The 72089-nt window shown below is 43.0% G+C and overlaps 1 protein-coding gene across 1 annotated transcript; it reads right to left on the bottom strand.

Annotated features, from left to right (window-relative positions):
* Nucleotides 1-27520: 27520 nt before the first annotated feature.
* LOC132380544 (uncharacterized) lies at nucleotides 27521-32113 on the bottom strand. The gene is made up of 2 exons (XM_059949434.1): nucleotides 31879-32113; nucleotides 27521-29055 (listed from the first exon to the last, which is right to left on the bottom strand). Exon 2 carries the CDS (start codon nucleotides 28957-28959, stop codon nucleotides 27898-27900), a length of 1062 nt encoding a protein of 353 aa, XP_059805417.1. The 5' UTR covers nucleotides 28960-29055; nucleotides 31879-32113; the 3' UTR covers nucleotides 27521-27897.
* Between the last annotated feature and the right edge of the window lie 39976 nt (nucleotides 32114-72089).

Genomic DNA, 72089 nt, shown 5'->3' with positions numbered 1-72089 from the left:
AGGCTGAATAAACTAATTCGGAAAGCTGGGTCTGTTATTGAAGTTAGATCGGAGACTGTGTTAGAACAAAGGAGCCTACGAAAAATCTTGGCAATTCTGGGCAAGGTATCTCACCCTCTGCTTGCCACCTTGGCTGAACAGGGGAGCACTTTTAGTAAAGGACTAAGACAACTGCGCTGCTCCAGAGAGCGCAAAATTAGATCGTGCTTACCTTCATTAGGCTTTATAATGAGTCAACCTGTAGCCGGGGTAGTGCAGACCCCCTTCCAGTTAGATTGTTTGTAGTAACTTATTTTTTATTTTTATTACTTCTCTTCTAGTATTGGTACATCTGTGGCAATTTCCTTTGGGATTAATCTATCTACACGATCTATAAGGACCTCATCAAGGCATTTGACATGGTACTGCATTGGAGGTTGGTGGAGAGGTTCAGTCGCTTGGTATTCAAGATGAGGCAATACATTGGATTGAACACAGGCTTTGTAGAAGAAGCTAGAGAGTGGTAGTAGATGGTTGACTCACTGACTGGAAGTCTCTGAATAGTGGAGTGGCGCAGTGGGTGCTGGGTCGGTTGTGCCATTATATTAACACTCTGGATGTTAATGTAGTTGCCCGGATCACCGAATCGGGGGACGAAACCAAGATTTAGGGTGTATTTGACAGCGTGGAAAGCCGCGAGATCTGGACCAGATGCAAATATGGGCTGAAAAATGCCAAATGGAATTTAATCCAGGCAAGTACTACGTGTTGCACGTCGGTAGGACCAATCAGGATAGACCTTACACAGTGAACGGCAGCGCACAGAGCAGTGCGGTAGAACAATATGATTATGAGAACCAGGTCCATAATTCGTTGAAACTGGCGTGAGAGGAATACAGGGTCGTAAAGAAACTTTTTGGGACATTGGCCTTCATAAATCAAAGTACTGGGTAAAAAAGGTGGGATGTTTGTTTGAGTTTCTAAGGCATTGGTAAGGTCTAATGTGGAGTATGATGTGCAGTTTTAGCCGCGTACGAACAGGAAGGATATAAAAAAGGTTGAAAGATTACTGAGAAATTTTACAAGCATATTGCTGGATGTGGAGGAACTGTTGTGTAAGGAAGGATTGAATAGCTTAGAACTATATTCCTCAGAAATTGAAGACTGAGAGGAGATATTATACAGGTATCCAAAAGTATGAGGGGTATAGGTATGATAAATACAAGCAGGCTTTTTCCGCTGCGGATGGGTGGGAATACAACGAGAGGCCATTCGTTAATGGTGAAGGATGAAAAGTTTAAGTGAACCTGAGGGGAAACTTCTTGACATAGAGGGTTGTGAGAATGTGCAACAAGCTGCCAGCATTAAGTGGTGCATGCGAGCTCGATTTCAAGTTTTAGGAAAAGTTTGGATAGGTAAATGGATGGTAAAAGTATGGCCGGCTATGGTCCCAGTGCGGGTCGTTAGGAATATGCAGTTTAAATGGTTCGACACTGATTAGATGGGTCAATAGGCCTGTTTCTGCACTGTTCTCGTCCCTGTCAAACTTTTCTCCATATTCATTTCAACATCTCTTATTGCGGGTGAATTTGCCTGCTTGTTATGAAGCAACGCTCTATCATTTAGATTGTTGAGTAAATATTTGTCGCGACTACCCGTCTAATGGGGATTGAGTAACCTCCTGTCTTCCTCGTTCTTGTTCAGAGATCCAATTATTTTCATGTTTTCGTGTCTTCACGGCTCTGCCAGCTCTGGACAGTGCAGATTAGGTGAGCATAGGGAACGGCTGTCGATTCTGTCTACGTTGAGGGGTACCCAACAATCTTGGTTCGTTTTCATTGGAATGTTTGAGGCTGAAAGTTCAACCAATTCCTGTCCATAAAATTATAAAAGGCATCAACATTGCACCTAATCATTCTGTTCCCCCAGGTGCTAATGATAAATTTTGGAGAGATTAGTTTGTGTTAGGGAAGGGAGCGGGAGTTCAAAGGAGGCATACTGGGCACAGTTTTTCCGCAGCGTGCATAACGTTGCCTGGAATGGAATGCCAGGAAAGCTTATGGAAGAACATACTATAGCAGCATATAGAAGACAATTAGAGCGGCACATGAACTCGGGGATATAAACGCCATTTAGATAGATGTGCAGATTACATTGGGATCATATTCGGCACAGGCATAGTGGGCTGAATAATCTGTTCCATAAAATACTGTTGTATCTTCGAAATATTGGGTTAGGCCGATTTTAGGTATCTCGTTCTGTGTCCTGGCAATTATTGTCCGTTTTCTGAGACGCGGATCTCATATTTATTAACATCTCCGTAAATCGAGGGGATCACAGGTTGGATAGTTCGTGATACTTTTGGCAGAGAACAATAAAATCGAGAATTGGGCGCGTTCGTAAACGGCCACAAAAGATGAGCAAATGATCAGCTGTGGCAATGATGAATACGGGGTAGGGCTGAGTAAATAGTTCTGGGTGCATTTTTTGTACATTCTTGTTCTTGTTGTTTCAGATGAGGGACAAAGCTGAAATCCAAGGACTCCCACGTAATGACAAGGCGAATGCGTAAAGTTGGCTTGCAAAAATTTAGAAGGCAGCGCCACTGGCTCGCGAGTTAGCAGCTCGAACTGCTCGCCAGGGTAAGTTTCAAATAAATGGAAACGGCGAATGAAATTCAAGACCACGGATTATTTCGCTGACAGACTGTGAAATCAGCATGTCATGTAGACGTAGCTGCAGCCAATAGCAATGCCATATCATCCCATCCATAGACATGAATTGCAGCAGATGGCGTAGCTTTTCACTCCTCATATGTTTAGAGCCTTAACCTCTGTTGATTAAACAGGGAATAAGAAAAATTCTTGCTTTCATGCCATGTGCTTGCACGAACAACTTGAGTCCGTCGAACAACCTTGGATGCTATGTTGCAAAGGAAAATAATGGACTGGAGACGAGATGGAAGCAATTTACCAAGAATAAAACATCGGAGCCAAATAAAGTAATTGACAAACATGTTGCAATTAGGAAGAAAGATTGGGCCCAGAAGGGAGTGATGTGAAGCTTTGTAATGCGGCCCGCTGCGTTGGCACACGAACCATAACCATACCCTCACCATACTGAAGCAATAGATTGTGCTGTCTTCAAAACGGACTTCACGAATCGATAAATAACACCATCAAAATCTGCAACTTCTATCAGCGAGAAGATGAACCGGCAGCGTAGCGATTAGCATAATGCCATTACAGCACCAGCAGCGCAAGTTCCATTACTACTGTCGTCTGTAAGGAGTCTGCCCTGTGACTGCGTGGTTTGCTTCCGGCTGCTGTGGTTTTCATCCTCATTCCAGAGAGGAGCGTACCTGTAGACTAAATGTCACATGGGTGCAATTGGGCCGGAAGAGCTTGTTACAATGCTGCATTTCTAAATAAAAATAAAATAAATCAGCCATAAATATGTGGGAAACACCGCCACATAGAAATTACACTGCGTACATATACCATCCTTACTTCGAAATGTATTCCCCTTCTTCCCTGCGGCAATGTGCAATTTTAAAATCGCTCCCTAACCACTTTACTCTCATATATATATAGTTATAAGTGATGAACAGACCTGATGGACAATGGGATAAAGAGTTAACTATCCTCCCCCGCCCCCGAGAACCACTAACTATTACTGTTGCTGTGCTGACCATGAGAAAGAGAGACGAAAAAAAGGCAGGAACACCTGCGACAGATAAGAGAGAGAGGGAGTTTGCTGATTAACTGTATTGTGACTCCTTTTTGAATTATTCACTGTTTCGCTGCAAGGACAATAGTTTGCTCATTAACATTCCTCAGTGGACTGAAGGAGTGGCATGATTTGATGGACACACTCATTCAGAATTGATTGATAGCTCAGACCCCGTTAGTAGGGATAAAAAGACAGGTCAGGAGAGATACCGTTCACTGATTGACTGTTGGATCCCACAAGAAAGGTGGGGGCTTCGGAAACCGAACCAGGAGATGGGTCAGTAAAGCTCACAGTGTTACAGCAGGGCCGGTGGGGACTTGTGTGTGTGTCCACTCATGCCAGAGTGACGAGTCTGCCACAGAAGAAAAGTCTGGCTGAAGACCAGAGGGGCCATAAGGCCATAACTCCATAACTGAATAACCACAACGATATGACTGATTAAAAAAGCAAAGGAAGATTTGTCTGCTGTCGCTGTTACATCTCTCTCTCTCTCTCTCTCTCTCTCTCTCTCTCTCTCTCTCTCTCTCTCTCTCTCTCTCTCTCTCTCTCTCTCTCTCTCTCTCTCTCTCTCTCTCTCTCTCTCTCTCTCTCCAACGATTACAACTCAACAAGCATAACTACCTCAGCACTCATGAACTGAACTGAACTTTATATTCTATGACACTTCATTTACCCCTAGACATCGATAGAGCTTGTTTTTTATTGCTTATTATTATTATCCCTACGCTTTTAGGTTTATTACTGCTACCTGGTGCCATATGTATATTTGCATTATTGATATGCTTTTGCTTATTTTTATTAATAAACACCTTTTAATATAGTACCACCAGACCCCAACGGATTCTTCTTTCTCGACACCCAGTTACGGGGTATGTAACAAATTGGGACCGCGTCTCGAGATTTGATTACCAAATTAGGGGGCCAGTGAATCGGGATAAAAGTCTGATCTGGTTGTGAGATTAACCAGACGGGAAACCAGCAGAGATGAACATTGTTAAATTTTTTAAAGACACGACTGCGTGGGCATTAGAGGTTGCCAGGAAGGCTGAATTGGTGGATGTTGCGAAGCGAGTAGATCTCCCAGAGGTGAAATCGTCGATGCGAAAGGTGGATATACAGAGAGCAATAGCTATGCATTATGTATCCAAGGGTGTGTTCACACCAGATGTATGGGACCTGTTCCCTGAGAGGAAACCAGCCGAGGGTGAGTTTCAGTTAGAGATAGAAAAATTAAGGTTGGCTGAGAAGAAGGAGAAGAGGCAGCATGAACTTCGGATAAGGCAGCTGGAAGCAGAGAGAGAAGCTGCCGGGCGAAGAGAGGATGCTGAGAGGCGAAGCCTCAGCTGAGAGGGAGGCTGAAAGGAGGAGAGAGAAGGCTGAAAGGGAGGCTGAAAGGAAGAAGGAAGAAGCTGAAAGGCAGATGGAGGAAAGGGAGAATGAGAGGCAGCATGCGCTGGAAATAGAGAGGTTAAAGGTACAGCAGGGAAGAGACGGGGCGGAAGACTAAAATGAGGGGTTCAAGATTGGTCGGGAGATCCAAATGGTACCTCAATTCGAGGAGATGAATGTTGATAAGTTCTTCCTCCATTTTGAGAAAGTGGCTGTGAATCAGAACTGGCCTGAGAGAAAATGGGCTGTTCTGGTACAGAGCGTACTTAGGGGGAAGGCTCAACAAGCGTATTGGGCGTTGTCTATAGATGAGTCTAAGGACTATGAGGAAGTAAAAAGGGTTGTACTGAGGAGTTACGAGTTGGTGCCAGAGGCATACCGGCAGAAGTTCTGGAACTTGAGAAAGCCATGGAACCACACGTATTTAGAGTTTGCCCGTGAGATGCAAATATATTGTGAGCGTTGGTGCGCCTCAAAAGGGGTTGATGAAAATTATGATAAACTGTTACAGTTAATACTGATGGAGCAATTTAAAAGTTGTATCCCTGAGAGTATGAAGACGTACTTGGATGAGGAGACAGAGACGCTGTCTGCGACTGCCAAGTTAGCAGACGAGTAAGCTTCAAACCACAAGTCAAAGTTTTCCTCAAAGAAGAGTTACCAGAGAGGCAGTAGGGACGGTAGAGAAAGCCCACCAGCTAAGGCAGAGAATAAGGCAGGAGCTAGTGGTAAAGGTAAGGAGGAGGAAAAGCAGGCTGGCAGGAAGTTTCCTAGCTTTACCTGTTATAATTGTGGGAAAGCTGGTCATATAGCATCTAATTGTTTTGCTCCGAAGAAGGAGACAGGAAAAGGGAAAACGGCAGTCCCGACAGGTTGCATTGAGTCGGTCAGCAGATCGGTGAGGAAGGCAAAGGTAGATAGAGCACAAGAGGGGCGTGAGAAGTTTATCTCGGAAGGGACAGTGTCTGTGAAGGAAGGAGAAACCCCAGTTCCAGTGCGGATCTGGAGAGATACTGGGGCTGATCAATCATTGATTCTAAGGAAAGTGGTAGATTTCAGAACTGAGTGAGACTGGGGACGTGTTTTCTGCAGTGAAGCTGACAAGCAAGCCTGTGAGTGCTGAGGACCCGCCCATAGATTCTAAGATTTATCCCGCAGGCGCAATCACTCGCAGCATGTCTAGAAAGGCGGCTGAGGAAGGACCCAATTTAAATGAGTCCAGTGTGAATTTAGCGGAAATATTTTTGCCGACCTTGTATGAAAAGGGGTTACCGGATGAGAAGGAAAAGGATAGTGGATCTAAGGAGAGTAAAGGAGAGGAGGTAGATCCACCATTAGCAAGAAGGGAATTTATAAAGGAACAGAGTAAAGATGAGAAACAGATATGGCAGTTAGAAGGTCCAGGGTTGGACACGGATTATCTTTCTGGCTTGACAGAGCAGCTTGCAGTTGAAGAATTTAAATGTGTTCCCGATAATGATGTAAGGGCTGCCCTAGATGAAAAGTATGCCGCTACCTTGAGGGAGTCTGCTGGGTTAGCAGACGAGGTTGTTTTACTCCGCAGGGTTGAGTTTACTCCGGGTTGGTGTTGCCCAGAGAGTAACTGGGAGGATCAGGGGAACTTAGAACTTGAAACAGGGACTGGTACTGAAAGCCTGGAAGAGGCAGATGTCCTGTTTGCGTGTGTTCAGGGTGTGAAGGGTGTGAATGCACAGGGTACTGAACCTAGTATTGAAACCTTTGTCTGAGGTATCTGATTTAGTTGAAAAGGAATGCAGTCCTTTTGGGTCAGGTGGACTTGGTTCAGTGAACAAAGGGTTAACCTTGGTACCAGTGGAAAGTTAGAATTCTCAGTTGCTTGTGTAAGAAGGTGTGTTAAAAGTTAATGATGAGATGAAAGTTGGTGATGTGAATATTATTGAAGGAGAAGGAAAAGGTGTTGTTCCTAAATTGAATAAACAAAATTTAAAGTCTGAATTGGTTTTAGAAGGATTGACAAAAGGGAAAGGACCGTTAACTGAACAATGGCTTGTTAACAAGCTTCCTATGAATCAATTAGTTTGTTTGGAAATTTAAAGATACACAACTCGCTGATGTTATACAAGTATGTGATTTGTAGAGACAGAATTTGAAATGTTTTGACCAAGAGGGATCATCTGCAGCTGTTAAACTACAAACAAATAGAATGAAAGATCCTGAAGATAAAATTAATGACATGCTTAAAGTTAACGAATTGTGTGGAAGTTCAGCAAATGGGCTTAGTTTGGAAAACATTGGTGATAAGATAGCTCCTGTGAAAGGAGTCTGTGAAGGCCTATTCCACACTGGTGAGCAGGCTAATCACGTGAGAGTTAAGTGGAAAAGGGACAAAGGTTAACCAAATACCACTTTGATTATCAGGATCTGGTTTTGAGGGAATTTGACAAAGCCTGTGAAAGATTAAAAAAACACCATGAAAGATTGACTGTTTGAATGTTAAGTTTAAAAGTAAAATAGAGATTAGTATTGGCACAAACTTTTGTAATGTACTATATTATAATCACACATGTTTTAGATGACACTTTGTAATATACACCTAAGCTAAGAACACAACACCTTCAGTATTTTCTTTTGCTAACATTTAAAAAAGGCCGGTATTAAATTGGAGTATGTTGTTACCGGAATTCGATATCAAAATACAGCATGTAAAGGGGAGTGATAATGTTATTGCTGATTGTTTATCTAGAAGTTAATTTGAATGTGTATCTGTATTATTCTTGTAGTTTAGACAACTTCTGCATTTTGTTAAACTCTGTAATTCAGTCATGTGCTTTATTAGTTAATTTTCCCCCTGCTGTAAATTCTCAGAAGGATGAGGGTGTTATGAGTGATGAACAGACCTGATGGACAATGGGGTGAAGAGTTAACCATCCCCCCCCCGAGAACCACGAACTATTACTGTTGCTATGCTGACCATGAGAAAGAGAGATGAAAAACAGGCAAGAACATCTGCGACAGATAAGAAAGAGAGGGGGGTTGTTGATTAACTGTATTGTGACTCCTTTTTGAATTATTCACTGTTTCGCTGCAAGGACAATAGTTTTCTCATTAACATTCCTCAGTGGACTAAAGGAGTGGCATGATTTGATGGACACGGTCATTCAGAGTTGATGGATAGCTGAGACCCCGTTAGTAGGGATAAAAAGACAGGTCTGGAGAGACACCGTTCAGACACGCCAATGGACACTAACTGAGTGTTGGGAACTCACAAGAAAGGTGGGGGTTTCGAAGACCGAACCTGGAGATCGGTCAGTAAAGCTCACAGTGTTACAGCAGGGCCAGTGGGGGACCTCTGTGTGTGTCCACTCATGCCAGAGTGACGAGTCCGCCAGAGAAGAAAGGTCTGGCTGAAGACCAGAGGGGTCATAACTGAATGACCACAACGATACGACAGATTAGAAAGCAAAGGAAGGTTTGGCTGCGGTAGCTGTTATATCTCGCTCTCTCTCTCTCTCTCTCTCTCTCTCTCTCTCTCTCTCTCTCTCTCTCTCTCTCTCTCTCTCTCTCTCTCTCTCTCTCTCTCTCTCTCTCTCTCTCTCTCTCTCTCTCTCTCTCTCTCTCTCTCTCTCTCTCTCTCTCTCTCTCCCTCTCTCTCTCTCTCTCTCTCTCTCTCTCTCTCTCTCTCTCTCTCTCTCTCTCTCTCTCTCTCTCTCTCTCTCTCTCTCTCTCTCTCTCTCTCTCTCTCTCTCTCTCTCTCTCTCTCTCCCTCTCTCTCTCTCTCTCTCTCTCTCTCTCTCTCTCTCTCTCTCGCTCCAACGATTACAACTCAACTAGCATAACTCATGAACTGAACTGAACTTTATATTCTATGACAATTCATTTACCCCTAGACATCGATAGAGCTTGTTTATTATTGCTTATTATTATTATTCCTACACTTTTAGGTTTATTACTGCTACCTTGTGTTATATGTATATTTGCATTATTGATATGGTTTTGCTTATTTTTATTAATAAACACCTTAAAATATAGTACCACCAGATTCCAACGGATTCGTCTTTCTCTGCTGGTCAGACACCCAGTTACGGGTTACGTAACTAGATATATATATATATATATATAAACAAAGTCTTTTTAAATCTCCTCGATATTTCTCCTTTCTCGCAAGAAAGGTATGCCCTCGAGTATTTGAGATTTCTACCATGGGAATAACTATCCAGCATATATATCCTGGCACCACATGCTGTCATCTGGATATTGCATTTCTCACTGTGACTACGTGGGTTTCTTCCGACTTCAGGCATCTCTCTGCCAGCTGCTATTCAAAGGTGCTCAGGTGATTCAAACTTTCAAAGTAAATTGATTATCAAAATACGTATATGTCACCATCAACTACACTGAGATTCATTTCCTTACAGGTATGAGTGTATAGTCCTTGAGAGTGAGTCCACTGGTGTGGAAACAGTTTAGAGTGGTGGTGAGTGAAGTTATCCAGGCCTGTTCATCAGTGTGATGGTTGAAAGGTGATAACCGTTCCTCAACCTGGTGGCGTGGGCCCTAAGGCTTTTGCACCTCTTTCTCGACGGCAGCAGCGAGAGAAGAGCACCGTCTGGATGGGGTGTCCTTGCTAACTGATGCGCGCCACGTAGATGTGCCTATCTTGGGCAGGGATTGATGAATAGTTCAGAAAATTAAGAAGGCATAAATTGAGTGGGAAGAAAATTAAAAGGGGTACCTTGAGGTAACGTCTATTCGAAATGCGTTCAGTTAGCGGCGAAACAGATTCAATCATTACTTTAAACAGATATTTTCAATGGTTACTTGAGCACGATAGATACATCCCAAAGGAGATGAAATTTTCTAAAGGTAGTATGCCACAACCGTAACTGACACAGAAAGTCTAAGCCAGCATAAAAGTTACACAGGACATACAATAGAGCAAATATTAGTGGGGTTTTGGGGGATTTGGAAGTTTTTAAAACCAAGAGACACAGTTTTAAGACACAGCTTAAGGTGCAAAAAGATAAAATATAATGCTGGTCAATAATATCAATAAGTACAACAAAATTTCACACTCAAAGCTGCTCTGCAGGTTGACTCTGTGGTTAAGAAGGTATACGGTGCATTGACCTTCATCAATCGTGGGACAGAATTTAAGAGCCGATAAGTATTGTTACAGCTATATAGGACCCTGGTCAGATCCCACGTGAAGTACCGTGCTCATTTCTCGTCGCCTCACTACATGAAAGACGTGGAAACCATAGACAGGGTGCAGAGGAGATTTATAAGGATGTTGCCTGGATTGGGGATGCCTTATGAGAATATGTTGAGTGAACCCGGACTTCTCTCCTTGGAGCGACGGAGGGTGAGAAGTGACTTAATAGAGGCGTACAAGATAATGAGAGGCTTTTCCCCAGGACTGAAATAGCTAGCACAAGAAGGCATAGTTTTAAGGTGCTTGGAAGTAGGTACAGAGAAGATGTCAGGGGTAGGATTTTTTGTAAGCGGAGAGAGGTGAGAGCTTGGAGGCGGAAACGATGGGGTCTTTTAAGATACTCCTTGATGTCTACATGGAGCTCAAGATAGGGACATGTTCGGCACAACTTTGTGGGCCGAAGGGCCTCTATTGTGCTGTATGTTTTCCGTCTTTCTATGTTTCTATGTAATTTTGTTGATATATAAAGAGTAACAGAGAGGTGAGAGTAGATTTTGCATCGCTGGAGATGACCTCGGACAGGTAGCAAAATATGGGAAGGAAATCGCTTACGAACTGACTAAATATTTTCTTTCGGTCATCACTGTGGAAGACACTAGCAGTAGGCCGGATGCTAGATAGTGTACGGAGACAGGAGTGAGTACAGTTACTATTACAAGGGTGTACGTTCTTGGGAGGCTGTAAGGTCTGAAGGTAGATACGGCACCTGGACCAGAAGGACTACGTTCGAGGGTTCTGGAAGATGTAGCTGAAGAGATTGTGGGCATATTAGTTATCCTCATTCAAGAATCAGTAGATTCTAGCATGGTTCCGAAGGACTATGAAGTTGCAAATATCACTCATCACTTCATGAAGGGAAGGTGGCAGAAGAAAAGCAATTATAGGTCAGATATCCACACCTCAGTAGTTGGGAAGATGTTGGACTCTATTATTAAGGATGAGGTTTCGGGTACTTCAAGGCACATAATAAAATGGGTCAAATTCATCATAGTTTTCTGTAGGAAAATCTTGGCTGACAAAACTGTTCAATTCTCTGAGGAAATAACAAGCAGGCTCGACAAAGGGGAATCAGTGGACTTTGTGTACTTGGATATTCAAATGACCTTAGACAAGTGCTATATTTGGGCCAAGCTCAGCAGGTTCCGAGCCCATAGTATTACAGAAAGATATTAGCATTCGTAGACCATTGGCTAATTGGCAGAAGGCAGAAATTGGGAATAAAGTGGACTTTTACTGGTTGGCTGCCGATGACTAGTATTGCTCTGCAGAGTTCGGTATAGGAACAGCTTCTTTTCACGTGTAATGTCAATGATTTGATGACGGAGTTGTGAATTGCACAAGATTCTCTAAAAGTTAACTTGCAGGTTGAGTCGGTGGTGAGGAAGACAAATGCAATATGACAACTCATTTCGAGAGGCTAAACGATAAAAACAAAGATTCAAAGGTTCAATTTAACGTCAGAGAAATGTCTACAATATACATCCTGAAATGCTTTTTACCAAAACATCCATGAAAAACAGAGAAGTACCCCAAAGAATGAAGGACAGTTAAACGTGAGTACCCCAAAATCCCGCCAGCCGCCCCCACTCCGCGCGTAAGTGGCGGAAAGCAATCATCTCCCCTCCCCCTACAGGCAAAACAAAAAGCACATCCGCTACCAAGCACAAGCGTGAACTAAGCGGCAGAAAAAAGAAGACCTACCAGTTACCCCAAAGACTTTCGCAATTCATCCAGCATTCGGCAACCCACTGGTTCTCTCTCTCCCTAATAAGGGAGAGTGAAGTGTCTTCCATTTATACAGCGAGCGGGAAACATAACAACAACTCGCTGGTTTACAATGTTAAAAGGCCCGTTTCGTCGCTTTTTTACGATCTCTATGCCCGAAGATCGTGAAGATCTTGGGGCCCACACCGAAAGACTTACCGGCCTCACCGACGACACACGAGTCTCCGGCCGTGACACCGACCTTCAGTCCGCCCGTTTCCAGAGATCTTAGGCTTCCGAACACTAGGCCGCCTCTCAGGCTTAACCCTTGGCGTGCCGAACATCGACTGGTCCTGAAACCCCGAGAACGGGTCTGATTCCCGCAAAGAGCCGAAGTCAGCGTGTAACTCCATGTCAGGGTCTTCAAAAGAACCCTGAAAGGGGAAAGTAAAGATACTAATGATCGAAATCGAGCTATCTCCGAAGATATAAGCAAGGGAGTCGCCCATTAGCGCCATCTTAACTCCACCTCCGTCTTCCGGAGGATGTAATGCTGAGGTCTTATAGAGATGAGCGTCACTCTGAGTATTGTAAGCGGTTTTGTACTCTTTATCAAATATATTTTAATGCACTTATAATGTTTCCGAAAACAAAGATAATGGCAATACTGATACCCCGTCTCGCTCCCTTCAGATATTAGTTCTTTTTTTTTTAAGTTACTGAGTCGTTAGAGGCGGCTCGGCCGAAGGCCCGGCTGTTCATTCTTTTCCATTGGTGCTGTCAGTCCTGCTGGGTCCCTCTGGCATTTTGTGCACGTTGTTCTGGATTCCCAACATCTGCATGATACCTTGTGCTCATCTTGTAGTTAAGTTCATTGATTGGAGTGTTTTAGAAGGCAATGGGCCAAACGCAAGCAGGCCGAACTAGCTCGCTGAGCAACACAGGCAGGATGGACAAGTTGGGCCGAACAGCCTGCTTCTGGGTCGTATGACTCTATGTACTAAATTGCCGTGAAAAGCTCGTTTTACTTGCCTTCTTAATAGATCATAACGAACAGTTAGTACCTCAAGGGAGTAAAAAGGGGAAAGCAATTTGGTGCTGGTTGCCGTATGTTAGGAAGGATAAGCATGCTTCAGTGAGGGTGCAGAGGAGATTCATCGGAGATGCTGCTTGGTTTAGAGAGGAGATGTCTTATGTGGAGATGTTGGGCAAACCGGGCCTTTCTCTTTGAAGCGAAGAAGAATGAAGAGTTGACCTAGAGATCTACAAGATGATAAGAGACTTGTATCAAGTGGATCGCCAAAGACTTTCTCCCAGGGCAGCAACATTTAATCTGAATGGATATAATTGTAGCGGGGTGTCAGAGGTCACCTTTTTATGCAGAGTGATAAATATGTGGAAACGCCTGCCAGGTCTTCTGATAGAATCTGATACGTTGGGGATACATAAAGACTATTACATCGGGTTTAGGTAAATAGAGGATTATGAGTGAGGAAAGGTTTAGACAGACCTTGGAGTAAGTTTAAAGGTCGAAACTGCATCGTGGACAGAAGGACCTATATTGTTCTGGGTTGGTCTATACCGATAACAGAATTCAGTTTATGCTGTGTGGAGAAATATCAAATAAAAACAAGTGTGCCACGGTTTTGTGAATTTAAATGATTTGTTAATGACAGCGGTTAGAGCAGAATGACCAGACAGGTTCAATCTGACAGGAAAAAACAGTAACTCAAATCATTAAGAATTACAACGGTGGTTTGCTGAAGGGCTTCTCTAAACATTTCCCTGAATCATATACACGAGAATACCTGCAGATTCCTGAAATTCAAAGAACACACACACACACACACACACACACACACACACACACACACACACACACACACACACACACACACACACACACACACACATACACACACAATGCTGAAGGGACTCAGCTGCTCAGGCTACGTCTTTGTAAATAAGTAAACAGATCACATTTCCTGCCGAGAACCTTCTTCGGGACTGAATCTTTCCTGCGTCTTCCCTAGTTTATTTGAATCCCTCCTGGGCGACAAGCGCTCTACATAATGCTCCCAAGTACAGTCCCATAGGGGATCGTCAAACGCTGCAGGGATATCGGCTGCATCCCTGTCCGTGCTGATACATCTTTCACTTAACCTCTTTTTACTCTCCCTGTGTTACTATAAAATTTCCCCCCACACTTACGCGATAGGCAGATTCTGATCAACCCACGATTATCCGCTGATCTTTTGAGAATAGCCCCACGTGTTTAAGGGTTCTATCCTGAGCGCAAGTTAGTGATGCAATTGCGAAGAAAGCAGGACAGCGGCTACCCTTCAAGAAGAGTTTGAAGAGACTTGACCTGTCACTAATGACTCCAGCAATTTTTCTACAGATGTTTTGTGGAGAGGGAGCGCAATCTAACTGATTGTATCTCTGTCTGGTGAATGTACCACTGCACGGGGTTAGAAAAAGATGCAGAAAAATTGTAAATTCGGGCAGCTTCATTATGAGCAGTAGCCTCCTCAACACTGAGGACGCCAAAAGGTGACGCCTCAAAAAGGCTGCATCTATCACTAAGCACCCGCATCATGCCCTAGGACATGCCCTCTTCCCATTGCTACTACCCAGGAAGAGGTACAGACGCCTGAAGACACGAGCTCATCGTTTTAATAACGCCTTCTTCCTTTCCACCTCCGGATTTCTGACTGGACAATTAAACCATGTACACCAACTCACTTCTTTTTGGTTCCATGTATACTTGTTTCGGATTGAATATACAGGTCCGGATTGAACCCTCTGTCACCGAAGCCACGTGACAGCCACTTTGACGGCTGCGCCACCTTGCGGTCGTTATTTTAAGGTCGTTATTCCAATTGAATATGATTCCCAAGCCCAGCAAATGGGGGTCACAGGGGAGCTTCTTTCTCTCACGGTAATAGTGTACGTAAAATCAATTTTCACAGAAAGCTCTCCATGCGTGAAATAGAGCAGTACGGCACAAGAATAGACCCTTTGGCCCACCCATATCTGGCGACACAGCATAGACAGGATGGTCAAGGATGGGGCAGCAAAAGTTGTCGCCTTGCAACTTTTGGTGAGACCACGTTTGGTTTATCATAAAGCAAACAAAGGTATAGTACAGGAAATTTTGGCCGAACTAACTAAACTAGTATTAAACGCATCAACAAACTGGTGGGGCAGGAGAAGAGATTTACGAGACTGCCTGAACGACAATTACGTTGGAGGTAGGCCGCCATGGATTAGTATTCCCTGAAGAATAAGCGGTGATGCTTAATCCAAATTTCCACTCTGCCCCAATCTCTTACCTTCTTCCCGCATCCACTCTTGTTCTGACTGATCAACAGTCTATCAACATCTGCCTTTAATATACATAATTATTTCGCACGCACAGCTGCCTGTGACAAAGACTTCCACTAATCTTCCGCTCTCAGGCTCTCCTCCTCATCTTCGTGCTAAAAAAGGATGCCCCTCTATTCTGAGGCTGTGTTCTCTGGTTAGAGTCTCGCACCATAGGAATCATCGACTCCATATCCACTCTATTCCTCTTGAAATTAATGCCAACGTTGCATTTTTCCTTCGTTACCACAGACTGAATCCGTAAAGTAACATTCTGAAGTCCTGCCCGAGGTCTCCTAAGTCCAAATGCACCTCTGAGTTTTGTGCCGTCTCCACTTAGATAATAGTCCACATTGTTGTTCCTTTTATCAAAATGCATTACCATACATTTCCCAGCATTGTATTCCATCTGACACGTTTATTGTCCATTATTTCAATTTCTCTAAGTCTTGCTGCAATCGCATTACCTCAGCACTACCTATTCCTTCAACTGTCTTCGTATATACGCAACCTTTGCCACAAAGTCATCAGTTCCAGTATCTGAGTCATTGACAAGCAACGTGAAAAGCAGCGGACCCAATACTGAGCAAACACGAGGAAATCTGCAGATGCTGGAAATTCAAACAACAATGCTGGTGCACCAGCATTTTGTGTGTGTTGTTGTCCCAATACTGAGCCCTTCGGAATATCTCAAGTCACTGGCAGCCAACCAGACAAGTCCCCTTATATTTCCGCTTGCTGTCTCCTGCCTATTGCCATAGCGTTTTATCTTGTTAAGCAGCCTAGTGTGCAACACTTCATCAAATGCCTTCTGAAAGTCCAAGTAAATGGCATCCACTGCCTCTCCTTTGTACAACCTGCTTGTTACTTTCTCGAAGAACTCTAACAGATTTTTCAGGCAAAATTTCCCTTGACAGAAACCTTGCTAACTTGTACGTGTTCTATCATTAGTCTCCAAGTACCTCGGAACCTCATCCTTAGGTTGACTGCAACACTTTCCCAACAACTGAGGTTAGGCTAACTGGCATGTAATTTTCTTTCTTTTGCCTCCCGCCCTTCTTAAAGAATAAGTGACATTAGCAATATTCCAGTCCTTCGGGACCATGCGAGAATCAGGTGATTCTTGAAAGATCATAACCAGTGCATCTTTCATCTCTTCCGCAGCCTCACTCAGGACTTAAGCTTAATCCTTTGACATTAAGCTCTTCAGCTGTGACGTGATGCCTAAAACATCATACCTGCCAATCTGTGCTGCAAATTCCATTTACTGTGCGCATTCAGATACAACACCTTCGGTCCCATGCTAACCCTTTTTCGATCCAGTCGCACCATGCTCAACCTTATGATTTTGAACGTGGTCTGAGATTTTAACAACATCTGCCTGCTCAATGCTTTCCGCTGTTCTGACACAGTTGTTCCAATTCCCTGCAACAGTTGTTTAAACCCCACCGTGCTGTTAACAAATCTTCTGGCTAACATATTAGTACTCCTTCATCCCTGCTGTAAAGGTCCCACATTCCCTGGAACATAGCCCAATGATCTAGAAATGTTATGCCCACCCTCCTACACTAAATCCTTAGTCTGGTATTAAACTGCGTAATTTTCCCAGTTTAAGCTTCACTACCACGTGGCATGAGTAGCAATACTGAGATCACAATCCTGGAGGTTACCTAGCTTCCTATACAGGACTCGACACTGTTCCTACGCATGCCATTGATACGAATATGAATCAGGACTTCTGGTTGTTCACCGTCCCATTTAAGAATGCTGAGGACTCGATCTGTGATGGCCCGGACCCTGGCACCCGGGAGGCAATATGCCCTCTACGAATCTCGCCCTCGCCCACAGAACCTCCTGTTCGTTTCCCTAACAAACGAATCCCATGACACCACAGCGTTCTTCCCCTTCCCTCGTGGATCGCAGAGGCGGACTCGGTGCCAGAGACCCAACCATTGTGACTTTCCTGTGTTAGTTTATTCCCCATCCACCGCCTTCCGCCCTGTACCACCCTCCCCCTCCACCCGACAGTATTCAAAGTAACGTACCTGTTGTTGAGGAGCATGACCATAGGGGTACTCTGCACTTGCTCCTTAACCCTTTTTCCCTTGCTGACTGTCACCCAGATTCCTGCGTCCTGCACCTTGGGTGTGATTTCCTCTCTATAAGTCCTATCACCCTTCGGCCTCCCGAATGATTCAGAGTTCATCTAGTTGCAACTCCAACTCCCTAATTGTTTTTCTCAGAAGCTGCTGCTGTATACATTTCTCTCAGTTGTAATGGTAAAGGATACTGGCGGACTCCCTGCCTTCCCAAATCCCACAAGAAAAGCATTGCAATATCCTGTCTGACATCCCTGATATCCTAGCTGACCAGATATAAGGAAGAGAAGGTAAATCTTTGAGGTTTTCTTTCCTTTACTTTCTCTCACTCAAACCTCACTTCGCTGAAGCCTCAAAAATTTAAAGCTTCGATCACCATTCTGACTAGGTCCAATCAAACGACGGCTGCTGCGACGATGGCCTGTGCGTTTCCTTTTCTCTTCCTTTAACTGGCCCTTACTAATCAATCCCAAACGCTGATTGAGCGTTCATCTTGTCAAAGCTCAATTCCCTACTGCGAACCTCTCCTGCCGTTTATCCTCTGACAGCGGGATCGATTGAAATCCACTCTTCTCCAACCGTACGATGGCCGGAGTGGCCGCTAGTCATAGGTCAAACGTAAACAAATAAACCAAGCGGGAAGAGCAATTTGGCTGTAAAGGAGCAGTTGGACTGAAGGGCCTGTTCTCCTATATTATAACTCTATGACTGGTGAGTCTCACTGATTCAAAGAAACAGATAGAAGAAAGGCAGCCTATCTTTGCAAGTAAGAAAAAGTCTGTTAATAATAAGAGACCCAATGCTCCGAGAGTGGAAAGCCCCAGAAGTCGATAGACCTATCACAGTCAATTTGTGATGGAATACCGAAGCGTCGGATGCGAGAACGTGGTGGGCTATTGACGAAGCCAGTCTGATAATGATCTCGAAAGTATAAAGTACCGCAAAAGAGGCAGTCAAAGTGGGAAGCACGGAGGTTTATATCTATTATATACCAGTGCCATTGGTCTGCTTATCCAGAGAGAGGGAATGTGCATTGAGGAACAATTATATATATATATAATATATGTTAGTAGGTCAGGTCTTTTCAACCAGCGAGCTGGGGTAGAGACTGAATCAGAACCATATTTGTTCTCGCTGATCTTTGTGATGAAATGCATTGCTATGTGGCAGTAGTAAAGTGGAGGACATAAAGGTGGCTATAATTTACAAATAAATAAATAAATAGATAGATAGACAGACTGACAGGTAGATAGTGCGAAAGACGAATACTCAGGTTAGTTTCATGGGTTCATGGACCATCAGTAATCTGATGGGGGAGGGAAGGAAACTGTTTCTGAAATGTTTAGTGTGGTTCTTCAGGGTCCTGTATTTGCTCCCTGCCGATCGTAATGAGAAAGAAGCATGACCCGGGTTGTGAGGGGAATTAATGATGAATGATGCCTTGTTGAGATATGCCATTTAGACGATCGCCTCTGGGGAGAGGACTGTGCCCGTGACGACGTTGGCTGAGTCTACAGCTTTCTGCAGCTGTCGAGCTTGTAAATTGAAGATTCCATACTATGTCGTGATTCAGACATTCAGAATATGCTCAACGGTCTATCTATGGAAAATTACTGATTGACTATTATATATAACATCTGTAAGGGGTTCAAGTTTGTTTAACCAGGGAGAGATAATTGCAAACTGAACGGGAGTTACTTACATTTTATCTATCAGTGCGCCAGTTCCGTGTAAACAGGGACAGAGGATACAGACTGCGGCATGAATAATATCTGTAAGTGGGACTGGTCGGTGTAACTGGGAAGAGGGGTAATTCTACATAATATCATTTAGTGGAATAGATCTGTTTAGTCAGGGAAAGAGAATAAGGACTGGGGTCAATTATGTACAATGTCTCTCTGAAAGACTGGTCTGTGTGACCGATGAGAGGGAATACAGAATGAGGAACCGTTTTGACACCACACATTATCCAAGAATACAACCCTGAGATTCGGCGTCCCGCAGATGGCCTTGAAACAAAGACAGATACATCATTATGTACCTGTCTTATGACTTGGGTGATGATGGTCTATTCGTGACCATAATTGCTCTTGGCAATTTTTTCTAAAGAAGTGCTGTGTTATTGCCTGCTTCGGGGCAGTGATCGCAGATATTATCAATACTCTCCGGAGAGTATCTTTTTGGCGTCAGTGGAATTATGATATGCAGAAGTATGATATGCAGAGCCTCGACCACATACTCCCACAGCTTCACTTGACTCTGCGCGGGGGAGGCTTAACATGAACTACACCATGCCCAGAGTGACTTGTAGGTTATCGGGGTAAAATTAGCACCTCACATCTCCGCATCGCCACTCCACCACCAAAACTATACACCATGAAACACATTTATAATTTTAAAAAACCATCAATCACCAAAGCGCGAAAAAAGAACACATCGTGCGAACAACATTAACTGAGCAAGTAACACACGGAATATTAAACATAATATCGCACAGTCCCCGTGTCAGTTCAGTCTAGCGATGTGTCAATGACTGTAGGCCCATACCACAGAGCCGTTTCCGCGAGAAGCACTCACCCAAATCATTCAAACACGTGGAGCATGAACCGCAGAGTGAAAGGCTTCGGCCGTTGCTCATTTGAGCGGACTCCCAGCCGGATGTTGTGAAGATCGGCTGTCCACTTCTGTGCAGAACCTATATTCGTAATGCAGTGTATACCAGAGTTATATATCAATTGTTCATGTAGAACTCTTTACATTCTCATGCTCCCTGAAGCGAATAGAGCATAGTAATAACGGGAGGCGCTGCTTCAAGAAGGCAGTATGCATCACCAAGAATCGCCACCGTCAGACAGTGCCATCTTCTCACTGCGACCATCGAGCAACAGGTACAAAAGCCTGAACTCTCCACACTACTAGGTTGAAAGCAGTTACTTTTCTTCAAACATTCCGTCTTGAACCAACCGGCACGATGCAAATCACTAATGTCCAGTAACTTTATTATAATTTTAATCACTTCCCTCTATTTTTTATGTTCGTGATGTTCTTTCTGTAACAATATGTTTCATTCCTGCAAAATCGATTGTGCTGCGTAACTGATCCTGCTGCAAGTAGGCTTTCATTGCACCTGTGCAATGACAATAAGCTGAACTTTGACATCCCAATGTATTACTGATGTCCGAGAACATCAGTGAAAACTTACCCAGTTAATTATCGTAACACTGTTCATGCGATAGTGCTCTACGTTAAGCTGCGCCTGCCTTCTTAGTAAAATGGCTTTGGTCAGAAAACGATCTTCATAATTGTATATGGCAATTATGGGAAAAAAGCAGAAAACGATAGCACGATATCTTACTGATAATTAAAAATGACTGCGATGAACTTAACCTACCATCCGTGCATTCTTGTGATTGGGAGCAAACTGGGGCACAAGGGGAAACTCCAAGCGATCACAAAGAAAACGTGAGAACGCCACAAAAACAACGCCCAAGATCAGAAATTAATCAAACGAAAAACGCCCAAGATCAGCAATTAATCTGGCTCTTTGACAAGGTAAAGTATCTGCCTCACCTGAGCACTTCAAAGCATATCTAGTCCATGTATTTATATTCGCCGGAGTGTCCCGTGTAGCTTTCACGATATAACAACCAAGGCTAAAGATCGAAATCTCGTCTCACTGTTATGGCTTGTGAGTTGCTGTGAGCTTACGTGACGAATTCACAGGATACTTGCAATTAGTAAATTTAGTTCTCTGCGTCCTTACGGTGATTTTGAACTTTTAGTGTCATTTCTGGCGGGAATCATCTTCCTGTCATAGTCCAAACTCCCGGGATCGTTGTACAGGTATATTATCATCCTAGGATATTCAATGGGGCATTGCAAGTGAATGTGACATTCTTCCCATGTGGGAGTATTTTACTCCGTCGTGCAGCGACAATTCCGGGTTTCACGGAATAGACAGTGTTAAGGCAACAGGAGACACCTTGATTTTGTACATTTCATGAAACAATGGGATGGCTAGATTGGACCCAGGACCAAATAACCCAGAGTTATAGACACGCCACACCCTTCTATGGTTCCACCACCGACTCCCAGCGGGAAGACACATTACATCAACAGTCTTTAGGTAGAAACGTCCAGGCACATCACCCCTTCCAGCTAAAAGAATGAGGACAGCAAAATAATCGGAGCGGCACCAGCTGGAAATTGCTCTCCTAGCCGCACACCATCTTGACTTGAAAATACACTCAGTGGTCACTTTATTAGAAACCCCCTTTTCATAATCTGCTGCTGGGATCCATCCAGTTCAAGGTTCGATGTGTTATGGGTTCAGGGATACTCTTCTGCACGCCATTGTTGTACAGCAGGGTTATGTGACTTGCCTTCTTGTCAGTTTGGAACAGTGTGACCATTCTCCTCTAACCTCTCTAATTAATAAGATACTTTCACCCATAGAACCGTACTCTCGATTTGTGCGAAACCCTCCAATTGCAAGATGTCGTAAGAAACATGAAAACATAGAAAACCTACAGCACAATACAGGCCCTTCGGACCACAATACCGTGCCGAATATGTGCTTACTTTGGAAATTACCTTGGGTTACCCATAGTCCTCTATTTTTTCTAAGTTCCATGTACCTATCCAGGTGTCTGTTAAAACACCCTATTGTATCTGCCTCCACCACCTTCGCCGACAGCCCATTCCGCACATTCACCACTCTCTACGTTAAACAAAACATCCCTTACATCTCCTCTGTACGTACCTCCAAGCACCTTAAAACTGTGCCCTGTACTGTTAGCCATTTCAAACCTCTGGTTTCTCATCTTATTTCATCTTATACACCTCCATCAAATCACTTTTCAATCTCCGTCGTTCCAAAGAAAAAAGGCCAAGTTTACTCAAGCTATTCTCATGGCATCCCCAATCCAGTCAACATCCTTTTACATTTCATCTGCACCTTTTCTATAGTTTCCACATCCTTCTTGTAGTGAGGTGACCAGAGCTGAGCACAGTACAACACGTCGGGTATGACCAGGGTTCTATGTAGCTGTAACATTACCTCTAGACTCTTATACTCAATCCCACGGTTGATGAAGGCCAATGCACCCTATGGCTTCTTAACGACACAGTCAACCTGAGCAGCAGCTTTCAATGCCCCAAGCTCCCTCTGATCCTCCACACTGCCAAGAGACATTAATACTATAATCCATTTGTCACTACGCAGCCCAGTTGTGTAATCTATCGATGTCCCATTGTAAACTCTGACAGCCCTTCACACTACCCGCAAAACTCCCAACCCTTGATTTATCAGCGAATTTACTAACCCACGCCTGCACTTCCTCATCCAGGTCATTTATAAAAATTACGAAGGGATCCCAGAACAGATCCTTGAGGCACACCAGTGGTCATCAACTTCCATGCAAAATATGACCTGTCTACAACCACTCTTTCCCTTCTGTGGGCAAGCCAATTCTGCATCCAAAAAGCAAAGTCCCCTTGTATCCCAAGCCTCCTTACTTCCTAAAGAAGACTAGCATGAGGTACCTTTTCTAATGCCTTGCTGAAATCTATATACACTACATCCACTGCTCTGCCTTCATCAATGTGTTTAGTCACATCCTTATAAAATTCAATCAGGCTTAGTAGGCACGACCGAACTTTGACTGACCCATGCTGATTATTCGTAATCATATTATGCCCCTTCAAATGTTCAAATATCCTGCCTCTCAGGATCTTCCCCATCCACTTACCAGCCACTGAAGTAAGACTCCTTGGTCTATAATTTCCTGGGCTATCTCTACTCCTTTTCTTGAACAAGAGAATAATATCTGCAAGCCTCCAACCCTTCGTAACCTCTTGCGTCGCCATTGATGATGCGAAGATCATTGCCAGAGGCACAGCAATCTCCTCGTTCGCCTCCCACAATAGCCTGGGGAATATCTCGTCCGGTCCCGGTGATTTATCCAACTTGATGCTTTCCAATAGCTCCTGCACATCCTCTTTCTTAATGTCTATACGCTTTGCCTTTTCAGTCCGCTGTACGTCATCCCTACAATAGCCAACGTCCGTTTCCGTAATGAATACAAAGCAAAGAGTTAATTAAATACTTCCGCAATCTCCTCTGGTGCCATTCACGCTCTTCCACTGTCACACTTGACTGGTCTTATTCTCTCACGTCTTATCTTCTTGCTCTTCACATACTTGAAGAATGCCTCGGCGTTTTCCTTAATCTTACTCGCCAAGGTCTTCTTTTGGCCCCTTCTGGCTCTCCTAATTTCATTCTTAATCTACTTACTTCCAGCCTTATAATTTTCTAAGTCTCTGTCATTACCTAGTTTTCTGAAACTGTCTGAAGCTTTTTGTTTCTTCTTGACTATATTTTCAACTGCCTTTGTACACTATGGTTTCTGTACGCTACCATCCTTTCCCTGTCTTACGTAGAATGCCACGCAAATATCCCCTGAACATTTGGCATATTTCTGCCGTACATTTCCCTGAGAACATCCGTTCCCAATTTATACTTCCAAGTTCCTTCCTGATAGTTTCATATTTTCCCTTACTCCAATTAAACGCTTTCCTAACTTGTCTGTTCCTTTCCCTCTCCAATGCTATAGTACAGGAGATAAAATTGTGATCACTATCTCCAAAATGATCTCCCACTGACAGACTTTCTGCTCTTGTAGGTTTACCGACATTTTGCATCAGGAAACCTTTCTGAACACACCTAACAAATTTCAACCCATCTAAACCCCTTGCTTTAGGGAGAGGCCAATCAATATCTCCCATCACGACAGCCCTATTAGTATTGCATCACAGTTGTGCGTAAACATCACAGATTATCAATTTCGGAGATAAACAGAGCACCTCGTCTGACACCAACAAATATTCCACGGTCAAAGTCACTTAGATCATATTTCTTACCCATTCTCATGTTCAGTCACTTATGTACAATTACGTGAACTGACTTCAGAACCTGATCTCATCGTGGCTTTGTACTTTGTCTCTCTTTCTGCACCGTAAGTGTGACATGATATTCGGCATCCTGTTATTGTTTTTATTTCTTTGTACTACATCAATGTGCGGATGAGGTGAAATGTATGGCAAATACTTCAATAGTAACTAATTCCACTGCCTCCAATTTCCTCCCTTTGGTCCATATCACCCTCATGCTCCGTCCCTTTATGAGGCTGCGGGAGAGCTTCATAAAAACCACTATTGTACAGGCCTTATCCTTTTCCTATCTCCGCTCAGTCCGTATGCTCATGACCATCTGCGTCAAAAAGAAGACTTCGGGCATCCCTCTCACCACAAACAGATATTCAGTGGCCACGTAATTAGGTAGCATCTGTACCTACTAAAGTGGCCAACTGCATGTTTCTGACCGGCTGCTTTTGCAGCCCATCCTCTTCAAGGTTCGAAGTGTCGTGTTTCGGAGAGCTGTTCTGCACTCCACACTTGTACCGCGTAGTTAATTCCCTTCTTGTCACTTGAACCTGTTTGGCCATTCTCATCTGACCTCGTCGGAGTAGTCTGAGGCAGAGTAGTAAGGCTTTTGCTCAACCGGGCTTCGGAGATAAAAGGCGAATGAAAGTTAAGTTCATTCCTTATTTCCGACTTAAATCTTGAGAGTATAGGCAGGTATATCTACAGTGTTCTGTTCTGGGTGTCAAGTGCAGAATTTCCAGGAGACTGCCACTTTCCACTACGGCCACCTCTGCACCAGGTGCATCGAGCTGCGACATCTTAGAGACCGTGTTCGGAAAGAGCAGCCCGATGACGTAAGGGAAAGTGGAGCAGTGAAAGACAGCAGCTACAAGGAGGTAGTCACCCCAGGGGTAGAGGAGACAGATAAATAGGTGACTGCCAAGCGATGCAAGTGTAAGGGGTTTCTTCTTTGTGTTGCTGCGTATGTTAATCAAAATGGCTTCTTTGTTTTGTTAAAAGTAAGAATGCTTCTTTGTTATGATAAATGGAGAGACAGTGCTTTTTCTTGCAGCTTGTTTGGGTTAAATTACTGATAACGAGAATTGTATTCATTTGTTAACCAATTGGGATAGATGTTATTCTCTATTCTGGGTCCGTATGCTATTGTTGGCGGGCATTTGGGGAGTCGGCGCGACGGGGAAAGACGGAGAGAGGACGCGATACTGTAAGCTGGGCGACGGAACGGACCCCGAGCGGGGGTCTGAGGCTAGGGTTTTCGGCGAGGAAAGGAGACGAAGACAGACGTGCTTGGTTGATCACTTTGGGTGGTCCTGAGATACGAGTCGACGAGGTCTGAGGGGATCGAATGGTGACCAGAAGACTTCGTTAATTGAGCTCCAACGGTTGTGCATGAAGTGGTTTGGACTTTGATAAGTTTGGCTCATTTTACTTTTCCTTTTATCTTGTATCTCTTGTTACGTATTCAGGCAACAATAAATATATGAGTTCGGCAAGGGTTTCTTATAACAAACAACACGTTTATTAAACACAGAAAACAAACCCCCCAAAAGTAAACAAACACTACCGTAACCGGAAACAGCTGCTGAGCGGCTGTTCAAACAGTTCGTAAAGTGATATTCCAAAACAGTTCTTTAAAGTGATATTCCAAAACAGTTCTTAAAGTGATATTGCCAAAAGTTCGATATGCTCACAGTCCATTTAAAAGGAGAGACTTTACAGGACGATTTAAGTTCTCTTTCACGTCGCTTGCTTCGATTCCCGACGTCGAAATTCCCACGAAGAATTTACGAAACAGAACGGCTTAAAGGCACTGACCTTTCCTTCTCCACTACCTTCAATCCTTTCTAGTTAAACCTCGGGATTAACACGAAGATAGTCAACGAAATCCTTCCAAATAAGGATCAAACAAAGGTCGCCCCCGTTTCACCGTAGAAAGCGATTCTCCTCGATCTTTACTTCCAACCTTGAATCTTCACTCTCCTCTAATTGCGAAATAACAGAATCATAAAGAACCTGTTGGCATTAACCTTTTAAACTTCAGGCATTAAATAAAAACTTCATCCTTCAACTAAACTGCGTCATCACTTCAAACACGCAGTGGCATGAAGTCAACTTGGCAAATCCAGCCACGAACTGCCCCTCCTCACAGGGTGGGGTCTACCTTTTATAACCTGTAAAAAAAACCCGTCACATGATCTCTACTGGCGGGAAAACGACGTCATTCCACCATCACAAGACCATCACCTCAAGTCCAGTACAGCTTCAACCCCAGTCACATGACAAGGGCACCACTGTCATGTGTCACGAGTATGTAACACCTCCCTCCAAAAAAACATTTTTGGACTGACAAGAACAAAAATTTTTAACAATTGCTTACAAGAAAAACAAAGGTATAAATTTTATAACATATACAATACACAACACCATCATATAACAGCTTATAAGTCACAATACAGTAGGAGTGTTACAATTGAAAAAAAACCACTCCATAAAAAAAAATTACCGTGTACATTCAACATCGAGATAGACAATCAGCAACCACATTATCTTTACCTTTAATATGAGTTATCACAATATTGTACTCTTGTAACATCAAACTCCAATTTAATAACCTTCTGTTTTTGTTTTTCATCTTACACAGAAAAACTAACGGATTATGATCAGTGTAAACAATAAGTGGTTTCTGAGTTGTACTAACAAATACCTCAAAATATTCCAAAGCTAAAACAAGAGATAACAATTCTTTCTCTATTGTCGAATAATTTCTTTGATGCTTATTAAATTTCTTAGAAAAGTAAGCTACTGGATGATCAACCTCATCACCCTCATTCCTTTGCATTAATACTGCTCCTGCAGCCTCATCACTAGCATCCACAGCCAATGAAAAAGGTTTTCCAAAGTCAGGTGCCTTAAGCACAGGTTGCTGACATATCATTGTTTTCAATTTTTCAAATGCTTCTTGACAAGGCACCGTCCATACAAACTTCTCATTCTTCCGCAGAAGGTTAGTTAATGGAAGGGCAACATTAGCAAAATTCTTACAAAGTTTCCGATAATATCCTACCATTCCCAAAAACCTTCTGAGAGTCTTTTTCCCCGTTGGAGTGGGAATCTCTAAAATTGCCTGAACTTTTGCCTGAACAGGAGCTACCTTACCTTGACCCACAACATAACCAAGGTAAGTCACAGTGGCATGTCCAAATTCACTCTTAGCTAAATTAATAGTTAAGTTAGCTTTTGAAAGCCTTTCAAACAATTTCTCCATCGCAATAATGTGTGCTTCCCAAGTATCATTTCCTGTCACTAAATCATCAATATAAGCATCAGTATCTTTCAATCCCTGAATCACAAAGTTAATCATCCTCTGGAAAGTACCTGGGGCATTCTTCATCCCAAATGGAAGAACATTATACTCATATAACCCAGATGGAGTTACAAATGCAGAAATCTCTCTACCTCTGTCCGTTAATGGAACACACCAATACCCTTTCAATAAATCAATCTTTGTAAGGAACTTTGCCTTTCCAACTTATCTACACAATCATCTACTCTAGGAATTGGATATGCATCTGTTTTCGTTACAGCATTCACCTTCCTATAATCCGTACAAAACCTAATACTACCATCTGGCTTTGGCACCATAACACATGGCGAACTCCAATTTGAGTTAGAATGTCTAATGATATTATTCTCTAACATGTATTCAATTTCTTTCTCAGCAAGTTCACATTTTTCCATGTTCATCCTATATGGATGTTGTTTAATAGGTTTGGCATCCCCAACATCTACATCATGTGAAGCTATAGTAGTCCTTCTCGGAACATCTGGAAACAACTCCCCATATTTAAAAATCAACTCCTTCATCTGTTGTCTCTGCTCTAACTGTAAATGTGCTAATTTTTCATCAATATTTTCCAGAATGGTTGAATTTGGTAACCTAACAGAAACAATGTTGGATTTAGAATGAAAGTCAGATGAATCATCTATCATGTTCCTAGTTAAATCAAACTCATTCTCACTAACCACAACAGTCACAGCATCAGATTGTTTCTCAAAATATGGTTTCAACATATTTATATGGCAAAGTTGTGTTGACCTTCTACGATCTGGAGTTTTTACCACGTAATCCACATCATTAATTTTAGACACAATTTCATAAGGACCATGAAATCTAGTTTGTAAAGGATTTGTCTGCACTGGGAAAAGAACCAACACCTTATCTCCAGGCTTAAACATCCTCATCCTAGCGTCTTTATCATACCAAGTCTTCATTTTCTCCTGAGCCAACTTTAAATTTTCCTCAGCTAAGCTACAAGCTTTATGTAACCTGTCCTTAAATTTCAACACATAGTCCAACAAATTAGTATGTAGTTCCTTATTAATCCACTGTTCTTTCAACAACGCTAAAGGTCCTCTAACTCTATGCCCAAACACAAGTTCAAATGGACTAAAACCTAAAGATTCCTGTACCGATTCCCTTACTGCAAATAAAAGTAAGTTTATACCCTCATTCCAGTCACTTTCATTTTCCGCACAAAATGTCCTAATCATATTCTTGAGGGTAGAATGAAACCTCTCCAAGGCACCCTGCGATTCTGGATGGTATGCAGACGAAGTGATTTGCTTAGCTCCCAATTTATAAACAATCTGTTGAAACAATCCAGACATAAAATTACTGCCTTGATCAGTTTGTATCTCCTTAGGTAATCCAAAATAAGTAAAAAAATTTATAAGGGTCTTTGTCACAGTCTTAGCTTTTATATTCCTAAGTGGTACTGCCTCTGGAAACCTAGAAGAAGTACACATGATAGTCAACAAATACTGATAACCAGTTTTTGTCTTTGGTAATGGACCAACACAATCTACAATAACTTTAGAAAATGGTTCACCAAATGCTGGGATAGGTTGTAATGGAGCTACTGGTGTAACCTGATTTGGTTTACCCACAATTTGACAAGTATGGCACGTTTTACAAAACATCGCCACATCTTTTCTTAGACCAGGCCAGTAAAAATGTTTTAAAATCTTGTCCACAGTTTTCCTTACCCCTTTATGTCCACCTAAAGGCACACTATGAGCTAAATTCAAAATCTCATTTCGATAAGCTTTTGGAACAACTACCTGGTAAACAACATTCCAATCCTCACTTGCAGGAATTGTAGGCGATCTCCACTTCCTCATCAACACTCCTTTTTCCAAGTAATATCCTACTGGCACCTTATCAATTTCACTATCTAGTAAAACCTGCTCTTTTAATTTTATAATCTCAGAGTCTCTATTCTGCTCTGCTATCATCTCCTTCCGAGACAAAGATAAATCTTTATAGTCAGACTTACTCCCAGAATCTTGTTCAAACAACGAAGATAAGAAAGTCTCTGACACATCCTCAAAACTCGAATCCTGAGTTGAACAGTCCTGAATAACAACCTCATTCTGCGCATCAATCTTTTTAGCCATAGCTCTAGTCACAACACAGGAAGAATCTGTGTTAGAATTCAACTCTGGTTCCTCTGACTCCATTGTCAAATTCACTTCAGGAAAAACTTGTCCACCTGCCAAGTCATTACCTAACAATAAAGAAATACCATTCACAGGTAAGCTATGCTGTAATCCTACTTTAACAAATCCTGTAACTAACCCTGACTTTAAATTTACTTTATGTAAATGTACAGGCATAAAATCACTTCCAACACCTCTTATGTAATTTACCTCACCAGTATCAGACTCTTCATTAAAGTTCAACACACTGTCTAACATCAATGACTGAGAAGCACCAGTATCCCTAAGGATTTTTATTGGCACCAGAGTAGATCCTTCCTTCAAGGATACAAACCCTTCAGTTACAAAATGATCATATCCCTTTCTAACTTGGTCAGACTCTAACAAAGCCTCATTTGTTTTTATCAAACCCTGTAACTTTACAGGTTCTTCAGTATGTTGCACACAAGCATCTGGAACTGCTTCCTTCTCTTTCTTTATCAATTTGAAACAGTTAGCTATTACATGGCCAGGCTTCTTACAATAGTTACAAGTAAGACCAAACTGTCTTTCCTTCACAGGCTTTCCTTTCTCATTAACCTCCGATTTAATTTCAAATTTATCTGGAGTCTCCGTGTTATTTTTCCTCTTAAAAATTCTGCCTTGAGGAAATTTGTTCTTATGGATCAAAACATACTCATCAGCTAATCTAGCACAGTCCTGCAATTTATCAGTATCCTTCTCATTTAAGTAGGTCCTTACTTCAACAGGAATGCTTCTTTTAAATTCCTCCATTAAAATCAGCTCTCTCAATGTATCATAGTCCCCATTTACATTTTTAGAAGAAACCCATCTCTCAAAACACATAGCTTTATCATAGGCAAATTCCACATAAGTTTTTTCCACAGACTTTTTCAAACTTCTGAATCTTTCCCTATATGCTTCTGGGACTAACTCATATGCGTTTAAAATATGACTCTTTACAATATCATAATCAAGTGCTTGCGCAACTGTTAAAGCTGTGTAAACTTGGTGTGCTTTGCCTTTAATTACACTCTGTAACAACACTGACCATTTATCTTTCGGCCACTCTGACATCAGAGCAATAGTTTCAAAATGTTGAAAATACCTTTCCACTTCTGTTTCACTAAATGGAGGGACCAATTTAATTTCTTGACTAGCAACAAACGTTTTTTTAGAACCAGAAGACTGAGTTCCAGTCCTTAATTCCTCCATTGCATATGCAAATTCTCTCTTCTTTTGTTCTGCCTCCAATTTACACCTCTCCAAATCAGCTTTACTTTGTTCCAATTTCATTTGTTCGATTTGCAACTGCATCTCCAGTTTACTTATTTGAAACGACTCTAAAATCGATTCATCAAAAACACCCGAATCCACATAGTGTGACGCGATTTTTCTCTGTATCACAGCCTTAGAAGTAGTCTGCAAAATACCTTTAAGTCGCAATCTACTAGCTATCTCAAACACCTCAGTTTTTTTCGCCTTCGCCAACACCTCTGCAGCTGGCGAAGCCAGAAACTCATCAATATTCATTGCTGCCGAATACCACAACAAGCCAAACAAAAGAACCGAGTAATCCCCGTTTCCAAAACACCGATTTAAAAGTTAGCAAGCATGTAAACTCAAAAAATTCAATCCCGACGCAGCCCCCATATTTAATGTTACGTATTCAGGCAACAATAAATATATGAGTTCGGCAAGGGTTTCTTGTAACAAACAACACGTTTATTAAACACAGAAAACAAACCCCCCAAAAGTAAACAAACACTACCGTAACCGGAAACAGCTGCTGAGCGGCTGTTCAAACAGTTCGTAAAGTGATATTGCCAAAAGTTCGATATGCTCACAGTCCATTTAAAAGGAGAGACTTTACAGGACGCTTTAAGTTCTCTTTCACGTCGCTTGCTTCGATTCCCGACGTCGAAATTCCCACGAAGAATTTACGAAACAGAACGGCTTAAAGGCACTGACCTTTCCTTCTCCACTACCTTCAATCCTTTCTAGTTAAACCTAGGGATTAACACGAAGATAGTCAACGAAATCCTTCCAAATAAGGATCAAACAAAGGTCGCCCCCGTTTCACCGTAGAAAGCGATTCTCCTCGATCTTTACTTCCAACCTTGAATCTTCACTCTCCTGTAATTGCGAAATAACAGAATCATAAAGAACCTGTTGGCATTAACCTTTTCAACTTCAGGCATTAAATAAAAACTTCATCCTTCAACTAAACTGCGTCATCACTTCAAACACGCAGTGGCATGAAGTCAACTTGGCAAATCCAGCCAGGAACTGCCCCTCCTCACAGGGTGGGGTCTACCTTTTATAACCTGTAAAAAAAACCCGTCACATGATCTCTACTGGCGGGAAAACGACGTCATTCCACCATCACAAGACCATCACCTCAAGTCCAGTACAGCTTCAACCCCAGTCACATGACAAGGGCACCACTGTCATGTGTCACGAGTATGTAACACTCTATTAAGCACATAGTTCCAGTAAGATCTATAAAGTGAACTCATTTAATCGCATATGGTGTACTGTCTGTTAATTGGGGACATCACATAACATCCACGCAAGCTGTTTCCCAGTTTGGCGGGGCCAAAGGCTGCTCCCCCTGGACGGAAGCGAGCTGAGCGAGCCTGAGACTTACCAGGGAGTTACACAAGGGAGAACGACAGATAGTGGAGAGCACCCCTGTGGCCATCCCCCTCAAAGATAAGTACAACATATCGGGTGCGTTGAGGGTGCTGCCTGGGGGTAGCAACAGCAGCTGTGCTTCTGGCACTCTCTGGCCCAATAGCGCAATAAGTAGGGAACTAAGGAGGATGGCAGCAATTGTAGGAGGCTTTATAATCGGAGGGCAAAGAGGCGATTCTGTGAACGCGGAAAGACAACACAGACGGTAGTTTTCTACCCAGGTGCCGGGGTCCGCGATGTTTCTGAACCCGTCCACAAATATCCTGAAAGGGGATGGTGATCAGCCAGAAGACGTGGTGCATATTGGTACCTAGATAGAAAAAGGGGGAGGTCCTGAAAAAAGAATATAGGAAATTAGGAAGGAAGCTGAGAAGCAGGACCTCAAGGGTAGCAATCTCAGGGTTGTTGCCTGTGCCACGCCACAGTGAGGATAGGAATATAATGAGGTGGCAGATAAATGTACGGCTGAAGAAACGAAGCAGCGGGCAGGGATTCTGATTTCTGGATAATTGGAACCTCATCTAAAACAGACGGTACCTGTACAAAAGGGACAAGTTGCATTTGAATACAAGGGGAATCAATATTCTTGCGGGCACGTTTACTAGATCTGTTGGAGTGGTTTAAACTGATATGGCAGTGGAGTCGAAAGATATATAATCGAGCAAGGATGAGCCAACATATTTACGCGTAGATAATGGACGTAATATGGGGGAAAAGAAGGAAAGGCAATGATTCTGTACAGATGTAGATAAAACAAAGATTTAAATTATACAACAGAGGCAAAATTCGGAAAGTCAAAGAATGCAAGACTGAATGCGTTGTATTTAAATTGGCATAGCATTCCGACTAAGATGGACGAACCCAAGGCGTGATTAATAATTGGTAAGTATGACGTTGTGAGCATCACACTGTCGTGGCTAAAAGAAGGTCACCGTTGAGAGCTTAACATCAAAGGATATACTTTGTATCGAAAGGACAGGCAGGAAAGCACAGGCGGTGGTGTGGCTCTGTTGATAAGACATGAAACGACATCTTCAAAAAGAGGTTACATATCGTCAGAGAATATTGAATCTTTGCGGCTGGATTTAAGAAACAGCGAGGGTATAAACCATGATGAGAATCATAAACACGATGAAATCTGCAGATTCTGGAAATTCAAGCAGCACGCACAAAATGCAGGTGGAACGCAGCAGGCTATGCAGCATCTATAGGAAGAAGTACTGTCGACGTTTCGGGGCTTGACCCTTCGTCATATATAGGCCTCTAAATACTAGCCAAGATGTGGAGTTGAGGTTGCAAAGGGAGATGAAAGAGGCATGTAATAAGGGTAAAGACACAATTGTAATTCGCGATTTCATTACGCAAGGGCATTAGGAAAATCAGATTGGTGTTGGATCGTAAGAGATGGAATTAGTTGAATGCTTACGAAATGGCTTTTTAGAGCAGCTTGTATTTAGGACTACTGAAGGAAAGGCTATCTCTGATTCGGTGTTGTGTAGTAGCCCACTTAGCTATTAGGGAGCTTATTGTAAAGAAATCGTCAGGAGGATTGAATTCATACTGCAATTTGAGAGGGGGGCTTTGAGTCACTTGTCTCTGTATCGCAATGAATAAAGGAAATTACAGAGGCATGAGAGAGGAGCTTGCCCAGGTGGATTGGAGGAGGATCGTGACGGGGATGACCGCCGAGGACAGGGCTGAAGTTTCTGGAAATTGTTCACAAGGCGCAGTATAAATATATCACACAGCAGAAGTTGTTCTCAAATGAGATAGGCAACAGTGGCTGACAAGGAGAGTTAAGGACTGCATAAAGACCAAGGAAAGGGCATAGAAGGTCGCAAAAGTGAGTGCGATGTTGGATCATTGGGAAGTTTTTAAATTCCAACAACAGAAAAATAAAGAAGCTGTAAAAAGGGTAAAGATGAAATATGTGGCAAACTAGCCAATAATATAAAGAGAGATACCAGAAGTTTTTTCAGTTATATAAAGACTAAAGAGAGGTGAGAGATAATTTTGGACAACTGAGAAATGATGCAGGTCAGGTAGTAATGGGGACAAAGGCATAGCAGATAAACTTAATAGGTATTTTAGATCTGTCTTCACTGTGGAAGACACTAGCAGTGTGCCAGATGTCCTTGAGTGTCATGGAGCAGGAGTGAGTGTCATTGCTATTACGAAGGAAAAAGTGTTACGGGTTCTCAAAGATCTTAAAGTGGATGTCACCTGGACCAGATGGACTATAAGTAGTTAATCTGTGGAATGCTCTACCACAGACTGCAATGGAGGCCAGATCCGTGCGTATATATTTAAGGAGGAAGCTGATCGTTTACTGATCGATCAAGCCATCAAAAGTTATGGTGAGAAGGTAGTTTAATGAGATACGGGATCAGCAATAATGTATGGCAGAGCAGACTTGATTGGGCTCAATGGCCTAACACTGTTCATATGTCTTATGGTTTTATTGTCTCTCTCATGAACATGGCGTATTCGCTCACAGAACTGTCGTTCTCTGGAGTTCTTTTCTTCCTTTGTCTCTTTCGCACCATTCTCTGTAAACTTTAGAAACCTAGGGGATCAGTAGATTCTATGATACTCGCGCCAACAGGTCTGGCACGAACAATCATTGCATGATAAACGTCAGTTAGGTCAAAATAGTTCCCTCTTCTGGTGTCAGATCTGAATAACAACTCAGCATCTTCACCATATTTGTATTCTCTTATGCACCGAGTTGCTGCCAGTTGACCTGATGGTTAGATAGTCGCATTGACGAGTAGGTGAACAGGTGTTCTTAATAAAGAGGTCTGTGCAAGCTGCCCTTCTCCGTTCTTACCTGATCATTCCGCAGAAATGCTGCACTGTTTGTGCAGCCTGATGCCTGGGTCGGATCAGGATTTATATAGTGAGCTTCCGTAACCAGTGCATGCGGTCTTGTGCATTATAAATATCCCAGGGCGCCGACCATAACTTGTATAGCGGATGGAAAAATCCGCATCGCAGCTGCCAGATAACTGCCACTCCCGAGAAGTTGGGAGCTTAATATCAAAGGATATACTTTGTACAGAAGGAACAGGCAGGAAGGCATGGGCAATAGAGTGGCTTTATTGGTAAGACATGAAATTACATCTTTAAAAAGAGCTGACATGGAGTCAAAAAGAGTTGACTATATGAGTGGAGTTAAGAAGCTGCGAGGGCAAAAAGACCATTATGATACAATTGTAATGGGGGACTTCATTATGCAAGGGGATTGAGAAAATCAGTTTGATGTCAGCTGGCATGAGAGTGAATTTGCTGAATGGCTACGAGATTGCTTTTTCGAGCAGAACAGCTTGTGCTTCAGCCTACTGGGGAAAGGCCATCTTCGATTTGGTGTTGTGTAATAACCCAGATCTTACTGGGGGAGATTAGTGTAAAGCAAGCCTTAGGAAACAGCGATTATAGTAAGATTGAATTCATACTGCAACTTGAGAGGGAGAAGCATGAGTCACATGTATCACTATCGCAATCGAATTCTTACAAGAATCCCCCTTCGTAATAATGATCAGTGAGGCACAGAAAAACTGTATTTACCGACAAGTAACTTTTATCGTTTCAACTAAAAAGCACGTGGGTTCACAAGCAAATTACCTGTGTGCACCCTAATGATCCTCCGTGAACAGTCAATGAAGAGAAAAGGTATTACCCTGGCAAGGCATTTCTCCTGGTTCCAGTCTCCATGTGTCCGTGGGGTCTACCTTATCTCTGGCTGCGAGAAAACTATCGCCCCTGCGTATTTAGAGCGCTTGACTCTTATAGTGTTCCTCATCAATTGAACTGGTGGATCTCCATCTCCATCGCATTGGTTCAAGGTTACCTGACCTACCTGGGTCACCTTCTTACTCGTCATTGAACAGGAGCACAACCAACTTTGTTTCATGGTCCTGCACACCCCAGTCTTGTGTATTTGTGTTTATCAACTCCGACTGTTCTAAACCAGTTAAATTAGGCAACCCAAGCAGAGTATAACGAGAACACAAATCGTTTCCTTGGTACGTCTGACATTTTACATAATAAGTAGCTACTCCTCGGAAAATGGTCTCAGGTTTAGCAGGTCATTACCTGAAACTTCTTGTGTTCACATTCAACTGCTCTGATTGGATTATCCAAGAGCAAGAATCAGTGCAGACTCAATCGCAACTGGTTTGGCTGTTTCCCCAGTCTTTGATCCATCATATCCATCAATTGCATACTGTAGTTTCTTCTGGCCAACAGAATAAAGGGAATTACAGAGGCATGCGGTGGATTGGAGAAGTATACTGACGGGGATGACGACAGAACTCAAATGGTTGACGTTTCTTGGAATAGATGACGAGACAGGAGGAGAGTTGAGTCGCGTAGAAGCAATTGTTCTCATATGGCAGCGGAGGTAACCGTAGCTGACAAGCAAAGTTCAGAACTGCATGAAAGCCAAAGAAAGGGAAAAAGTGAGTGGGAAGATGGATAATTGGGAAGCTATTAACATCCAACAAAGGGCAACTGAAAAACCTATAACAAAGAAAAAGATGAAATGTGAGGGTAATCCATCTAATAATATAAAGCTGGATACCGGAAGTGTTTTCCGTTATATAAACAGCAAAAGGGGTTGAGGGTTGATTTTGGACCATTTCTTTGGGACACTCCTCTGTTTTCGTGGATGTTTTGATAAGAAAAAGAATTTCAGAATGTATATTGTATATATGTCTGACATTATATTTGCCTATTTAATCTACCTATTTGAACAAGAAATGGCAGAGGAGCCTATTGGATACTTAGCATCTGTCTTCACCGTGAAAGACACTAGCAGTGTGCCAGAGGTCCATGAGTGTCAGGGGAAAGGGCTGAGAGCCATTGCTATTAAAAATCAAAACGTACCAGTCAAATTCAAAGTTCTTAAGGTGGATAGGTCACATAGAGCAGAAGGACTACATCCCAGAGTCTTTGGAGAGATTGCTGAAGAGATAACGCGTGTTAATCAGCATATTTCAAGAATCACTTGATTTTGGCATCGTCCCTGAGGACTGGAAGATTGCAAACGTCGCGCCACGCTTTACGAAGGGAAGGAGGCAAAAGAATGGAAATTATAGGCCAGTTCGTCTCAGTTCAGTGTTTGGGAAAGTGTGGAGTTTATTATTAAGGATGAGTTTTGCGGTACTGGGAGATAAAAATATGCCAAATCATGGTTTCTGTGATGAGAAATGTTGTCTGACAAATCTGTTAGTATTCTTTAAGGAAGTTACAAACAGGGTGGACAAAGGAGAAGCAATGGATGTCATTTACTTGGATTTTCAGAAGGCATCTTGATAAGGTGCCACACATGAGGCTGCTTAACAAGATAAAATCCTGTGGCATTATAGGAAAGATACTGGAATGGATAGAAGAATGTCTGTCAAGTAGCAGACAGTGATTGGGTATAAAAGGCGCCTTTTCTGGTTGGCTAGTGACTATTGGTGTTCCAGGGTTCAGTATTAGGTTAGCTGTTTTTCACATTGCTTGTCAATGAATTGATGGCTTTATGGCAAAATTTGCTTCTGATACAAAGAGGCGTAGGTTGAGATCGAAGGACCAAACGCAATTTATCTGGTTTAAACACCGAAACAGACTGCAAATATCGGATATGTGCGGATTCGCAGAGGCGAGGCCCGAGCCTGAGCACTTACCGAGCCAGCAGGGTCCGAGTCCGGGAACGCGAAACGGCCCGTGGTATGGTAAAGTTAAACTCCGGGCCACAGTGAAAAGATCACGGTTCTGGGGCCGGATTTATAGGACTGGCCGCTGTTCAGTCCGCTGCTTGGGGAGGTTTACTCATCTCTCCGCTGAACTGTGGTTATGGCCTGCGACTAACTGGCTCCTGGATCCGCTATGGTGATGACTGGCTTCGTGGCTGTGGACTCACTTTCGTGAATTTCATTTATGAGTGTTATTTGCTTACTTTTATTGTTTTCTGCACATTGGGTGTCTGACGGTCTTTTTAATGGGTTCCATTGGGATTCCTTGTATTGTGGCTGCCTGTAAGAGGAATCTCATGGGATGTATATAGTATGCATACGTTGATAATAAATATGCTTTGAACATTGAACTTTGGAATAATCGGCCCTGACCGAGCTGTGTAAATATAAACCTCTATCAAAAAGAACACCGACTTACGGTGGCACTATAGCACATACGGTGAAGCTTTTGCAGCACAGCTCTTGTTGGACGTCACTTTATGATGATGAATATGGAGGGTTTCTTTAGCCAGAGGGTGGTGAATCTGTGAAATTCTTTGTCACAGACGGCAGTGGAGGCCAAGTTATAGGTTTTTCATTGTTCCATAAGACCCTAAGTCATAGTAGCAGAATCAGGCCATTCAGACCTTCCAGTCTGCTCCGCCATTCCATCATGGCTCATCCCAGATCCCAGTTAACCTCATACACCTGTCTTCTGGCCATATCCTTTGATACCCTGACCGATCAGAAAACAAACTTCCGCCTTAAATATATGCACGGACTTGGCCTCTCCGTAGTCTATGGCAGAGCATTCCGCAGATTAAGTATTCTCTAGCTGAATAAATTCTTTCTTACCTCTTTTCAGTTTTGATGCTCTGGATACCAGCTAGACAAGAAACATCCTCTCCATATCCACCCTATCTAGTTCTTTCAACATTCTGGAGTTTCAACAAGATACCCACGCATTCTTTTAAATTCCAGTAATAGAGGCCCAAAGCTGCCAAAGATACGGGGCCCAAAAATGTTCACAATACATCAAGTGCGGTCTGACTAGGGTCTTATAACTGCTCAGCGTTATCTCTTTGCTTTTATATTCTATTCCCATTGAAATGAATACCAGCATTGAATTTGTCTTCTTTACCACAGATTTAAACTGAAAATTAACCTTCTCAGAGCCTTATTCAAGGATTCTTAAGTCCTTCTGCACCTCTAATACATGAACCTTTTCCCCCATTCAGTAATAGTCCGCACTACTGTTCATTTTACCAAAATGCATTCTCATATATTTTCCAACACTGCATTCCGTCTGCCACTCTTTCCCTTTCTTCCATTTTTTTTAGCAATACTTACCTGTCTTCGTATCATCCGCAGACTTTGTCGCCAAGCCATCTATTCCATTATCTAAATCATTGACAAATAATGTGAAAAGCAGCGGTCCCAATTCTGACCCCTGAGGAGCACCACTTCAAAAGGCAGACAACCAGAACAAGCCCCATTTTTCCCACTCGCTGCTTCCTGTCACCCATGCCAGCATCTTTCCTGTAACGCCATAGCAGTTTATCTTGCTATCTAGTCAAGGCGGTAAAGGTTGTAAGGATAAAACAGGACAACAAGGTTGAGAGGAATATAAAATATCGCATTTCCGGGCAGACTCGATGTGCTGAATGGCTTATTTCATCTCCTGTGTCCAATGGTCCATGCCAGTATTCCAGTTTTCTGCCACATCTCCAATGTGTGCGGGTTGATGATTTAACTGTTCGGTGCAAATTATTGTTCGTGTAGGTAAGAGGTTAAATCGGGAGAGCGCTTATTGGATTGGGGTATGCGAATCACCCATAGAGCACTTACGATTATGAGCAGGAAAGAGTGCGAAAAGAATCGAGAAATGGAGAACTGGAAGTGTAAATGAGTAGATTGGATGAGTGAGAGTGGTCAGAAAGGCCGGAAGCGGGGCAGGGAGAAGGGGAGACAGGAAGGAGAGCCTGGAGATGGTGGAGAGCCGTGTGAAAAGATGAGGAGGAAAGGGGAGAAAGTAGCAAAAGGAACAGAATGAATGGGGGCGAGATCAAAAGGAGCGCAGAGAGAATGGTGAGAGATAAGAAGCATAGTAAGAGACAGGCGGAAAGACCAAAGTCACGTTTAAAAAGTTAATATATTATCCAATCTGTATGTGGTAATTGGTCTTATTTATTTATTCATTCATTTATTTGCTTGCTTATTTATGCATTTATTTACTTACTTATTATTATTGAAATACACCACGAAAAAGGCAATAATACTTAGAAGACTTCCAGTGCTACTCAGCAGAAAGCCGGAAACTACTTCAATATTTTGATACGGTCAGTCCTACACAGCAGAACTGTGGGGAAAAAGTCTAAGCAACTGGAGAAACTTGACAGCAGGGAGTGCCGGCAGGGGAATAAGATTGAGAAGGATCATAAATAAACCAGTAATGAACGTCGGACCTGACCCGACAGGCTGAATGCCCTAATTCTGCGCATATGTCTTATGGATTGACGATAAGAGGGATTCGCTGACGGAGAAGTCAAAATACATGCGAATAACTCCATGTGCCTTCATGAATTGTACAAGGCAAGGTCAGGTCATGAGTGCCCATTTATGTAAAATGCCAACGTTCTAGTCAATGTTCTATTCCACTGTTCTGGTCGACACTTCGTGCAGCAGTAATTTTTTCAATACTCTTTCTGCAGAACTTCATAAGACCATAAAACATAGGAACAGAAATCGGCCAATCGAGTTTACTGACTCATTCCAGAATGTGTGCTTTATTTTCTCTTTCAACCTCATTCCACTGCCTTCTCCTTATAACCGTTGCTGCCCCAACTAACTAAAAGCCGGTCAACGTTCGCCTTATATATACCAACTAAGTCCCTGTAGCAATGAATTTCATGGATTCATACAGTGCAGAAACAGATCCTTCTTCCAAAAGCATCTGTTCTGATTATCAGTCGACTCGATTCAAGTCGAGTCACGCATATACGCTACACAATTTTATTCCTCTGGATTTCAATCAACCGCACGCGTCCCTGGATTCTGCACCTTGCCCTCACACAACACTTTGGGATTAGGGGTAAAACCACCGCACCCATCTGAAGTCTACGCAGTCGAGCAGAAAACGTAGAAAACCACACACAGCTTGGAAACAGGCGGCAGCATGTCACATGTCCAAGCAAACCAGTTCCCTTCCCAGCATGGTAGCCTATTCACATTTTATCCATATCCTTCTCTAAACATGCGCTATTATAAACGTCCTTTAAACGAAGTAAATCTGCCCGGTAGACAGCGTCCCCCGCCACGTCTTCCATCTTCTTTGTCCGCTTCTACCACTTATTCTGGCGGCCATCTGCCGATAGGCAACTCCCTCTGTGTGGAAAAAAAATTCCCCTTATGTTCGTTAAATCTTACACCCCTCTGCGTAACCGAGTCTCCCTTACTATGGGTAAATGATTGTGACAATACACCTTTTCCAAGCTCTTCATGATTCTATAAGCCTCAGCCTCCTTCGCTCCAGTGAGAATTGACGCTGCTGAGCCATCTTAGATATTTATGATACTCGTGATTTTAGAAATATCTATAAGATCGTCCCACAGCCTCCCTCGCTCCAGAGCGGAAATCCCAACCTATCCAGTGTCCTCCAGTCACAGTAACGTGTACGTGAATCTTCAATACACCCTTCCAAACTTAATCCGGTTCTTCCTGCAGGGCGGTGATCATATCATCACGCACTACTCCGGATGCTCCTTGCAGCTGCAACACGATGTCACAGCTCTTGTACTCAATGAAACGCCTAATGAAGGAAAACAGGTTACATCTATCTGTGATTCCACTGGGCATTTATACCAAGACTCCGTACATACAGCACCAGGTGTCGGGACTGAAAGCTGGTCGCTGAAGTTATCAGACAGCTATCGATTCGCTACATGACTGTGAGACAATTTGGTTTGAGAATTGCCCTGCTATCCACAAACCAATTTAGTTCAACCAGGCTGTAACTGCAACGTCGATGATAAGTCGGGTAAAAACACGCTATCAAATAATTCCGATTACTACGATTGTTTTAATTATTTGAAATTGTAATACATGTTTTGATGTATTTTCAGGTCATTCTTTTCTTCAGATTACAGACGTCAGAAGTTCAGTTGTCTTGACAGATGGCAAATTTCGGTGAGTAGCGCTGCGCCGAGGATTTCGTGGGTGGAGCTTGTTCTGGCATGTGTTAGTGGTCACGCAAGTTCCGGGAAAAGAGTCAACGACCAGGTCCGAAAGGATATGATCACCGCTTCATTCTGAAAAGAAGTGTATGATATTGGAGTATGTAAGTAGCGTCCGTAGGACGTGTGATGCACCAACAAATACAAGGTCAGCGAATTGACAAAAGCTTACGACTTTCATGTATCGTTTCTGAAAGTTATAATTTAGCTTTGGAGTTATTATCTACGTTTCAATATTCCACTACATTTTTACAAGCAGATTCTGTGTGTGTGTGTGTGTGTGTGTGTGTGTGTGTGTGTGTGTGTGCGTGCGTGCGTGCGTGTGTGTGTGTGTGTGTGTGTGTGTGTGTGTGTGTGTGTGTGTGTGTGAGAGAGAGAGAGAGAGAGAGAGAGAGAGAGAGAGAGAATGTTTCTATCTCTGTGCATAGCTGTATGAGCTTCAAGTTGTGTGCTTTATGTATATTTCTGAATATGCCTGTATGTCTGCGTATATAATTGTTTGCTTCTGCAGATATGCATGTGAGAGAGAGTGTGAGGAGAGAGAGAGAGAGAGAGAGAGAGAGAGAGAGAGAGAGAGAGAGAGAGCTGGGAAAGAATGCCTTTAGCTTAAGACCATGTTTTCCTTTATTAATATAGTTATGCTGTTGGGTATTTTATTTTCTGCAGATTTTCTCAAAATGCAATGTGTACCTTTCATTGCATTATTAAATCGAATGGTTCAGTTGATTGATAAGTTAGGCTTGTTGAATTGGCTAACAGCATTTGTCTTGTTAACATTTGGCAAATAGAATGCTCTGGAACATTCTAGAGGGATCGGGGCATTTTTAGGACAGACCTGGAGGAGGAAAGAGAGAGACGAAAGAATGGAGATGGACGAAAAACATAAGTGAAGAACAGGGTGACGCGCTCACACAACCCATTTGGAAGGGTAGACACTGCTGTCAGAAAATCTTCATACAAATAATGTTCTCACGTTTAGAGGTAGTCACACCGAAAAGTCAGGAGGTAGGCAAATGGGTGACAGTCAAGAGAGGCGGGGGGAGCAGACAGAGAGGGCAGAGCACCCCTGTGGCCGTTCCCATCAACAATAAGTATAACTTTCTGGATACTGTTGGTGGGGATGACCTAAAAGGAAAAAGTTGCAGTGATCCTGTCTCTGGCACTGAGGTTGTCCCCTCGACTAGGTAGGGGAGGAGGGAAGAGAAGAAAGCGGTAGAGGTAGGGGATTCTATAGTCAGGGGGGCGGATAGGAAATTTTGTGGGGAAGATCGGGAGTCTCGGATGGTATGTTGCTTCTTTGGTGCCGGGGTCCGCGACATCTCAGATCGGGTGCAGGTTATTCTCGAGAGGGAGAGCAAGAATCCAGATGTTGTTGTCCATGTAGGGACCAACGACGTGAGTAGGATGAGTGAGGTGGTCCTGCGTAGGGAGTTCAGGGAGTTAGGTGCGAAGCTGAACTGAAGAGCAGGACCTCCAGGGTAACAATCTCAGGTTTGCTACCTGTGCCACGTGCGAGTAAGGCAAGGAACAGAAAGATTATACAGATTAATACGTGGCTGAGAGGATGGTGCAGGAGGGAGGGATTCAGGTTTTTAGTTCATAGGACTTTGTTCCTGGGAAGGTGGGATCTGTTCCGAAGGGACGGTTTACACCTGAACTGGAGTGGTACTAACATTCTTGCAGGGATGTTTGCTAGTGCTTCTTGGGGGGGGGGGGGTTAAATTAAGTTTGCAGGGGGCGGGGATCCAGAATGTGAGACAGGATAGCGAAATGAAGAATAAAGGACAGGTGGGGACTACACGGTTCCGGAATATTAAGTGTGCAGTAGAGAAAGGTGAGGCGGAACAAGTGATAAGGAGGACACATGCACAGAGGGATGGTCTGACGGAACATGGAGATAAATGTGTAGAATTAATAAGTAAATTTAGGAAGGACAACAAAATTCAAGGGCGGAAAGCCCGACGGGAGTTCGGGGAGCTGGGTTAAGCACAATAGGCAGAGATTCAAACAGAGAGAGGAGAAATGGGCTAAAAATTCTATATCTGAATGCACGAAGTGTCAGAAATAAGGCGGAGGAGCTTGAAGTTCAGGTGCGAATGGGTAACTATGATGTTGTTGGGATAACGGAGACATGGCTGCAGGGAGATCAGACCTGGGAAATGAATGTACAAGGGTATACGTGCTATCGTAGGGACAGAAATGTGGGCAGAGGGGGTGGGGTGGCCCTGTTGGTGAGGAATGAGATTCAGTCCTTTGCAAGGGGGGACATAGGATCAGGGTAAGTGGAGTCTGTGTGGATAGAATTGAGGAACAGTAAGGGAAAAAGGACCCAAATGGCTGTTGTCTATAGGCCACCAAACAGTAGCATGGATATTGGGTTCAAGTTGAATAGGGAGTTAATATCGGCATGAGTCAAAGGTAGTGTCGCAGTAGTTATGGGGGATTTCATCACGCAGGTGAACTGGGAGAATCAGGTTGGTGCTGGACCCCAGGATAGGGAGTTTGTAGAGTGCCTACGGGATGCATTCTTGGAACAGCTTGTACGAGAGCCGACCAGGAACAAGGCTATTCTGGATTTAGTGTTATGTAATGAACAGGATTTGATAAGCGATCTTGAAGTAAAGGAGCCATTAGGAGGTAGTGATCATAATATGATAAGTTTTTTTTTGCAATTTGAAAAGGAAAAGGGCAGCTCGGAGGTGTCAGTGTTGCAGTTGAACAAAGGAGACTATGGAGCCATGAGTGAGGAGCTGGCCAAAGTTAACTGGACGGATATCCTAGGAGAAAAGACGGTGGAACAGCAATGGCAGGTATTCTTGGGAATAATGCACAAGGCACAAAATCAGTTCATCCCCCGGAGAAGGAAGTATGACAGAGCTAAGGTGAGTTTGAGGACAGATGATTGGGAAATTTTTAAGGAACAACTGAACTTAACTAAAAAGGCAATACGGGAAGAAAAAATGAGGTACGCACGCAAGCTAGCCAGGAATATAAAGGAGGGTAGCAAAAGCTTTTTTAGGTATGTGAGGAGAAAGAAGATAGTTAGGAACAATGTTGGGCCCTCGAAGAATGAATTGGGTGAAATTGTTCTGGGAACAGTCTTCACTAAGGAAGACACAAGCAATCTCCCAGATGTATGGATGGGCCAAGGACATAGGGTAACAGAGGAAATGAAACAGATTGACATTAGGAAGGAAACGGTGATGAGTAGACTGATGGGACTGAAGGCTGACAAATCCCCAGGTCCAGATGGTCTGAATCCTAGTGTACTAAAGGAGGTGGTCCTGGAAATTGCGGATGCATTGGTAATAATTTTCCAATGTTCCGTAGATTCAGGATCAGTCCCTGAGGTTTGGAGAATGGTTAATGTTATCCCACTTTTTAAGAAAACAGGGAGGGAGAAAACAGAGAACTATCGACCTGTCAGCCTAACATCAGTGGTGGGGAAGATGCTAGAGTCCATTATTAAAGAAGAAATAGTGGCATATCAAGATAGCAGTAATAGGATTGGGCCAAGCCAGCATGAATTTACCAAGGGCAAATCATGCTTAACTAATCTATTGGAGTTTTTCGAGGATGTAACCAGGAGGTTAGTCAAGGGAGATCCATTGGATGTATTGTACCTCGATTTTCAGAAGGCATTTGATAAGGTCCCACATAGGAGATTGGTGGGTAAAATCAAAGCTCATGGCATTGGGGGGAAGACATTGACATGGATAGAAAACAGGTTGGAAGATAGAAAACAAAGGGTAACGCTGAATGGGTGTTTCTCGGAATGGTAGGTGGTGACTAGTGTGGTGCCACAGGGCTCGTTAATGGGACCACAGCTGTTTACGATTTACGTCAACGATTTAGATGAAGACATTGGGAATAACATCAGCAAATTTGCTGATGATACCAAGCTGGGTGGCAGTGTTTCATGTGATGAGGATGTTAGGAGAATTCAGGGTGACATGGATAGGCTGGGTGAGTGGGCAGATACTTGGCAGATGACGTTTAATGCGAATAAGTGTGAGGTTATCCACTTTGAGAGTAAGAACAGGAAGGCAGATTATTAACTGAACGGTGTAAAGTTAGGTAAGGGAGAATCGCAAAGAGATCTAGGAGTCCTTGTTCATCAGTCACTGAAGGCGAATGAGCAAGTGCAGCAGGCAGTGAAGACGGCTAATTGAATGTTTGCCTTTATTACAAAGGGAATTGAGTACAAGAGCAAGGAAATCCTCTTGTATTTGTACAGGGCCCTGATGAGACCACACCTGGAGTATTGTGTACAGTTTTGGTCTCCAGGGTTAAGGAAGGACATCCTGGCTGTACAGGAAGTGCAGCGTAGATTCACACTGTTAATTCCTGGGATGTCAGGACTGTCTTACGCAAAGAGGTTGGAGAGACTGGGCTTGTACACGCTGGAATTAAGGAGATTGAGAGGGGATCTGATTGCAACATATAAGATTATTAAGGGATTGGACAAGATAGAGGCAGGAAATATGTTCCAGATGCTGGGAGAGTCCAGTACCAGATGTCATGGTTTGAGAATAAGGGGTAGGTCATTTGGGACAGAGTTAAGGAAAAAATTCTTCTCCCAGAGAGTTGTGGGGGTGTGGAATGCACTGCCTCGGAAGGCAGTGGAGGCCAATTCTCTGGATGCTTTCAAGAAGGAGCTAGATAGGTATCTTATGGATCGGGGAATCAAGGGATATGGGGACAAGGCAGGAACCGTGTATTGATAGTAGATGATCAGCAATGATCTCAAAATGGCGGTGCAGGCTCGAAGGGCCGAATGGTCTACTCCTGCACCTATTGTCTATTGTTTAATATACGGACGACTTTTAGTTAGCACACGATCCAGGAGAATCTTCGTCGCCCTGCCCTTGGACTTGGCGGGAATATTTACTTTTTCACTTGGACTGTGCTTTCAGGCAGAATTATTCGGTACCGTGAGTAAATAAAGTGAAACAAACTGGATTGAGAATAAAGCGCTGAGCTCTAACAATTAGTACACACCGCGTGTAATGGGCCCTTTCTGCATTCTATTTGTTATCGTTTAAATATTTTTTCAATACACTTTGAATTTAAATTTATACTGTTGCGAGTTACATTGTTTCCTGGCAGAATGTAATTTTGCTTAGGTATGTTAGTGTTCAAAAGAGGCAAAGAAACAGTCAGGAGTAATTTCAAACCGAGGGAGGTTAAAGTAAATGTGCGGAGCAAACCATTTACACAGGGAGTGGCGCGTATACTGAGTACCTTGGATTTCAGAGCAAGTGTAGGAAGCTAACCACACAGAGTCGTTTAAATGGCTCTGAAGTAGGAACGTATGCAGGGAATAGAGCCAGGTGGTCCTGTGCAGCTTAAAGGAATTGGCCAAACGCTAAAAATTCTGCACACTGTGGAAATACAAAGTAACCCACGGGAAATTAATTCAAGTCAGGCAGCATCTATGGAGAGGAATAAATAGTTGATGTCTTGTGTCGTGACCCTTTCCTCGGGATGGAAAAGAAGCTAGAATAAGAGAGTTTGGAGAGGGGAAGGAGAACGGGATAGAAGGTGATAGGTGCTGTCAGGTAAGGGGCAAGGTCGGTAGATTGATGTGTGGATTGTGAGTAACTTGGAAGTGATAGGCCGAAGAGATGAAGGGCTGAAGAAGGAATCAGATAGGAGAGAACTATGGACAATGGGTGAAAGGGAAGGAGGACAGTCACCAGAGGGGACATTAGGAAGGTGAGCGATAATGAAGAATGGGACAAAAGAGAGGAAAAAAATAGGCTTAATTTAGCTTCCTGTCCAGCACAGATATTGCAGGCCGAAACGTATATTCCAGTGTTATGCTGTTATCCATTCTCTACCTTGTGCCGGCACAGGTTTGTGAACTTGGCTTAATTTTCCACCCTTTCACGCAATATTTCCAACACTTCACACATCATTGTCTCCTGTCAACTATGTCTATCACCAGCAAATCCCTCCGGCTATCCGGGTCCTAACCGACCACAAGTTTTCTCGTTATCCTTTCTTTCCAGACGAAACCTGTGCTCAACCAAATAGCCCACACTCAATGCAGTTATACAGGACAGACACCAGCTCTTTGGTCGCATTCGACCGTGGCCAACAAACTGCTTTCTTAAATTAGTAATATTCGTTGGCGCTTCGGCTTTTTTTCATCTGATCCTATATCTGTATCTATCGAAGTCGCTTCCATCATCAGATAACTACACTATCCTTCCCGTACCATCTTTTCGCAGCAAGAGAAACAAAAGTCTGAATTCCCACAACACTAGCTTTAAGAACATCTACTTCCCTTCAACAATTCGGTTCCTGGAACCATCCGGAAAAAAAACCCAAACGCTCTGATCATTGGCATGAAAACTGACTTTGCTTTCTCCTGTCAATGTTTTGTTTAATTTATATATCGCTTTGATGGTGCTTATATGATGTTATATGCCTGTGATACTGCTGCAATTTTTCCTTAAACCTGTGCAGGTATGTGCTGTAAACATCTACAGCTTGGCTTCACCTTGTCACGTGTACATACAGTGTACATGTGACAAGTGAAACATAGAGTGAAATGCGGCATATTTGCGTCAACGACCAACATAGTCCGGGGAGTGCGGCGGTGGGAGCGGGGGGGGGGGGGGGGTAGAGGAATGCTTCCGACGACAAAAAGCAAAGAACAAAGTTTTCGAACTCTAACCATAGCCTATTAGAGGAAATTGGAGAGCTTGGAAACGCACAAGTCACGGCAAGAAATCCTTTCAGCCAGTGACAGGAAATTAAACTTGGTCAGTGATGACGTCAAACATTTCACTATCATCTACATCAACATGCCTGCAAAAATAAGTTCCAACTTTTGACATTGACCTTTGTGCGTCAAAAAAACCAAGAGGAAGAATCATTGCAGTACATTGAAAGACCATTTCTCCCATCCATACAATGTCCGCTCTTAGTGGAGCAAACTAATTAATACTTTTTAAATTATATTTCCACCGCGACACTTCTTCTTCTAACATGCATCTTCATACACCGTGGCAGTCTGTGGACTGATGACTTACTGTGGAAGTATGAGTGTAAGAAAGAGCACGAAAAGAGGAAGGGAGAAAAAAAGGAACGCGACATGATGGGAAATTAGGAGACAAGAAGAGGGGCGACAGAAAGAGCAGGGAGCAGGAGAAAGAATACACCTGGAGATGGGGAGGGGAGAGGAAGGGATGGAGAAGAATGGGAACAAGGAGGAGGGAAAAAGTGGAATGGGGCATCATTTTATTTTCTTTAGAGATACAACATACTAACAGAACTTTCCGGCTCAAAGAGCCCGCGCCGTCCAATTACATCTATACGACTAACTCACCGCTCACCCTTATGTTTTTGGAATGTGGGAGGAAATCGGGCCACCGGAAGAAACCCAGGCGGTAACGAGGAGAACGTACACGCTCCTTACAGACATCTGTTGGAATGGAAAGGGACCAAGAGGAGAAGGACGGAGGAACCTACAGGCCAAAGTGGATGAGAATAAGAGAGCAGAGACAGACAGGGAAACATCAGGCCTACCTTACGAAAGGAAATTTGAGGAAGAGGAGGAGTGCCAAAGAAGAAACCGAGAATAGAGGAAAGTGGAATAGCAGAATAGAAGATGGAATGTCAGGAAAATGAGAGGACGAGAGAATGTTGAAGAGCGAGAAACAGAAAGGAGGGGAAGCAGGCGTTAGTAGAAAGAGGAAGGGGGGCAAGCGTTGAGAAATTAGAAGGAACGAAGTCGCCAATAGATGAAGGAGTGGACGAAGAGAGGCAAGGGCAAATGGGAGACAAAAGTGTGGATTGTTGTGGGATAGGAAAGAGCCAAACAAAACGATGGAACTGCGAGTGTGTATGTGGGAGGAAAGAGATTTTCACGAAAGTGAAGCAACGAGTAGATTGATCTGGAGACAACGAACTTCATCAACGCATTTATATATATGAACTCGCGTCCCCAAGTTTAAATTAGTGCGGGGAACATGTGCAACAGCCAGCGGGGAATCAAAACACGCATCAACAGCGATAACGTTTCCTTACCTGTAATGGTGACGGTCAGCGTACTACTGTATTTCGAGTAGATGAGGCGATCTTGGAACTGGTAGCTGTAACGACAACTGTAGTTGCTTCTTCCGACTATAGTCTGGTTGGAGAGTGTAAACGTGGCGTGGCTATCGGACTCAGTGAAGTTTTCCACTGAATGGTAACTGTCTCCGACAACAGCGTACAAGCCAATTTCTCTAGCAAACCAGCTAAACGGAGTGAAGCAATCCAGTACAATATCGCTGCCAATCAGATACGGAATGTACGTCCCATGGAGTGACAGGATAGGCGGTGGCGGTCGATCTGAAATAATATATTGGAAAGCTGATATTTATATTGTGTGATAGAAGTTTGAGGAGCCTTGCCATGCTCCTCCTTCAGTAAAATAATGGATGATGTCGAACCACAGCTAAGAAAACACTAACTATCCGAGTACTCCGCTGATCTGGCAGCATCTGTGATAGGAGACGTGCAGTCAAGAGTCAACGTTCCAAGCTTTCCTCTCTACCCGATGGAGTAGATCAGAGATGGCCAGTATAGAGATTCAAGGGGAAGGGGGAAGGCAAGCGATGGATACATCTAGGAGGTGCTGCGTTAGGCAGATCGAGTTAGTGAGTGCAATGACATTAGATGTAACAGGTAGAACAATAAAGCATAGCCAATGCTGGAATCTGAGAAAGTGGAGCATGGAACCAAATAAGGGTGGTAGGATGGGTGATGGGAACAGTGGGGGACGTGACCCAGTGAAACATCTGTGTGGTATTGGGGTAGCTCGCGGCATGGCAAGAAAAATAGAGAATTCTGCGGGGTCAGGACGGACTGGGCAAGCCAGGAAAAAGAAAACCTGACAGTGCGGGGGAGGTTACCTAAAACTGGACCAGCTGATTGCCTGAATTCCCAAAGTGTTACCCCTCACAACAGCGCACATACCAGCGGCTGAGTCTTCCAAGACCTCGGAGGAAGAGAATTTCAAACAATCACCGGCTATCCTTCTGATCAGAGCTCTGAACAGCGAACATCTTATTCTGGAAGGGTGCCCCGCTAAATGGAACTTCTTAGCTAGGGAGGCCGTACCCTCACACATTTACCTTTCCAATACTGTGACAGATCAGCCTTTCTCCAAGTTCAAGTCTGCGGACAAATGGGACTGATTAGGAAAACGGGTAAAGAGGTCACTGAGGGGATATAGAGTAGGGAATTGTATGGTCCTGCTTTGAGAAGCAATACGCTGTAGACCATTTTCTAAACGGTAAGCAAATTCAGAAATCAGAGATCAACGGGGAGTTGGGATATCATGTCCAGGATGCACTAACAGTTATTTTGTACGTTGAATCTTGGTAAGTAAAGCAAATGCAATGTTACCATTCATTTTGCAAAGACTGCAATAGAAAAGCAAAGGCATAATTTTGAGTCTTTAGAAGACAATGCCAAGACCCACTTGGAGCATTGTGAGCAGTTTTTAACCCCATATCTAAGAAGAGACGTGCTATCATGAGAAAGAATTCAAAAGACCCTCACGAGAATGATCCCTGAAAGAAAGCGGTAATGTATGAGAAGTGTTCGGTGTCTTTACTGGTTGGATCTTAGAAGAATGAAGCGAGAAGCGGTTGAAATCTACCGAATACTGAAATATCGAGATAGAATGGAAGTGGACAGAACGCGTTCTCCAGTCCTACCCTGCGCGGTTCGTCCGTACTCACCAGTGATGTGGACGTATAAACTCTGACTCTCCGTCGAGTTCCACATATTCCCATTTCGCTGGACCTCATAGAGACACATGTACTCCCCTTCATCTGATAGACTTGCGTTGAGAATGGTGAAAGTGGCGCTATGCTCAGTTCTTCGAGTGGGCCAAGATGACAAGGAAGGTGGTTTCCCAACCTTTCCCAAGTAGAACCGGCTTCCTGCGTAGTAACGCCTAGTTGTGCATTCAATGCTTATATTCTGCCTTTCAATAAATGTTGCAAAACGCCTTTGTAGGTCAATAGTAGGTTGTGGTGGTTTCACTGTGTAAAGATAATAAAATAGACTTCTTTGTTATTATCTACGACAGTTTGAATCGGTTGCAGTAATATTACTAACGCACTAGTAATATCAGTGGCTGAAAAGAGAAACATAGAAAGTTCTGGAGACATGCATCAGTTTAGTCCTGGGGTTCCCAACATGAGTTTCACGGATCCCCTGCAATGGCATTGGCCTCTGGCATAAGAAATAAAAGGTTGGAAACAAAAGGCTTAGGCAGTGTCTATGGAGGAAGAAGCTAACTCAGATTTTAAAGTCTAAAATAAAATTGGAGAATTCTTGGTATTGGGAACGTCAGACTAAGACTTTGGACAGAGAACCAATGTGAATATTTCATGTCATACCCAGAGAATTATAGTTAAATATAAACTGTATATTGTATTATAGTTATATATAAACTGTATATTGTGTTATAGTTATACAAAAACTGGACCTATGATACATGCCGACGAGGGTATCCCATCCGAGATAGCGCTCCCATCCAAGAGTCAGCCCTCACAACATTAATTCTTGGTGGATGGGTCCTCTGAACCCAATGACTTTGAGATCATTTGTGTCTGTACTCTAGCGAGCGAGCGGCCATTAAGATTTGCTTCAATACATTTGTCTGACTGTCATTTAATACGTATTATTGGACCTCACTCAGCCACTTCTGCTGGCAACTCAGTGCGCATCGATGCTTCGTGATCAAACCATTAGACTTCAAGTGCATTTTAAATGTTTCCAACAAATTGGCATGGTGATAGGAATCGGGGAACGATAGTAGAAGACTGCTTATCGCACTGGAAGTGCGTCACTTCCGACATTGCGGATGGGCTATAATTACAATTTGCCAAGTCAGTGAAGGATACGGATTAGAATATACAAGCCGTATATACAATATACAAAACAGATTAGAATAGACAAAAATATACTTCTGCAGGTGACATTAATATAGCTAGTGTCGTTGGTAATGGAGATTATTATCAGGATGTATAGAGTGATATTGATCAGCTGAAGAAGGGACCGAGGATTCATAGGAAGATAAGATATTGTATTCTGTGAAGACTAATCCCCAAGGTTTTCTAGCATTCATAATCGTTTACATTATCATGTGGTGTTTCCAGAAACCTTTGTTGCCACAGAGTACAGACACAGATGATCTCAAAGACTTTAGGTTCAGAGAACCCAGCCACCAGGAATTAATGTTGTGAGGGCTGACTCTTGAGTACACAAATATCTCAGCTATTGACTCATCAACTATCTTTGATTATGTTTGATGTGTTAAATGATAAACTCTGTCTGCTCTGCCAGGTTCCCGAAACTCAGTCACAATAGTCCAAATAACTTAACCAGTTTTGTCTGGTCTCTTTCAGGCCAATTAACACAACAACATTGTCTTACGTTCATTGTGCCTATGCCACAATAATTCAACACCATCAGTTGATACACTGTCGAAGTCGGTGCCAGAGATAGTGAGACGGCAGCATCAATCCTGCAGACTGCTCGGCTGCAGACTGCTGCAACATTCATGGAATCGGAGACTAGAGCAATATTTTTGTGTGACTGTACTTTACTATTATCTTACAAGAGCTACATTATACGTTTCTTGTGTAGTTTATGACTGTTGAGACTGAGTTCTGCACCTTGGGCTCAGTGTAACGCTATACCGTTGGGCTATATTCATGGGCCTGAACTCCATGGATAGAAAGATACAGACGGATGAAGTATACGGTCCCCCAACCAGGAGTACGGATGGGGAGATAGGAAATGCATGCCAAAAGGGCAATGTTACAATATTCATAGTGGATGTCAATATGCTGGTAGATTGGGAATATCAGGTTGATGCTGGATTCCAAGGTTGTGGGGGGCGGGGGGAGCGGCTGGTGATTGGTTTCTAAAATGAGATTGGTTTTTTACAGCAGCTCCTGTTTGAGCCCACTAGGGTCACAGCTATTCTGCACTGGCTGTTGAGCAGTCAATCGGAATTGATTAGAGAGCATAAGATTAAAAAAAAACCTTTAGGACAAGTAATCGTAACATGATCGAATTCACCATGAAATTTGAGAAGGAGAAGCTAAAGTCACACATATCAGTATTACAGTAGAGAGGAGGGAATTGCAGAGCATGAGAGAAGAGATGGCTAGAATTGATTGGAAAACATCACTGGTAGGGATGACGGCGGCGCAGTGATTGCAGGAATTTCTATAAGCAATTCAGAAGATAAAAGATATACACATCCCAGAGAGGAAGAAGTATTCAGAAGGAAGATGGCACAACCGTGACTAATAACGCCTACAGAAAAACCAAAAAGAGAGCATCTAATAGAGGAAATAATAGAGGGACGTTCGAGGCTTGGAAAGTTTTATTAACCAACAGAGGGCAACTGAAAAGTTCATTAAGATGGTAAAGGTGTTAAGCTAGCCAATAATATTGAAGAGGATGCCAGACATTCCTTCAGATGCATAAAATGTGAAAGAAAGCCGAAAATTCGTATCGGACCGCTGGGGAATGATGCTGGAGAGGTAGTAATGGGGTAAGCAAATGGGGGATAAACTGAAGAAGTGTTTTGCATCAGTTGTCACTATGGAAGACAATAGCAGTATGGTGTAAGTTCCAGGTGTCGGGAGTCATGAAGCTTGTGACGTTACTAAAGAGAAGGTTCTTGGGAGACTAACAGGTCTGGAGGTAGATAAGTCATCTGGACAAGATGCTGTACACCGCAGGGTTCTGAATGAAGCAGCAGAAGAGATTGTGGCGGCATTAGTAATGTTCCTTCAAGAATCACTAGATTCCGGAAAGGTTCCTGAAGACGGGAAAATTGCAATTGTCACTTCACTCTTGAAGAAGGGAGAGAGGCAGAAGAAAGGAAACTACAGGCCAGTTAGTCTGGCGTCACAGGTTGGAAAAATTTTGGAGTCGATTATTAAGGACGGGGGCTCAGGGTATTTGGAGGCACTTGATAAAATAGGCCGTGTCAGTATGGTTTATTAAAAAGAAAATCTTGCCTGACAGATCTGTTGGAATGCTTCGAAGACATAACAAGCGGGGTAGAAACAATGAGAAACGGTTGACGTTGTTTACTTGGATTTTCAGAAATCCTTTGACAAGGTCCCACATGCGGCTGCTTAACAAGCTACAATCCCATGGTATAACATGATAGACGGGATTAAAGAGGGTCTCTTTGGGTTGACTGCTAGCGACTAGTGGTGTTCCACAGGGGTCTGTGTTGGGCCCGATTACTTTTACGTTAGATGTCAAAGATTTCGATGATGGAACTTATGACATTGTTTCAAAGTTTACAGACGATTTAACGACAGGTTGGAAAGAAAGGTAGTTTTCAGGAAGTAGAGAGACTACAGAAGAGCAAACACGAGGAAATCTGCAGCTGCTGGAAATTCAAAAGACATACACAAAATGCTGGTGGAACACAGCAGGCCAGGCAGCATTATAAGGAGAAGAACTGTCGACGTTTCGGGCCGAGACCCTTCGTCAGGACTAACTGAAAGGAAAGGTAGTAAGAGATTTGAAAGTAGTGGTGGGAGGGGAACTGCGAAATGATAGGAGAAGACCAGAGGGGGTGGTATGAAGTTAAGAGCTGGAAAAGTGATTGACGAAAGTGATACAGAACTGGAGAAGGGAAAGGATCATGGGACGGGAGGCCTCGGGAGAAAGAAAGGGGGAGGGGAAAGTACCAGAGGGAGTTGGAGAACAGGCAAACAACTAATATATTCAGGGATGGGGTAAGAAGGGGAGGAGGGGGCATTAACGGGTTAGAGAAGACAATATTCATGCCTGATATTTAGTTTATCGACTTACTTTTGCAGGTGACGGCGGCATATCTCCAAGTCCGGCATCGGATATGAGAGACTTCTGAAGGGTGGGAGCACTGCGACAGAGATTTTTCACTGCCCTGACAGTTAACTCCAGTCAGAATTTGTTTCTCTTTTTTTCTTTTCCTTCTCCGTTCGACTCTTGGATGATGAGAGAAGCCGCAGTTCAGCTGTTTGCAGGTAACTTCTGCATTTGCTGCACTCCAACTCTCGGCACACATTGGCCTCCAGGCCTGATTATAATACACTTCAACTACTCCACTGCACAAGCCGTTGCCCTTGCGTAATCGCAGCCTTGTGCCTGAAATCAAGATCAAGCAACAAGTACTTGTATGAGTGCATTTATCCAACAAATAAGATACTTTCGTCACCAGGAATGCATGACAGATTGGTGATGCGCGTTGCCATAAGTTACTCTGCCTCTCTTGAACAGAAGAAGGTTTTCAATATGTGAGCCGTTGAGGAAGTGCATTGACCGAGGGAATGCAAAGGAATTTCGATCCAACAGTTGTCAATGTGCTGTATCAGACCGATTGCAAGAAAGTGGCGAGTGTGCAGTTGACCGGTCAATCACGTGGTTAGTCGGTTAAGCGTCCTACGTGCGGGTGCGTGCATTCGAGTGCTTATATCTTTTCCTCTCGTCGGACTCGGTTTATAGCTACCGAACTTTGAGTTGTCCAGCGTGTACCGTTACTGGACTGGTAGAATGCGGAGAGCCTGCATCCCTTTCATACCGCGGGGGGGGGGGGGGGGCATGTCTTGGAAACGAGCCCATTTCTCAGCCCCCTGCGATATGAGGACACGTCTTTTCCATAATTCACCTTCGTCATCTCAACATACTTATTCCTCTATCTTCTGGTAACCACTCCCTTCTGTCTCTTATTTTCTCCTTATCCTGCCTTATCTTATCATCTCAATCCGTCCTGTCTCCCTGAATCTCGATCCGCCCGTCACCCACGTGTTCCTTCCTACATTTCCACCCTTGTGAAAAGGTTGATCGAGTTGTGCGGTATAGGATTGTACATGTACAGTAGGCAGTGAATGGCATAGATCGTTTGCCAGTGAGGAAAAATAAAACCTGGATGTCAAGATAATAGTGGAAAGATTGAAGGGCCATTTGCCCAAAGCTTTGTAGAGGTAATCATCTGAAATGCCAGAGTGGCAGAGGTTCTTTACGAACTTAGATGTACAATAAACATCAAAAATGCTGCAATAATTCAAAAGGTCAGGAAGCATCTGTGACAGAATTAGAGGTGCAGATCAGGACTGGGAAACAGAAGTGTCTAAATTTGCAGAGAAGGTAGCTTGCGAGGTGGCAATTGACAGCTGGTAAATTACCTTTGTTAATGTCATACATGTAACAAGATACAGAGAGAGAGAAACTGTTCCTGCATACCATCTATACAGAACGGAACGTAAAACAATATACGCGAATATAATGCAAGACAAAACATTAAGTACACCAAGGTGGTGCAGGGGGGAACCGGAAAAAGGGCAGAATATAATGTTAAAGTTGCAGACAGAGTTTACGTTGAGAGCAAGGTGCGAGGAAGGAGCGGAGGCTGATTGTGGGAGTTGCGAGAGAACTTAAGGAAGTTTGTCTTTATCGCAAACGAGATCCATTCAAGGCTTTTCTAACACGGGTTAGAATTTGCCCTCGAGCCCTCTCGTGAGCGTAATCAAGTGTTTGTATCTTCTGCCTGATGGGAAGGGGGATAGGAGAGCATCACTGGATGGTAGGAGAGCGATTACGTTGTCTGGCTTTCCAATACAGTCGTAAGTATAGACCAGAGTCCATGATTTTCGTGATGGACTGAGTTGTATTCGCAAATCACTTACGTGTTGGGCAGGCCTAATGCTGTATCAATCTGTGATGTATCCAGGTAAGATGCATTCCAATGTGCCTCTCAAAAATGTGATCATGGTCAATGGAAGGGTGCACCATTTCCTTCGGCTTCTGAGGATGCAGACGCACCAGGGTTCTCTCTTGACAGTGGCGTGGTTGGACCAATACAGGCGGTTGGTTAATGACAGGACAACAGAGATACTGTGATAAGGTGAGAATAGGTCATACGAATAAATGTAGAATTAGTGGATACCTAGTGTGTGGTGTGTGCCACGAGTCAGGGGATCCGGGTCATGCTTCGGGAATCACGTGTCATAAATGGTTAAAATGGGAAAGCAATCACAGATTAATTATCCACAGAATCGGTCAGTTCTGATGTAGACAGAAAAACGGTTGGTATTCTTAAATGGGAGAATTGTATCTTTACCATACAACGCTGCAAAGTACCCAAGCAAGCAAACGATCAGCATGTTGGATCGTCCTGTTGAAACAATGCATAGCAGTACAGTCAGATTGAATAAGATTTTGAGATTTCTGTTCCTTTTACGCCCCGATCTGCATGAGGTACTTGTTGCTTTTGTCGTTCAGTACCTTACTGTCGACATGACCATGACACGCTGGGTGGAGGATTGAAGGTCGAATGCGTATAACGTTATGAATCTCACCCTGTGTTTTTATTCCAATGGGATCGCTCCGCTCTGAGTTGTATCTGTTACCCATCCATTCAATTTCGTAGCCGCACGTGTAGTTCCCGCTGTTCGTTTCATTCAGATTGTCGATGTCAAACCTGGCGGAAGTACGTGTTTTCTGAACATGCTGAAATGCAATTGGTTCTGCCGAACCATCCTTGTACAAGTGAAAGGTTATTCCACTGTAGCCTTCCGTTCTCCTGCATGTTACTCGAATCTGTTTCTGAAGCATTGAGGGGTCCTGACGGTCAACGACTAATCGTGGCTTGGGCGGTCTATCTGTCAATGGAATAACCCAATAAGCACTTTCATAGCTAACATAATCATCCGAAATGTTCAGCGACGTTACAGGGAAGACACGTACCGTTTTAATGAAGGATAAATTGCTCTTCTTACATTCAAAACCCACTATAACCCTCGCCAACTCCCTTAACACTGTAAATCCTAACACTGTTCTAATTCTGATACTATTATTCATATTACATTTAACATATATATTATGTATCTTTGTGTAACGCTCCGGCTACGATTTTTACTGCTAGTGCTCTAGGATATTTCATTTCGTAGCATTCAGTAGAAGCAGTGTGTCCTGTCAATAGTGTTTGGTTTTCAGTTTAAGATAAGAGGGCTATGGCGTTCAATTCAGGAATACTGTGTCAGTCATTCACGATAGCCGAATGGGAGAGCGCTCTAGAGAAAGCTGGTCGGAGAGGATTTGCATCGGGAACAGATGGGGTTCCGGTGCTTCCGGCTGGAGATGGAGGGAGCAGGAGTTCGGGAGAGACTGACGTTCAATTGGATCCGAAGGGACGGCGTGATTGGGAAGTCCAAAATGGGAACTTCTACCGGTGATCAGCAATGAGAAGTCGGAGTCGTGAGTAAGGGATACATCCAACTTTTGGAATATATGACCTCCAACATCTGTACATTTAGAATGGCTTAATTATAATAGGCCCTTTTATTTTTTTCTCCTCTTAATAACTCTTTGATTAAGCAGTTATTAAGAGGTAAAAAAAATAAGTTAGTATATGTCTTTATAATTATAGCGGTGTAGGATTTGTTATTTATTGCCGACGGATAAATCGGTATATCGGCAGTATTTACACAGCATTCGTTCGAATCGGGGTACCGTTAATGAAAAGATCGGAAGTTTCCACAACTACTGGGACGCAAGTTATACCTAACCTAGACGTATAACGTATATTGTTTGAGAAAGGTGGATTTTTGTGTGTGTGTGTGTGTGTGTGTGTGTGTGTGTGTGTGTGTGTGTGTGTGTGTGTGTGTGTAGATTAAGTTTCTATTTATAATATATTCTATGCGTGTATGCATTATAAGAGACATCCATCTGTATGTCAATGTCTCTTCTGGTCGTGGCATTCACTGCTCACTCGCCCGCTTCTCTATAGCCGCTTCAACGGAACTGGAAAATTACTAACTGACTGTTACGGTAAACATAAGTATGATTAGGGAATGTCCTTATTGTCCATTTACTCCACCATGACACAGGTGGACAGGAAAGGCCGAGTCGACTACTTCGGCTGGGCGTGTCGTCCAGCCTCAGAGGCAACCAACGGAGGAAAGTCGAGAGGAAAATTAAGAATAAATGGACAACAGATACAGGCAGAGAAATAAACTCACGTGAAATTTTAACCTATCAGGGATATCTTCTTCCGCAACCCCCTGCATTTATTCAATCACATGACCGTGTCTGATAAATTATTAATGAGTGATTTCGAACAGTTAATGTCATTAATTCTGTTATTCTTCTATCACAGATCTATCTGCCATATTCTTCGTGTATTATTATTTTTTAGTTTGTATTTTACATTTCCAGCATTTGCATGTTTAAAAGACATTCTTTACTTATGGAGGCAATAAATGCTTAGAGTGTTGGTTGCCGTGGACAACATTTTGTATATATTGGAGTATCATTCCTGGCAACGGGGTCAGCTAATTCATTGCGCTGTTAGGTGCAATGTTTGCCCTGGTCTGTCCTCTTGCTTACTTATCTGTCTGATCATTTTTATATTCTATCCTCTTTCAGAGAATATGCAATCGAGGGTATAATGATAGGGCTTTATAAGGCATTGATCAGGCAGCATTGGAATATTGTGAGAGGTATTCAGCCCCGTTTCTAAGAAAAGACATGCTGGCATTGAAAACGATCCAGACGAGTCTGACGAGAATTACCATGGGACCGAAAGAGTAAACGTATGCGCAAAGTTTGGTGGTTCGAGCCTGTATTCTTTGGAGTTTGGAAGAATGAGGGGGATCTCATTGAAACCTCTCGGTATTGAAAGGCCTGGATAGAGTGGTCGTGGGGAAGTCTAAGACCAGAGGCCACAGACTCAGAATAGAGAACTTTAGAACGAGTTAAAGAGGAAACTCGTTTGCTAGATGGTGGTTAATCTGTGGAATTCACTGCCAAAGATGGCTGTGGAGGCTAAATCATTTGCTGTAATTAAAATGAAGGTTAACGTCTTATATTTAGTAAGGGCATCAAAGGTTAAGGGAAGAAGGCAAGAGTATGCTGTCAAGAGGGATAATAAATCAGTGGAGCAACTCGATAGGCCGAATGCCCAAATCCTGCACCTATGTCTTATGATCTTACAGGTCTTACCTGTAATAATTAACTGCAGTGCGTCACTCCAAGTCGAATTGACAATTCGTCCTCTCATTCGACCCTGGTACATGCAGGTGAAGTCGAGACGCGCGCCCACGGTCAGATTCTCCAGGGTCGCCGACGCACCGCTAACTGAGAACCTGGATCGGATTATTTCTACAATGTGGTCATGGCGCTTTTGAATATAAACTTGAGTTGTGGGGATGTTTCTTGGGACGACACATTCGACCTGCACTCTGTCTCCCACGAAGAGAGTATCACGTTGTGGGTTCACTGTGGTCGTAGGTTTGGGATATTTGCCTAACGAAATGACATAAGTGTTACAACAATATGCCCCATCAGATTCCATTCATTCCAATATGACCTAGCTCGCTGTCCGCATTTTGAAAGACAGACTATAGGACTCGAATCTTTCCGCACAAGGTGCCGTACAGGTCAGAATGAAACTGTCATCGTATCGGAAATTCCTCACAATACCCACTACACATATTCTACAGACATAAATACTTGACATTTCCTCGACATTAATAACACTGGACAACAATGATTTCGCTTCCTGAATATGTTTTGGAATTTTTTGGGGATTTTGGGCTGATGAACATAAAAATCACCATGAAATTTTCCTATCACGCACCATAATTCAAATGCACAATAGTTTTTTTTTCATTTCGATTCATAATTCGGGTCAGAATAACTGACGCCAAGATTACGGAAGGCATTTTTTTTGGTCCACATATCAAACGGGTCATCAATGTCAGGCAATTCGAAGAAACTCTAGTGTGACCAGAGAAAATAGCATGGAAGGCATTCATGGATGTTGTTGAAAATTTTCTTGACAACTACAGAGTACTAATCAACGTGCAGCTGGTTGACAACAGGCTTCAAGTATACAAAACGATGAAATGCAACATGTCACTAAAATTACATTTTCTGCATTCCCTTTTAGACTTATTTCCTTCAAATTGTGGTACTGTCCGTGACGAGCATGGTGAAAGATTTTACCAGGACATTGCCATCAGGACAACTGGAATCCATCAAGCTGGCTGATTATTGTTGGACACTTAAGCAAAAAGCTTCCGACACTGAGAACAAACGAAAGTCATCAATAACACATATTTAGCTTCGTTGATTAGCGTCGACGCCGTTCTGCAGTTAAAAGGGTTATAGTCAATAAAAGTTAATTTCTTGTTTCTCCAGATCACTACGTAATACAAGTAGTCTGAAATTATTTTCGTGTGCAGCTTCAAGCGATTCATCATAAACCAAAAAAAACTCTGTGTAAGTAATACTTCCGAAAAAAAAATTGCTGCCCATTGTAATTGCGTTCAAAGTTCGATTACCCCTTTATGGTATGAATGTGAGGGTTTTAGAAAAGATGAAGAATAAGCTAACCAGGATGCTGCCTGGATTACCGGGCGTGTGCTATCAGGAGACAGCCCTGGATTGTTTTATCGAGTTCTGCATATTCCACGATATTCTACCTTTCTTTTGCATTCACAGAACAGAGAAATGCAAGAGAATCAATGAGACTACACACTAAGAATGATGAGCAACCAACGTGCAAACCGAAGACAATCTGGATAGATAGATAGATAGATAGATAGATAGATAGATAGATAGATAGATAGATAGATAGATAGATAGATAGATAGATAGATAGATAGATAGATAGATAGATAGATAGATAGATAGATAGATAGATAGATAGATAGATAGATAGATAGATAGATAGATAGATAGATAGATAGATAGATAGATAGATAGATAGATAGATAGATAGATAGATAGATAGATACAAACGTAGACAGGCAGAGAGACACTGGTGTAAACACAGATATACGGTTAGCCTTTCCCTGAAAAGGCTATTTGTAAGAAAAAAATTAAAACTTCTGAATTGTTGAACAAACAGGATAACTGACTTCAATGTGACAGCCATGTGGAAACTTTCCACAGTTCTTTACCACATAGGATTAGGGCACTCTGGTCATCAAATCTATGCGCGCGCGCGCACACACACACGCACACACACACACACACACACACACACAGATATATATATAGATTCAAATGCATACACACATATACACACGAGCATAAGTTCACGGAACACATATCAGTACCGGTTGTCAAAGTCAATCGTGTTTACCTCTCACAATGACCTCAATGCTAAGACTCTTTGTTGATGCGTACGTGGTCCCAAATCTCTCTACTTGGTAGGCACAGACGTAAGAACCCGTGACTTCAACGCTTGCGTTAACAATGCTGAACGCAACATGAGACAAATGTTTAGTCGCCATCTGCTTCGCTATCTCTACTTCTTCGCCAAGCTTGAACAAATAGAATGTGTTCCCGGGGAAGTAACTGGCAGCTCGGCAGTAGATTTTGATTTTCTCCCCTGTCTTGAAATGGCCAGACGATCTGTCCAACAGGATAACTGGCTTCTCGGGCCTACCTATATATACCAGAAATAAACACTGTCGGTTTATTTAGAAAAACACTGGTTGATTTTTTTAATATAAATGAATTGTTCAAAAGATTCACTGGAATGTTGCCGAGATTGGAGAACATTCGGTATGGGGAGAGATTGGATAGATTGACAATTTTGTAAATCTGTTTACATATCTAAACATCTATCTCTATGTCTATCTATCTATCTATCCATCTGTCTGTCTGTCTGTCTTTCTATCTATCAATCGATCTATCTGTCCAACTATCCATCCATCTACATTGCTATCTATCAAGCTATCTATCTATCTGTCTGTTTGTCTATATATCTATCCATCGATCTATCTATCCAACTATCCATCCAGCTACATTGCTATCTATCTATCTATCCATCTATTTGTATGTCTATCTACCTTTCCTTTTATCTACTAACCCCATTCCCAGAAAAGTTGGGATATTTTCCAAAATGCAATAAAAACAAAAATCTGTGATATGTTAATTCACGTGAACCCTTATTTAACTGACAAACGTACAAAGAAAAGAGTTTCAGTAGTTTTACTGACCAACTTAATTGTATTTTGTAAATATACACAAATTTAGAATTCGATGGCTGCAACACACTCAACAAAAGTTGGGACAGAGTTAAAATAAGATTGAAAAGTGCACAGAATATTCAGGTAACACCGGTTTGGAAGACTCCACATTAAGCAGGCTAATTAGTAGCAGGTGAGGTATCATGACTGGGTATAAAAGTAGCGTCCATCAAAGGCTCAGACTTTGTCAGCAAGGATGGGTCGTGGCTCACCCCTTTGTGCCAAAATTCGTGAGAGAATTGTTAGTCAGTTCAAAAGGAACATGTCCCAACGCAAGATTGCAGAGAATTTAGGTCTTTCAACATCTACAGTACATAATATTGTGAAAAGATTCAGAGAATTCAGAGACACCTCAGTGCGTAAAGGGCAAGGTCGGAAACCATTGTTGAATGCGCGTGATCTTTAAGCCTTCAGGCGGCACTGCCTAAGAAACCTTCATGCTACTGTGACAATTATAGCCACCTGGGTTCGGGAGTACTTCGGAAAACCATTGTCACTTAACATGGTCCGTCGCTGCATCCAGAAATACAACTTGAAACTGTATTACGCAAGGAGGAAGCCATCCATCAACTCTATGCAGAAACGCCGGCGAGTTCTCTGGGCCCGAGCTCATCTCAGATGGACCGAAAGACTGTGGAACCATGTGCTGCGGTCAGATAAGTCCACATTTCAGCTAGTTTTCAGAAAAAACGGGTGTCGAGTTCTCTGTGCCAAAGATGAAAACGACCATCCTGATTGTTATCAGCGAAAGGTGCAAAAGCCAGCATCTGTGATGGTATGGGTGTGCTTCGGTGCCCACAGCATGGGCGAGTTGCATGTATGTGAAGGTACCATTAACTCTGAGGCGTATATTAGGATTTTAGAGAGACATATGTTCCCATTAAGGGGACATCTTTTCCCGGGATGTCCATGCTTATTTCAGCAGGACAATGCCAGACCAGATTCTGCACGGGCTACAACAGCATGGCTTTGTAGACACAGAGTGTGTGTGCTAGACTGGCCTGCTGCCAGTCCAGCTCTATCTCCTATTGAAAATGTATGGCGCATCATGAAGAGGAGAATCAGCCAACGGAGACCACAGACTATTGAGCAGCTGAAATCTTATATCAAGCAAGAATGGAAAAAATTTCCAATTGCAAATCTACTACAATTAATATCCTTAGTTCCAAAACGATTAAAAAGTGTTATTAAAAGGAAAGGTGATGTAATACAATGGTAAACGTGCCTCTGTCCCAACTTTTGTTGAGTGTGTTGCAGCCATCAAATTCTAAATTTGTGTATACTTACAAAATAAAATTAAGTTGGTCAGTAAAACTATTGAAAATCTTTTCTTTGTACTTTTGTCAGTTAAATAAAGGTTCATGTGAATTAACATATCACAGATTTTTGTTTTCATTGCATTTTGGAAAATATCCCAACTTTTCTGGTATGGGGTTTGTATATGTCCATCTATCTATCTATGTACCTGTTTGTCTACGAAATTCTCCCTCTCCCTCTCCCTCTCTCTCTCCCCCCTATTTATTCAAACAGCCAACTGTGAATCTTCTCTGCTTATTGTTTCCTTGTGGGCGGATGAATGCCGGTTCTCATATGTACAACCTGACTTCTGCATTAACCACATCATTTTGCAGACTTCTATCAATCCACGTCCCCCAGCTTCTTCAGCACCAAGAAGTTTAAGCGCAGCCTATGCCATTTCACAACCGAGGCTCTCCGTTACCTTCGTCGGAGATCCCGACGGATCTCTGCTGCAGCCTGTCCAATGCAGTCACGTCCTTGCCAGTTTGATGAATGGACGCTTTCACTACTAACCTGAACAATTGGCAACAGCTACTCTTTGACGGTTGCAGCTACCGAAGCGGTCGGTGGATCTCATAAAGCATTGCCAGAGTGTGGCCTCTTGGCCGCTACAGGAGATTGCATTTGGCAAGACCTGCCCGGTTCCTCGGCCGTAGTCCACGTTGCTTGGTTCCGATGCCACAAATCCACATCCCATATGTCTGCAAACCACGTTTATTTCTTTCGCTCTCCAGTCGGGGGCGCAGATCCTCCACCATTTACCGTTATGAAACACTTCCACCCTTCCTGAGCATCTGTTCGTCCCGTCGATGAGCCTTAATTCAATTTCGTCTGGAAAGAAATAGTTGACCTGGTTACAAGCAAACCTAAATTGTTAGTTACATGTGATGCGGAGATTACGCCAGGTTTGAGTCCTGAGAACTGTCCTTAAAACCATTATATAAGCTCAATGCACCACGCAAAGACTTCATCCATACAAACAATATGTAAGACAACCTGTTCACTGTACCTCGGGACATGTGACAAAAACAAACTATTTTCAATTTAGCTGTCAGACTGAAACATATGTTTTTACTAAATGCCTCTGGAATATCAGTAATATAAATTAAAACAGTGAAATTTATCGTAAGAAAGACTAACTTCAAGGAACATGACAGAGTATTTATTTCTAACATAGAGGGTAATGGGTGCTTGGAGCACACTGCAAATTGCAGATGTACAGATAAATACGATGGAGGCAACTACGAAGCTTTAACAGAGGCAAATGAATCTACAGAGTATATAGGAACATGGATATATGCCAGCAGAAGGGATTAGTTTAGTTCGCCGTTAGAAAAGTGTTTAATTGGATTGACACCGTCTGAACAAGCAGAAATAAAAAGTGGGCATAAACTGATCGGTGGAATTCCAGCGTATCAATATTGATACCAGCACTTTTCACTCTCTAACTTAACGCTCAGGAAGAAGGAACTAATGACATTGTGGCCAAATTTCAGAGTGGACCAAGATAAAAGAAGGAATATGTAGTGTCACAGAGGCGGGAAGTATGTAGGCTATAAATCGATTGACAGAGTCGTCACGGAAGTGGCAGAGGTAGTGCAGCGCTGGGAAATATGGATTTATACACTATGGTATTGAGAATAAAGTTCAAATAGGATGTTAAGATAAAGTGTTTAACTCGGAGTGTGCGAGGTTTTCTGGAATGCGCTGCCAAGCGAGGTGCAGAAGGCGGTTAAGAAAGAGGATTTCAAGAGCTTCTTGGATAGGTACATGTGCATGCAGAGAATGAAGGTATATGAACATAAGTAGGCATCAGGAAATAGTATATCAGCTGACATTGGCTTTGTTCGTTTAGCACAAAGTGGAGGACCGGGGGCGCACTTGCAGCGCTTTGCTGTTCTGTGACTTATTTCATCTCACATTCTTTGGTCCACTTTCTCAGTTCATTTACACCCTGTTGTAAACGCAGGGAACCTCCTCCGCTGACCACTATATGGTGTTACTCACAAATTTACTAATCGTGACAATTCCACGTCTATCATCATCTCAACTACCATCAAAAGAACCTCAGACCGTTAGCATTGGCGAAATCCATCACCATCCATCAACATTTCTAATCATAGTCATCCTGCCGCCACGACTATCACCTAGTATCACAACTGCAGAACGAACAACTCTCACTCCTAGAGTTCTTGAAAGCTCCAAAATATTCTCTCACTCTCCCTCTCGCTGAGTTCTGTCAGCATTTTGTGTTTTCATCTTTCTCTCTTAGTTGCCCCTCAGAAAATCACCTTGCCTGACAAAAAGGCTCCGTCTGCAATCGTCATAATCAATCTCATGGACATTTGATCATGTGACATCCTTCGCAAATTTTCTGGTTGTATAACTCACCTGTTATATTTAGCTTCAGATTGTTGCTGCGGAACGAGCGGTACAGACGACCGTCCACACCAACTTGCTGCACGCAGGAGTAATATCCCTCGTTGGTCTTATTCGCTTTGGAGACTCTAAAGCTGACCCTGTTCGATCTTTTGCTGTCCTGTCGCGAATCAATAGCCCTTTCATGGCCTTCTTTGTACAGGTAGAAAACTCCCCCAGCGAAGTTATTTGTGGCCAAGCATGAGATACTGATATTCACGTTAAATGTACCAGTTGACCTCATGATCTCCAGTCGAGGCGCTGATAACTTATCTACATCAAGATATGTGTAATTTTCTATCTTTAATCAGTATACCGATTTTCTTATAACCATTTGCAAGGCAGTTTTAAAACAGTTTATACTACTATGGAAAAAAAAACAGAACTACAGGATCATCCTCTAACAAATCATGAAGTACCTTTCGTAAATGGTGTCAGGCGTATACGTACATAGAACAAAAAAAACTACAGCTCATTACAGACCCTTCGGCCCACAATGTCGGGCCGATTATGTAATCTACTCTAGAAACTGCCGAGAATTTCCCCAGCGGATAGCCCTCTATTTTTCTAAGCTCGATGTACCTATCTAAGAGGCTCTTAAAAGACCTTATTGTATCCGCTTCCACCATCGCCGCCAGCAGTGCATTCCACGCTCTGCCACTCTCTGTGTGGAAAAACCTACCCTGGCGTCGCCGGTGGACCTATTTCCAAGCACTTTAAAACTATGCCCCCTCGTGTTAATCATTTTAGCCTTGGCAAAAAGTCTTGGGCTATCCACATGATCAATGCCCCTTATCGTCTTATACACTATCAGCTCACATCTCATCCTACGTAGTTCCAAGGAGAAAAGGCTAAGTTCACTCAGCCTTTTCTCTCATAAGGTACGCTCTCAATTTCAGGTAATATATTTGTAAATCTCCCCTGCATTCTCTCTATTGTATCCACTTCCTTCTTGCAGTGAGGTCACCAGTACTTCAAGTGGAGTCTGACCAACGTCTTATAAAGCTGTAACATTACCTCACGACACTTGAACAAAATCGTACAATTGATAAATATCAACACACCATACGCCTTCTTAACAACAATGTCAACTTTCTCAGAAGCTTTGAGTGTCCCATGGACACGGGCCCTAAGATCTCTCAGAACCTCCACACAACCAAGAGTTTTACCATTATTATTATATTCTGTCTTCAAATATGACCTACCAAAATGAACAAATCCACACTTATCTGGGTTGAAGTCCAGCTGGCACTTTTCACTTTTCGGCACTATCGATGTCCCACTATAACCTTTGGCAATCCGCCAGACTATCCATAACACCCCCAGTCTTTGTGTCATCAGAAAAATTCCTAGCCCACCCTTCTACTTCTTCATCTGGGTCATTTATAAAAATCACAAAGAGGGAGAGTCCCAGTTCGGCTACAGTTTTCTGTGCCAATTACGCGGAATAGTGCCCCAAATAAACCAAGGAAATCCCGATTATTTTCCCAATTAAGTTTTGTTCTTTAAAAGTTGTTCCAAATGAACTGCCCGGATTAACCGATTGCCCAATTAACCAGAAACGACTTATCTAGATATGTATCGAGATTGCTTTTAAACTTTGCTAACATTCTCGCCTCGACTTATGTTCTTGGCAAACTATTCCAAATGTAAACCACCCTAACGAAGTAGAAAAAGCCACTTTTGGTTTCTCTCTAAAATATCTGACGTCTCGCTAAGACTTAAGAGAATGATTTCTGAACCGCAAAGTTTATCATATCAGGGGCCTTTGACTGTACTGGCCTGCACTCGCTGGAGTTTAAAAGAAAGACTGAGGATCTCATTGAAATATATCCAATATTGAAAGGACTAAACCGTATAGAGGTTGCAGGATTGTTTCTTATGGTTGGAGAGTCTCTAGCCAGAGAGAATAGCCTCAGATAACAAGGACATCCCTTCAGAACAGAGTTTAGAGGAATTTCTTTCGCCAAAGGGTGGTGAATGAGTGGAATGCATTGCCACAAACAGCTCCAGTGGTCAAGCCATCATGCATTTATGAAGCGAAGGTTGATATGCACTTGATTAGAAAATGTGTCAAAGGTTAAGGGACGAGACGGGGTGGGGGGAAATATAATTGAGAGCGATAATAATAAATCAAGCAAGATGGAATTACGGAGCCGACCCGGGTTAATTCTGACCCCATGTATTATGGTCCTACGATGTTAAGGTCCAGACAGCACCACGTTAACCCAGTGTCTCTACCAGCAAGCAGAACAAGGGTAGTAAAAGATATGGGGAACACCAGCAACTGGAAGTCACCCGTCAAACCACACCCCGTTCTGACTTGGAAATGTATCACCTAGGCTTTGCTGTCACTGTGTCGGCCGTCAGTTCCTTTGGTGGAATGAATTTTAGCAGCCTGATGTCACAGATACTGACTTCAGGGGGTGGCCCATTGTTCCACTCAAATTCTCGATCAGAGTCACTGCCTGAGAGTCCTTGGCCACGATTCGCATCTTGGTATAATCCAGTTCTAGTTTTCACTTTGCCGTCTCAAGACAGCACTTTAAAAAATTGAACTGTCTGATTTCTTCGCCGTTGATAAGCTTGCAGTATTATTGCTGGAAGTATAACGGTAGCACCATTCACAACTGTCATGTGTTCTGTATGGATGTCACAGCGTCATTTATTTCTGTGTCCAGAAGTCTCATCTACCTTGTTGACCTGGAAATACAACCCTCGCGAGGAGCCGGTGTCATCTTATTAGTCACTATTACTTTTGTTCTGAGATGCAATTCGTGTAAATGTGGGAAAAGGAGCCTTTTGGGTTTGCTTATCCGAATATATTTGGGTGTGCTGTTGGAATGCTGGGGATATCAGGATTTAATATTTTCATACGACGTCCTGGAACTCTCTGGCTAACAGCCTTCTGAATATCGCCATACCTCAAGGAATGCGGAACTTTAAGAAGGCGGCTCACCATCACCGTCTGAAGGACAAAAATATGCTCTCAATAAACGAACCCCGAAATCCTTGAATGAATAACATGAAGAAAATGTATAGATTGGAAGAGGGGCGTTTCCCCAGTTGAACAGTCTGGAAAAACAGAAGGGGCACAGTCGCAGAATAAAAAGTCAGAGGAAGCGACCAGGGCGTGAACAACTGCAGCCTTTAAGATGCATTTCGAAAGCCACATGCAGGGGAAGGAATTGGAAGATTATTGGACGAGACCTGGTAACTAGGACTTGAAAGACAGGTGCAGTGGTCAGTATGGATCACTGGGCCGAATGTTCTGCTTCCGTGCTGGATTGTTCAGTGATTCTATAATGCTCTGACTGAGGGAAGTGAATCTTTGGAGTTACTTGCTAAGGCTATGTCTGTGGAGGCTGATCGACGTTTAGCTATCGGAGGAATTGGTAAAATGCGATCAGCGCAGGGAAGTGACACCGAGATTGGAACGCCGTCCAAGTATCCTCCCATGCCGGCGCAGGAGCAGTCCCTATGAACTATCAAGTCCAGCACAAACCAATTTACTCTAACTCTAAATCAACCCCATTTTCTTTTCCAGTCCACGCCGGCCACTACATACCCAACCTCATTTTCTGTCCCCACCAAAAACCATATACCTATTTACCCTAACACTACACCAACATATTTTCTTTTTGAATCCTCACCGGCGACCACGTACCCACTGACTGTAACTCTAAGTCTATTCTATGTTTGCTTGACTCCTTACCGACCAGAATTACTTATTTGCTCTAACT

The sequence above is a fragment of the Hypanus sabinus genome, chromosome 24 (genome assembly GCF_030144855.1).
Source record: "Hypanus sabinus isolate sHypSab1 chromosome 24, sHypSab1.hap1, whole genome shotgun sequence".
Lineage (NCBI taxonomy): Eukaryota > Metazoa > Chordata > Chondrichthyes > Myliobatiformes > Dasyatidae > Hypanus > Hypanus sabinus.
The sequence above is the reverse complement of the archived record's forward strand: the minus strand, read 5'-3'. Positions and strand labels throughout refer to the sequence as shown.

What these genes read in the sequence shown, in the direction of transcription:
- LOC132380544 (XM_059949434.1), bottom strand. Translation starts at nt 28,959, where the DNA reads ATGATTAGGACATTTTGTGCGGAAAATGAAAGTGACTGGAATGAGGGT.